Source organism: Mustela nigripes, chromosome 4 (assembly GCF_022355385.1).
Source record: "Mustela nigripes isolate SB6536 chromosome 4, MUSNIG.SB6536, whole genome shotgun sequence".
Classification (NCBI taxonomy): domain Eukaryota; kingdom Metazoa; phylum Chordata; class Mammalia; order Carnivora; family Mustelidae; genus Mustela; species Mustela nigripes.
In genome coordinates this window covers 172904707-172976795 of record NC_081560.1, presented here as the reverse complement: position 1 = coordinate 172976795, position 72089 = coordinate 172904707, and the positions used below count along the sequence as shown (strand labels likewise).

Sequence of the window (72089 nt, the reverse complement as noted above, 5' to 3'; positions counted from 1 at the left end):
TGGATACAATTTTATCTTTTCCACATGGCCAATACCAGTTGCCCCAACACCATTTTTTAAAAGCAGCATTTCCTCTGTGATTTATTATCTTTTCATCTGCTAAATTTCCATATGCACTTAGGTATATTTCTGAACTTTCTCTTTTATTCTAATAGTCTATTCATTTACCTATTTTTTTATTCATCTACTAGTTTTAATTATAGATTCTTTTTAATATCACTTATTACTTGACAAACTTATTTTCTCACAGCTCTTCTTTTCGGGGGGTTTTATAGCTATTCTTGCATGTTTCTTTTTCTATATAAGTTCTGGAATCAACTCCTCTTGGGGAAAAATGTGGTATTTTTATTAGGATCATGTTAAAATTACAGATGAACTCAATGCGAATTACATCATTATGAGTTGAGCTGTCCGACAAAGAACAAGGGATATCTTTTGCTTTACTCCAGTCTCCTTTTATGCCTTTTGGGAGTGTTTTAAAGTTTTCCTCAGAGAGGTTTTGACGATTTTAGCAGTAGCAAATAAAACACTTGACACTCTAGTAGATCAAAGCAAACGTTTTATTACGGAAAAACTGATACTAGAAGAGAGAACAGAGCCAAGCAAATCACCATGTTGACACCAGCTGCCAGTTTCCCAGCCCAGAGGGACGAGGGACCTGGGGCCAGATGGAGAATCAGCCAGGGCAGAAGACAGCACCCAGAGCTCCTCTCCTGGGACCAGTTACCGCCCTTCTGGTACCTGGGCTTGTGATGCGCGAAGGATTCCAAATGACTTACGTAGGTGTCTACTTCCAGGGCCAAGCCTGCCTATGATATACTATGTTTCCTTCTCTATGACTAAATAGTTCATCTTCTAGATGCCTAGTGCCACAATATCAGCTAAACAACTCCCTCACAGATTATGCTAGAATGTCCACATCATTCATACAGTTATTTGTTTATTCCTAAATATTTTCTGCTTTTTTGTTTCTTTACTAAACAGAGGTGTTGCTTTCATTATTTCCTCTAACTGGTTATTGTTCATAGAAATAGAAACATATTTGCATATTTATATTTTCTTCATCTCTATAAAAATGTACATGTATATGTGTATCCTACAGAATTATTTGGTTTGTGTTAGCTTTATCATTAAAATTTCTGTGTTTTCTTGGGGCACCTGGGTGACTCACTGGGTTAAGGATCAAATTCCTGATTTCAGCTCTGGTCATGATCTCAGGGTCATGAGATGGAGACCCACATCCGGCTCTATGCTGGGCGTGGAGTCTACTTAAGATTCTCTTTCTAAGATGGGAGCGGGAGGGAGACAAACTATAAGGGACTCTCAATCTCACAAAACAAACTGAGGGGTGTGGGGGTAGGGGGTAGGGAGAGGATGGTGGAGTTATGGACACTGGGGAGGGTATGTGCTGTGGTGAGTGCTGGGAAGTGAGTAAGCCTGATGATTCACAGACCTGTACCCCTGGGGCTAATAATACATTATAGGTTAATTTTAAAAAGGTAATTAAAAAAAAAAAAGATTCTCTTTCTAGCGCTCCCTCTGCCCCTCCCCCTCTAAATCAATCAATCAATCCATCAAACTATCTCTATTCGTAGATACGATAGTATAGTTGGAAAATGCACAGTTTTTTTGTTTTTGTTTTTGTTTTGTGGAGGGAGAGAGCGTACCTGTGAGCTGGGGGGTTGCAGAGGGGCAAAGGAGGGAGAGGAAGTGAAGAAGCTCAAGGAGGCTCCAGACCCAACACAGGGCCCATTGCGGGCTCCATCTCACAACCCTGAGATCATGACCTGAGATGAAATCAACAGTCGCATGCTTAACCGATTGAGCCACCCAGGTGCCCCAGCATAGTTTTATTTCTTAATTTTATATTTTTTAAAAAGATTTTATATATTTATCTGACAGAGAGAGATCACAAGTAGGCAGAGAGGCAGGAGGCGGGTAGGGGGGTGGGTTAGGGTGGTGGTAATCAGGCTCTTCACTGAGCAGAGGGCAGGATGCGGGCCCCATCCCAGGATCCTGAGATTATGACCTGAGCTGAAGGCAGAGGCTTAACCCATTGAGACAACCCCTTAATTTTAAATTTTATGCTTCTAATAGTTTTCTCTTGTCCAGTTGCATTGGTTAATATCTCCGATATTATGTTAAATAGCAGTGGACATGCTGGGCATCCTAGCCTTGTTCCTGACCTCACGTGCTTATCCTTTACATAAGGAATGAAGTATATATTCTAAATATATACATTTATTATATTAAAATGAATTCATTAATTCCTGTTTTAGTTTAATGTTTTGAACATGAATGGATATTTCTTTAGCCCAAAAGCTTGTAATATATATAGATAAATAATTTTTTTCATAAATTTATTATTATTATAAATATTTCATTTTTTTGACAGAGAATAAGAGAGCACAAGCAGGGGGAGCGGCAGAGGGAGAAGCAGGCTCCCTGCTGAGCAGGGAACCCTATGTGGGGCTTGTTCCCAGGACCCCGAGATCATGACCTGAGGGAAAACAGCCACTTAACTGATTGAGCAACCCAGGCGCCCCCATAAATTTATTATTATGGTGAATTATATTAATAAATAATATCAGATCATTCCTGTATTTCTGGAATAAATTCCACTTGATTATGGTATATTGCTTTTAATGTCCTCTTAGAGTTCATTTGCTAATACTTGGATTTTTTTGCATAAATATTTATAAGTAAGAATGACCTAGGGGCACCTGGCTGGCTTAATCAGAGAGTATGCAACTCCTGATCTCAGAGTCATGAGTTTGAGCCCCACATTTGGTGTAGAAATTACTTAAATAAACAAACAAACAAAAACCCAACCCTAAAAGGAAAAAAAAAAAAAGAATGATCTATACATTTTCTTTTTTTGTTTTTTGTTTTGTTTTGTTTTAGTGATCTCGACCCCCAATATGGAGCTTGAATTCTGAGATCAAGAATCATATACTCTACTGACTGAGGCAGCCAGATAACTCTGAGTTTTTTTAATTTACTGTATTTAGGTATCAATGTTATACTTACTTCATAAAAAGAGTTACAGAATTTTCTTTCTTTTTCTATGCTCTAACATTAGGCTTATCTGGTCTTATCAGCACCATCATCCTCGTCACCACCAACATCACGACCACAAGGACAGCAGAGACATGAACGCTGAATTTGCTGTTTCAGTCCCCTTTGGCCTAGGGAATGGCAAACAGGCTTTTGAAAAAGTTACCGTGGGATGAGCATGGTTTGGGGTTCTAAATCCCAAAGTATCTGAGCCCCTGGAGCCCCTGATTTCTCAAGTTCCATCAAGGGGCCACGAGTGGTGCATGTTTGGTGACCATCACTGGTTTTGCAGATGATAAAATGGTGGCCATTCAGCGTATCCTAGTCTTCCTGTGGCAGTCCTCAGCCTTAATTGGCAGCTGTTCTTCTGACAGTGCCAGCTTGGGGGAGGGGTGGGCGAGGCTCCCTGCTCTGTGCTCCCACAACATCCGGGACCTCCCCCATCTCCACCCTGCCTTGTGGTTGCCTCTTGCTGATGTCAATGCTTAGAAGGCTGTGAGTTGCTCTGTGGAGGCAAAGTCTTACTCACCATTGTCACCCCTGGATCTAGCACAACACCTGACAACAGAAGAGGTTGCCCATTAAATATTTGTTCAATAAATGAATGAGTAATGCCTCCCTTTATTATTATTATTATTATTGCACATAGCAATTAAAAACAAGCGTAAACAGTATGTGGGAACTTAGGAAAATAATTATGTGACAACATTAAGTGATAAGTTAAATTTGTTTTGGTCTCACCTGGAAAATGGGGCAATTAACATCTCTTGTATTAGTTTTGTTCTGTTCTCACTCAAGTGAGACAGAATAGGTAAAATGCTTAACACAGTGCACTCCATGAGCATGTATTTGATAAACGGTAGTGTTTTTGTTATCATTTATGATAATTGTAAGTGAAAGAAAAAAAAAACAGAATGAAAATATTTAGGTTGATTTTAACTAATCAAGCAACAGGGGCACCTGGGTGGCTCAGAGGGTTAATTAAGCCTCCAACTCTTGATTTCTCAGGGCCCTTTCAGGGTTGTGAGATGGAGCCCCGAGTCGGGCTCCTGCTGGGTATGGAGCCTGCTTAGGATTCTCTTTCTCCTTCTCCCCCTCCCCCACCTAAAAAATTATATTAAATTAAAAATAACTAATAGGTTAACAGATTTCAAACATTTCTTTTAATGTAACTAAATAATATTTTTTCTATAATTTCAAAAATTTTGTGATTAAAGTAACAGTGACCTGGGTTTATCAGCAGCCCCTCAGCCTCATAAATAAATTAAAAATGAAGTAAAAATAAGTTTTATGCCCTATTTGCTTTATAAGGTTTCAGGGAATTAAATGAATTTCCAAATGTTCGAGTGCCTTGAGTGTAGTCACCTACCTTTTCCAGTTCTTTCTCTCTTCTCTTCATGTCCCCCTCTGGTGTCCTTGGGAAGGGTGACTGGCCACGAGGGAGACCCTGAACAAAAAGGGAGAGTCAGTAATTCAAGTGAAAATCCGTGTGGAGCTGGCCAGGATTTGGGGGTCACGGTGGCCAGAGCTGGAGGGGACCGGTGAGCAACTCCAGGGCAGAGGGGCCCACAGACAGCAGCCTGGAATGACTGCCAAGTGGAGATGAAAACCACAGTGTGGGGCCCTGGGTTCGGAAGGGCTTCAGAAAATGACATCAAGACTCAGAAATGTTCAAAAGAAATGCTGGAGGGGGATGGCATCCACCCCGCCCCCCCCCGCCTTGGGACCCACCTGTGGCATCGACCAACCAGGTGCATTGTTTGCTTAAAAGGAGCTCAAGCTTCCTACTTCTCTGACCCAAGCCTCTGATGCCCCCTCCTCCATTACTACTACCGGCTGCTTGGATCCCAACCATGGAGTCCTTGACTCTCTCAGCCCCCACTAGTCCAGCCTGAGAAAGACAGAGGTCATTTTCTGCACCTTACCAGAGCCCCAGCAATGGGTCAGCGTGCAGTTTGATTCCTGCCCCCGGGTGTGTTGCTTTCTGGCTCCAGAACAATGCACATGCTCTGGCCTCTGGGTACCCCACTCGCCCCCTCCATGAACACACAGGCAGAAAGCGGATTAAGGGACCACTCCTACTTAATGTGAACAGTCACATGTATCTGGAGTCCTTTTGTTTGAAAAGTCCGGCAGCCTCCTTCACACCTGCTGGCAGAGTATCAGCTTTCTCTGCTTCATTCATTCTGCATGGGAGAGTCAATCACAGGTTCAGTTACAAAGCCAACAACATTTGGGAAGCCCTGACTGGCATTTTATTTAATCCTCACAAAAACTCTGCAAGGAAGATGTTATTACGCTCGTTTTTTTAAACAAGAGAACTGGGTCTCAGAAGAATTCAGAAACCTGAACAAGATTATACAGCAGAGCCAGGATTCAAAACTGGGGCTCTGGCCTCCTAAGAGCCTGGCTCTTTCTACTACACCAGAATTTAGACACAGAATGTTGGGTTTCCTTCCTTCCTTCCTTTCCCTTTCCTTTTTTTTTTAAAGTAACCTCTACCCTCAAACTGGGGCTTGAACTCACAACCCCAAGACCTGGAGTCACATGCTCCACTGACTGAGCCAGCCAGCTGCCCCCAGAATATTGGACTTTAAATGACTGCTCTGTAAATTCAACACTTCTAAGGCACTACTGATCCTCCAAGCACCTAAGAATAATAGATAAAACTGTTTAAAATTTCATGTTTGCACAAAAGCACAATGGACATCTCTACAGACTACTCAAAATGAACGAAAACCAACATTTTTAAGCACGTGAAAAAAAAATAACCCTAAGAGAGAGAGCTAATGAAATCAATGCATACGGGGGAAAATTTAGTACACAGTAAATTGAAATAGAAGGATTGTTTGATGTAGACTTTTAAATGACATGTTCAGGTGGTATTCTTCTTATTGTGTCTTATCGTGGGGTGCGTGGGTCCCCTTCGTCCCCTTCACAGTGATCTCATTTTGATCACTTGATGAAGATGTCACCTGCCAGTCTCTCTTCCCCTGGTAATTAAAAAGAATTTTGGAGGGAAAGCACTGTGGTGCCTCCTGCACTTGTGTAAATGAGAGTCGATGGCGGCTTCCACTGGGAAGATGGCACAATGGCAGAGGAGGGGGCGTAGTTCATAAAATTCAGGAAAGAAAAGCCATAATCAAGTCCTGGTAGTTGGTTGGATATGTGGAATGAGAAGAGGAAGAAGCTCATCTTGATAAACATTCAGATCTTTTTTTGTAGAAATTGATATTCTGATTGTAGATTGTATGTGGAAATTAAAAAGACTCAGAACAGACAAAAACAATTTTGACAAAGGAACAAACTTGGAAGACCAACAGTACAGCTTTCAAGAGCTACTGTTTGGTGATGGTCATCATGAGATGGGGTATTGGTATAAGGGTATATACATAGATCAGTGGATGAGAATATGGAGAGAAATAGGCCTGTACATCTACAGTCGATTGATTTCAGTGGTGCCAGGGTAATTCAAAGCAGGGGGAAAAAATAGTCTTTTTAACAAATGCTGTTGGATCAATAGGACAGCCGTATGAAAAAAATAAACCTTGACTTTCACTCCATACCCTACACAAAAATTAACTCAAAATGAGTCACATACCTAAATGTAACTGCTGATGGCAAAACTTCAGATGGAAAACACAGAGGGGCCCCTGGGTACCTTAGGCAGCTAAGGGTCCATCTCTTGATTTCAGCTCAGGTCATGACCTCAGGGTTGTGAGATTGAGGGGTCCATGCTGGGTGTGGAGCCTGCTTAAGATTCTTTCTCTCTTTCCCTCTGCTCCTCCCCCATTTAAAAAAAAAAAAGGAAAAGGAAAACACCAGAAAAATCTGTATAAATTTTAAAAATTGGTAAATTAGACTTCATTAAAGTTAAAACTTTAGCTTTGCTTCAAAAGAAGCCATTATGAGGGGCACCTAGCCGGCCCAGTCAATGGAGCATGTGACTCTTGATCTTGGAGTTGTGAATTCAAGCCCCATATTGAGTGCAGAGCCTACTTAAAATAGAAATACATAAATACATAAATAAAATAAACCATTAAGAAAATAAAAAGCGGGCGCCTGGGTGGCTCTGGGTTAAGCTGCTGCCTTCAACTCAGGTCATGATCTCAGGGTCCTGGGATCAAGTCCCGCATAGGGCTCTCTGCTCAGTGGCAAGCCTGCTTCCTCCTCTCTCTCTCTGCCTGCCTCTCTGCCTACTTGTGATCTCTCTCTGTCAAATAAATAAATAAAATCTTAAAAAAAAAAAGAAAAGAAAAGAAAAAGCAAGGCACAGAATGGAAGAAAATGTTCACAATATAGAAATCTAACATAAGACCCACATCCAGAATGTATTGAGAACTCTGACAACTCACTAATAAGAAAGAAAATTACTCAATTTTTTTAATGGACAAAAGATTTGGGTTTTTTTGTTTGTTTTAATTTTTTGAAGATTTTATTTATTTATTTGACGGAGAAGGAGAGATCATAAGTAGGCAAAGAGGCAGAGAGGGGGAAGCAGGCTCCCTGCTGAGCAGAGAGCCCAATGCGGGGCTCAATCCCAGGACCCTGAGATCATGACCCAAGCAGAAAGCAGAGGCTTAACCCACTGAGACACCTAGGTGCCCTGGACAAAGGATCTGAACATGAAAGAAGATATACTGATAGCCAATAAGTAAGGAAAATATATTCAACATCATGTGTTACAAGGGACATACATAGCAGAGCCACAATGAGATAACATTACACACTCACAAGAATGGCTGAAACTTAAAAGACTGATTATATCTAATGTTGTCAGCTCTCATACACTGTTGGTGTGAATATAAAATAGTACAACCACATGGGGCACCCGGCTGGCTAAGTGGGTTAAGCATCCAACTCTAGATTTCCGCTCAGGTCATGATCTCACTCAGGATTGTGAGATCAAGCCCCACATCGGGCTCCACGCTCAGCGGGGAGTCTGCTCTTCCTCTCCCTCTGCCCCTCCTGCTCATGCCCTCTCTCTCAAATAAATAGATCTTTTAAAAAACAATAAAAAATAAAACAAAATTAATTTTGGTGTTTTTCATATAAATGATGAGGAAATTTTAGACATTATGGATGTCTAATATCATATATTAGATATATTAGATATAGTTAATATATTAGATATGAATATATTAGATATATTAATATCAATAGCAATGTTTCCCCTAGCTTGTCATTTTCTTTGGCTTTGTCTCTGGTTTATTTTTTGGCCATGCAGATTTTTCTTATTATTTTTAATGCAATTGAATTTATGAATCTTTTCTTTTTTTTTTTTTCTTTTTAAGATGTTATTTATTTATTTGACAGAGAGAGAGACAGCCAGAGAGGGAACACAAGCAGGGGGAGTGGGAGAGGGAAAAGCAGGCTGCCCCGCAGAATGGTGAGGGGCTCAATCCCAGGACCCCAAGATCATGACCCAAGCCAAAGATAGACGCTTAACGACTGAGCCACCCAGGTGCCCCTATCGATCTTTTCTTTTATGATGTAGAGTCATTTTTAAGTCCAATTTCCCACTAGATACCAGAAAAAGATGATTTCAGATAGGGTCTAGCTATGTTGGACTGAGCGTGGGAAGGGCCTGAGCTGGTGGCGAGGAGAAAGGGTTCAACCCCTTTCTTTGCTGCTTATCTGCTCTGGATCCTGGGCAAGTTGTCTTACCTCGCCTTGGCTCAGTCAGTTCCCTCAGCAGAGAACTGGGGATAACAAGGCCCGGCTTAAAGAGTTGTCAGAAATCCATGAGATGGTGTAGAAAAAACGCCTGGTGCGCGCTTAGCATAAGCCTTCCATACAAGGTACTTCGGTCTCTCCAGATGATGTGTGTACAGGTGTGTGTGTGTTTATATGTGTGTGTGACAGGTGTAAATATATGTGGGTGTGAGCGGGAAGAGGCAGGGCCAGCTGTGAGAGACTGCACAGTTGGCTCAATTACTCATGGCCTCAAAATAAAAAAGCTGCTCCAGGGCCCCAGGATGATTGTAAATCCTACAGCCCTGGCCCTGGGCCAGAAGCCTCCTTGTCCACCCTCCCTGACTGCCTCCACGGATGGCCAGAGCCCTGCTTCCCGACTCTTTCCCAAGGATGGCCCGGCCCATGGATGCCTAGGCCCTGGGTAGCCACAGAGCATCGAGGGCTCCAGGAGAGTCCGGAAGGGTCTGGGGCAGAGGCTGGGTCCCTGGTTTCTGCTGGCCTTTTGGAAACCACCTCCGTCTGGGCTGCTTGCCCACTCTGGGGACCTCTCTAGGTTAGGAGATTGATCTAGAATCAGTGAGTAGAAAGCTGTAGTCTGGCTCACCCAGGAGCAAATCTCAAGTCCTCCCCACATGGGAGCTCACAGAAAGGTGGGTGCACGTCAGGCTCAGCTTTTCTGAGAAGCGTTCAGGAACCCCTGTTTTTGTATATCCATTCCTGTTCTTACACTTTGGAAATCCATTTTTATGAATCCATTTCCAAACAGACCTACCACCTCCTCCCTGTTGAGCTCTGTAACTATTTTTCTGTGGCTTTGCTAGAGGTGAGAGGCACACAGACACCTCTGGAAACCAGCATGAAGCCGGGCAGGTCTCCGTTTCCCCGGCAGTGACAGTTAGCCCCTCAGCGGGCTGATCCCTGGGAAAGGTTCTGGAGCACCCAGGGCAACCTCCTTCTCACTCCATTGACCAGGAAAGTGGGATTCTGGGAAGGGAGGGGACCAGCCTGACGTCACCTGCATGAGGAACAGGTCAGGCCAAAGTCTAAAACCTGGGAAAACTCTCTTCTGTCTCTGGGTTCCTGACATCAGACTTAAGCCTTGAGAGTAGCAGGGGTTCAAAGGACAGTGGTGGGTTAGACTCAAACCCAGGTTTCTGGTGGCCAGCCCTGGACCCATTCCATTCCCCCAAGATGTCAGAAAAGTTCTAAACAAAGAAATACTTCATAAGATCCTATTTGAGGGCGTCTGTGGTAGATTAAAGATCAGCAAAACTGTGACCACTCCCCCCATACAGAGGTGCGGGCCACTGCCCCTCACCTTGGAACTGGGCTGGGCTTCCGACTCGCTTGACAAACTGAATAATGCGCAAGTGATGTCCATTCATGGCCCGGTTTCCCCTAACACGACGCCAGACACAGGAATGATGCCACCTTGTACCCTCTAGGTCAGCCCATCTCTTCTCACTTAGGCAGCTGCCATTGCTACTCTGTGGAACAGAGTCACCTAGCCGAGGGCTGCCCGGATTCCTGACCCAGCAGATCAGGAGACAGGGTGTCATTTGTTACACGGTAATAGATGCCGTATCGAACGCGCCGGAGGGTAGGGCAGCTGGCTACTGAGTCCTTTCTAATGTGAGTACACACTCCCCTTTCTCGGGGTGTCGTGAGGTATTCTCATTCTACCAGAGAGGAAGCGGAGACAGAAGTTAGCCAACTGGCCCGTGACCACACAACCGACGAATGGCGGGACTGGGATTCACAAACCCTCCTTTTTTCTAGAATCCACCAATACTGCCTCTCTGGATGGACAGAGCTCCCCTGGGCCCCTCCCCATATGAGACAACATGCCTGGACGTGCAGTGTTGGTGGCACCAAGGGCTGGGGACTCAATGCTGGAGTGAGGGTCCCAGCGCCCCGAGAGAGCTGCCTCCAGGATGATGAATGAGCGCAAACCCCGGGCCCAGCTTATCTCCATCTGCCCGAGCCCCCTCCTCAGGCCTCTGCCGCCACAGCTGTCACCATCACAGCCTCCGATCCAATTACAGACCCCAGAGCCCCCGGCTGCCTCCTCCTCCTTCTGCCACTGCGTGCACACGATGGCAGACACCCATCCTGCCTGGGAACAGCGCTGAAGTCGGAGGACAAATCTGTCAAAGGCAGTGCCAGCTGCAGTCATCCCCGCGGCCCCCACCCTCTGCAATCATTCCCAGAGGTCTTAGGCGGCTGGTGTTGAAGAGGGACAGGAATGAGGGCCCTGCAGAGGGCCGTGTGGAATCCTGCAGTTGGCTTTGTTTAGACGTGGAAGTCCACACCAGGCCTGGGCTCTGCACCTGCTGCTAAAGGAAGTCACCTCTGCCGCCCACTCGGGACACATACATGAGCACGGGCACATGCCCGGAGGAAGTCACCTCTACCTCCCACACGGCTGTGGCTCAGGAGACCCCCGCATGGATTAACTCGGCTTCACCAGTTACTAACCTGGAGACTCGGGGCTTGTTCTAACCTAAGCTTCAGTTTGAAACAGTTCTTCAGAGCATCTACCTTATGTTTTCATATACCAGGTCCTTACCATATGCTTCTTGGTAAAGCCTGTCATCCCCCAAATCTTTCCATCCATTCCCTCTGTGCGAGTCCTGACTCCCACTTTCCTCTCCCTTCCCACCTCCCCAACATGGATGCGACCAGGCTTGACCACAGCGCCTTCGTGCTACTCTTCCCCCGGTTCCCCTGAGGGTCTGTGAGCTACCGTCCCTGAGGTGGTCTCCATCAAACGGGTTTCAAGGATGAGACATCTCAGAGGAAATCATCAGTGGGTGCTGCAACTGAGGCTGAAGTTTTTGGAGGGCTTAGTGAGAAAAGAGGTTTTGGAGGAGGAGGGGCAAATCCGGACGATGAGTGCTTGAGTGAGGGCAGCAGGAGATGGCCAGCCCTCTGGACAGGAAGCTGTCAGAATGAGGTCCTGAGGGCCTCCTACCCATGGATTCAGAGGTCAGAGCTGGGTTCTGGCTGCCAGACACGAGCCATGGGGGGTTTTCTTGGTGGCCAGACTCACACTGGCTGAGCAAGGGACCACCACTACACTGGTCCCGCTCATCCTGGGTCCTGGCCCCCCAGAACCTCTGGTGTACCCGGGAGGTAGGAGGATGTCGGGGGACTATAAGGTCCTCCAGCTGCACGCACTGTAACACGAGGGCTGCGATTATCCCCCAAATCATCAACAGGCATGGGACCTCAGCTGGGAGCTTCCGGGTCCCTTCTATTAAGAAGGCTTATGAGTCAAGCTGGTAGGTTTAACCCCACTCTCCCCTCAAGATGGGGATTCACTGAAGGCCCTCAAGTAAAACGGGGGAGGTGGCACCCACCATGGTGGGTCAGGGTGGGGACGACTCTGGTTTATTATCTCGGTTGCCCCAGCCCTGCAGTCCAGAGGCTTTTTCGTGTAAAGTTCTGCCCATTTCAGGGACCCCCAGCTCCCTCAACCGGAGGCTGCAAGCACTTGACCTTAGTACAGATGTCAGTTTCATTTCCCATTTTGGATAAAAATACTACCAAAAAAAATGTGGCGCTTTCCTTGGCGTAGATGCCTCAGGAAGGACATCTCCCAGATTTGAACCTCAGGTTCAGGTCAAAGGTTTCAACAGGCCTGAACTTGAGGCCAGCGGAGCTCCCTGCTGGGCCCTGGCACAGACCGGCTGATTCCAAATCTCCAGGAGCAAAGCCATTTTGCAGAGAAACTGCACCTTCCACCACCACCCCACGTACAGCTGATGGGGGGCTAACAGCTTAGAGTTGCTCCGCTGTGCTAATGAGCTGGTATATGGGGTCCTGCATACACGTCTAGACAAAGTTCTGGCGAAATTATTCTAGATTATTCCCTAGCCACCAGGCTCATCACTAGGGTGGGGCAAAGTAGACCCTGCAGAGCACAGCTTCTCTCGAATATCCACTCTCCTCTATGGGGAGAACCTCGTCAGAGAGAACCATGGGGAAGACAGAAATAGAGTCTGTGGGAGAAGTCAGTGGGGGGCAGGGTGGGGTGTGACAGGAAACGGCCCGCCCGCAGATGGAGGCTCACTGACGGGGCTATGGTGACGCTGTGGGTCTGAGAGGAGCACAGGCCTGCTGGGGCCCGGCTCTGTCACTGAGAGCTGCATGGCCGTGAGTGGGTAAAGACCTCTTTGAGGCTCGGTCACTTTCTTTGGAAAACAGGGGCAACAGTTTCTCTCTGAAGGTGATAAGGCTCCCCTGCTGTAAGGAATAGAAACCACTGAGCACTGAGCCCGGCATTCAGTAAGTGCTCAGTACGTCAGCTGTGCTGTCAGTCAGTCATTCAACACTCACTGGATAAGAATGACAAAACAAACAACAAAACAAAAAACAGGCCTCATGGTGCTCCCAGGGTAAAGAATCTTAAAGAGATTTCACTTAAACAAAGGTAAGTAAAAGAAGATAAAAGTTTTTGTTTTTAAAGTGTGTGGCGTAGGAGGAGGTGGGAAGTGTGGGGCTAGAGAAGGGTTTGATTCAGAAGATGAGAGCTTTGTCCTGCCCCTGCTGTGGATTCACGCTGTTGGAGCAAGAATAGACTGTGGAGGTCCCAAAAAGGGGATGTGACTTCCCGAGAGCCCAGAGCCTTCGGCCTCATAGAACAAATAAAATTGTCCCCTGCTCCACCTGCCTCCACACCGCTGTGTTTAACACTTGGTGACCTGCGACTATTCCTAGTTCTATCAACTTCCATATACTTCTCTACCTCCAATGTCTCATTTCTTTTATTTTTTTAAAGATTTCATTTTTATTTATTTGACAGAGAGAGAGATCACAAGCAGAGAGAGAGGGGGAGAGGCAGGCTCCCCGCCGAGCAGAGAGCCTGACGCGGGGCTCGATTCCAGGACCCTGAGATCATGACCTGAGCCGAAGGCAGAGACTTAACCCACTGAGCCACCGAGGCACCCCTCAAATGTGTCAAGTTTCTGCTTAGACACCCTCCTACATCTGCAAACTACAAAGTGAGGAATATTGCTTTTAAGATTTTATCTATTCATTTGAGAGAGAGAGACAGAGAGAGCACAAGTAGGAGGAAAGGCATAGGGTGAGGGAGAAGCAGACTCCCCAGTGACCAGGGAGCCCAGCCCAATGGAGGGCTCAATCCCAGGACCTGGAGATCATGACCTGAGCCAGAGGCAAACACTTACCCAACTGAGCCACGCAGGTGCCCCAGTGGGGAATAATTAAATGGATTTGAGGACCAAAAGAGAACAGGGAGGGGTGGCACTGGGTGGGGGGTCAGGATCACAGGCCTGCTCTTCTGAACTAGAGGATGAACGAGAACTGAACCCAGGCTCTCCTCCAGGAAGGCTGAGCTCTAAGCAGCATGGTCAGGGAAGGGGCTAGGGTAGTGGCAGGCCCTCAGTCTTTTTAAAACTGGGAGCAGAGGATAGGGTTGGGGGAGGTGAGAGCAGCTGAGGGTTAACACTAGAGAATTCCAGAATCAAAACCCTCAACCAGCACCCCACTCTGCAAAGGTGCCTGTGAGTCATGCGGAGTGAGAGGAAGAAGGGGCAAATCCTGGTTTTGGATTTGCAACTCCTTCTTGGCTACCCTCTGAGAGCCTACATAGCCCAGGATCTTGTTGCAACAAAGCCTTCTGCTGTTGCGGCTTGGCCTGTCTGGGGCTGCGGAGTGGGATGGAAGAGGGGAGGCTGCAGGAAAGAACAAAGCTCCACAAATAGTGCTCAGATTTGTACAGGGCTCTGAAAGCAGCGGGTTCAGGGGGGCCTCTCACTCAACACCACGGCTGGCGGAGCTGAAAGCATTGGCTCCATCTTCCTTCCAGTTGTTTGTCAGCAGGCTCCACGCCCACACGGGGGCGGGGTTTGAACTCACGACCCGAGGTCAGGAGTCACATGCTCTACTGACGGAGCCTGTCAGGCATTTTGAGTTTTAAAAAGGAAGCCAGAGAGGTCTGGTGGACCCCGGAGACCAAGAGGCTATTCTCAGCTCCACCCTCTCTAACTGGAATTTTTAAGCAAATTACTTCACCCTCATGGAAGCTCAATTTCCTCTTCTGGAGGTTGGGGTTACCACCGCCCACCTCTGTCCTTAAGTGAGATGATCAAAGGGCCTGCCTGGTACTTAGGAGGTAATTAATAACTATGAAGTCACATACATAAGGCTAGCCTGGATAAATCAATACTCTGAAAGGCTAATCTCTGTCTCTGAAAGGCTAATCCTCATGCCTCTGCCCATGGGATCAGGAGAGCCACCTGAAATCAAACGTCTCTTTCTTCCACTCCGCTAAAGGTAGAGGTCAGACGCCCCAGGAGCACGTCCACAGGAAAAAGAAAACAAAAGGGTCACAGGAAAGATCTCTTCAGCAACTGCTTCAGTAGGTTCACTTTCTAGGAGGTTCCTCTGAGCTTTAATTGTACATGTGAGACGACAGACACGCTCCTTCTCGGAACTGAAATGCCAGGTTGCGTATTGATCTGCTCATACCTTAAACTCCTGTCCGTCATGAGGCTGTCCGTGCTCCGTGCCTGCGTTCCTGCGTTCCCAGCGGGGTCATCAGGCTAGCATCACGCAGGACAGGATGGAGGCCGACGTGCAAGCCCCACTGAGGGACAGAGGGCAGGGCTGTCTGCACACAGGCTCCCGCACACCTGCTCAACAAGGGGGCGAACATGGTTCTAAGTAGTATAGAAACTAGACTTCTGGAACAACCCAAAAGAGGATTTTCTTCAAGGCTACAGGGGTCCTAATAAAGTTTCTAATAAGAAAATAAATCAGTGGGGCACCTGGGTGGCTCAGTGGGTTAAAGCCTCTGCCTTTGGCTCAGGTCATGATCCCAGGGTCCTGGGATCGAGCCCCGCATCCAGCTCTCCGCTCAGCGAAGAGCCTGCTTCCCCGCTCTCTCTGCCTACTTGTGATCTCTGTCAAATAAATAAATAAAAATCTTTTTAAAAAATAATAAATAAATAAATAAAAAGAAAACAAATCAGCAAGAATTCCTGTCATTCTGTGAGCAAATTAACCTAATTCGGACTCAGTCCTGCTGGGGAGATGACTTTGAAACGGTCAGAAGAAAAGCAACATAAAAGGTGAAGACCTTTCAATTAAGGGATGCCAGCTTAGAGTCAGAAATCGTAGATAAGGAACACTAAGGCGATCCCTTTGGGTGGATACAAGATTCAGAAGGCACAGGCAGAAAACAGTATAGCTCTGGGCAACAAGAAGGGCTACTGAGGAAAGGGCTGCTGCACCACTTTCTGAAGAGCTGTACACCTGCGGCAAGCACTAGGTACCTTGGCTAAAATACCCAGTTTATGACGGAGCCGGAAGCAGTTATCATGTAGCTCAGGAACTCCTGTAATAGAGAAATTTCAAGAATATCACACCTTGACCTTGAGGAATCCGAGAGGAAACAACTGAATGGAGAAAAGCCAAGGGGTTGGCACGTGTCAAGGGCCCCCTCTAGCGGTCTGGAAATAAAAGCAGTTAATTTGGGATTAAGGATATTGGGAGGAAAAATAGCAGCACACACAAAGCTGACCAAAGCCTCGACCTCACCACCCTTTCGTCATCATTCTAATTCTAAGGTGGGAGTAGATTCCTGTTGGAAAAACCTCTCCCAGCAAAGGCTTCTGCCTTGACATGGCCTGGTCCTTTACAGTCTCCATGACCTTAGTCCCAAATGATTTGGCCTTAAACCCATGTCCTTCAAGTTCAATTTTCTTTTTCACCTGCATGCACACTTCCAGGTTATCAGTTCTTAAAACCAGCATTTTTAATTACTGAGTAATTTCAGACTAAAATTATGAGGCTAGCGCTGGACCTGGTATTACCACACACTTAAACGTCTGTGTGTTATGTAATCAGCACACCAGGCGCTGGTCTGAAACGACATGGAACCCATAAAAGAGAACACGCAGATGCTAGTGTTCCGTTTGCAACAGAACTCAACCCACCAATGTGATGACTCGAGAGAGTCAATATACCCGTGTTCTCCTCGCAAACCTAATCCCTGTGCTGCCTCGTTTCCCCATGCAGCTTCTGGCTGCCACAAGGGCTCTTACACCCAGGAGACACTCTGTCTCTAGGAAGGGGGGATGGAGTGCTATGCGGTGGCAGATTTATGGATCTACACTGGCATCTTCCACGCAGAAGACTGGCAGCCAGGAGTAATCCAGTCCCCCTAGGACACTAAGCGAGACAGATGATCAGATGCCACCGAAATAGGTGACGTCTAAAGAAAAAGGGAGGAGGGTATGGAGGGAAAGGCTGAAGAAAATAAAAGTGGTGACTCACCCTTCAAATCTGTTACTCTGTGTGACACAGAGGATCAATCAGCACTGTACAAATATGACACATCTTCCTTTTCATGGTGAAGCAGGGGGGACAAAGTACTCAGGTATTAGAAAGCTGACTCTAGTTAGGAAAGTCAGCCTGTGTGTGCTCACTTAAGTCATTTAGGTCCTACTTACTTGGGTGTTAACTTGGGTTTCAAATTTCCTCATCTACAGAGGTATTAGACTAAAAAGAAAAAATCTTGTTATTTTTAGATCTAAATATATCCCTGTGTACAGGGTCCTGATATTTTTAGTGCAAAGAAAGTGTTGAACAAAAGAAGCTGTATTTAAGGGGCACCTGGGTGGCTCAGTCATTAAGCATCTGCCTTCAGCTCAGGTCATGACTCCAGTGTCCTGGGATTGAGGCCATCAGGCTCCCTGCTTGGGGCAGGGGAGGATGGGGGTGGAAATGAAGCTGTATTTAAGAGCAAATGCTTTAGGAAAATCTTGAGCTTCTGCCATACTTATTATTCCTCCTAGAAATGTAACTGAATTAATAATCTTTGTTGAAAATTACTTAAGGTGACCAAAACAAAGGTCATGTTTCTAGAAATTTCTGGAAATAGATTCCATTGTTTATCCCAGAGGAAAAGAAAGAGCTACCTGTTTCTCCCAAAAGGGGTACGAAAGCTAGGGAACAACGCTTTCACTACTGCTTAATCTTAGAAGATAATTTCTACCTAATTACATACAATTAAAAATAAAGGAAAAATCCTCAAGTAAGGAGAGAAAGGCCTCCTTATTTTCTAGGTACTGGATTAACACTGTGCTGTCACCAATTTTAACTGCATTAATATGCATCTGTTTTCTATTTACTCTTCGCCTGCTTAACATAAACAACATAAATACACAAACTTGGGTTAGTGTTTCAGAATAGGGACTTAGGCCTGAGTAAAAGGTAAAGAATGAACGTTATTTCTAAAACTGTAAGAATCCTTAAGTCAGAACAAATTTACTGCACCTCTCTGGCAAGCATCCCAGCAATGCAATGCAATGGTTCTCCTTGTTTAAGGAGACCATCTGCTGCTGGGTGACAACAGAATCTCAATACTGTTCTCTTTTCCTCAACATTGGTATTCTCCCTTCGTGGGAAGCTAAATGAAAGTGCTAGTCCTTGGGGTGCCTGGGTGGCTCAGTGGGTTAGAGCCTCTGTCTTCAGCCTGTCATGGTCCCAGGGTCTTGGGATCGAGCCCTGCATGGGGCTCTCTGCTCAGCGGGGAGCCTGCTACCCTCTCTCTCTCTGCCTGCCTCTCTGCCTCTCTCTGTCAAATAAATAAATAAAATCTTAAAAAAAAAAAATGAATTAACCAACTGTTTTCTGTTACTGTTTTTGCTTCAAGTTTTTACCTAAATTCCAGTTAGCTAACATACAGTATAATACTAAAAAAATTAACCAAATGTTTTTAAAAGGAGTTACTATTGCCTTTTTAAAAAACAAAGAAAAAAAGAAATCCTCCAAAATCCGTCTTTCACCTTTTTCTGTACTTCTAAGACACAATTCAGAGTAAACCATTTCTATAAACTGCATCATTTTTTTTTATAGCAGTTGGTATTTTTTTTCGTTTTTAAAGATTTTTATTTATTTATTTGACAGAGATCACAAGTAGGCAGAGAGGCAGGCAGAGAGAGAAGGTAGGGAAGCAGGCTCCCTCCTGAGCAGAGAACCCAATGCAGGGCTTGATCCTAGGACCCTGGGATCATGACCCGAGCTGAAGGTCAGAGGCTTTAACCCACTGAGCCACTCAGGCGCCCCTAAATTGCATCATTTTTTAAAAAAGATTTTATTTATACATTTGACAGCGAGAGAGAGCAGCAGCAGAGGAAGAGGGAGAAGCAGACTCACACCAAGCAGGGAGCGCGACACGAGACTGCATCCCAGAACCCCAGGATCATGACCTGAGCCAAAGGCAGAGGCCCAACTGAGTGAGCCAGCCACACACTCCAAGCTGCATCATTTTCTTCAGAAGTTGGTACTTTTCCATTTTTCTATTCATTAGAATTAACAATTTCTATTCATTAGAATTAATAATCTTATGTCATCACTATGATAGAGCAAAGAATATAGTTTTGTTTCTTAAGTAGGCTCCACACCCAACACGGACCTCAATGAGGGCTTAAACTCACAACCATAAGATCAAGACCTGAGCTGAGATCAAGAGTCAGGTGCTTAACTGACTGAGCTACCAACACACCCCAAGAATATGGGTTTTAAAAACATTTACATTCTGGGGCATCTGGGCGGCTCAGTCATTAAGCGTCTGCCTTTGGGGCTCAGGTCATGATTCCAGGGTCCTGGGATCGAACCCTATATTGGGTTCCCTGCTCAGCTGGAAGCCTGCTTCTCCCTCTCCCACTTCCCCTGCCTGTGTTCCCCCTCTCGCTGTACTCTGTCAAATAAATAAAAATCTTTTTTTTTTTTTTTTTAAAGATTTTATTTCTTTATTTGACAGAGAGAGATCACAAGTAGGCAGAGAAGCAGGCAGAGAGAAAGAGGGAAGCAGGCTCCCGGCTGAGCAGAAAGCCCAATGCGGGGCTCAATCCCAGGACCCTGGGATCATGACCTGAGCCGAAGGCAGCGGCTTAACCCACTGAGCCACCCGGGCGCCCCAAAGAAATAAAATCTTAAAGAAAAAAAAATGTACATTCTATGTCTCATTATTTAGGTGCTCACTGGAGTTTCATTATAAGGATATTCACAAGGAGATGCTTAAGAACACTACTAAGTTTTAGGGATGCCTGGGTGGCTCAGTTGTTGGGCATCTGCCTTCGGCTCAGGTCGTGATCCCAGAGTCCTGGGATTGAGACCGGCATTGGCCTCCCTGCTTGGCGGGAAGTGGGCTTCTCCCTCTTCCACTCCCCCTGCTCATGTTCCTTCTCTTGCTGTCTCTGTTAAATAAATAAAAAAGATCTTTTAAAAAGTACGTTACTGGGGCGCCTGGGTGGCTCGGTGGGTTAAAGCCTCTGCCTTCAGCTCAGGTCGTGATCCCAGGGTCCTGGGATCGAGCCCCACGTTGGGCTCTCTGCTCTGCAGAGAGCCTGCTTCCCTTCCTCTCTCTCTCCTGCCTCTCTACCTACTTGTGATCTCTGTCGAATGAATGGGTAGAATCTTTAAAAAAAAAAAAAAGTACGTTACTAAGTTTTAGAATGATGCTATACATGTAACTTCCCTTACCAAAATCTGTAGTACGGAGGTTGGTCACATCAGAACAAAGCTATATATCATAAACTATACAACAGTCATTTCAACCTCTATACGTAGTGACTCATAATGAAAATTTTGGGGGAGATGCCTAAGAAACATTTTAGGAATATTAGAAAGATACTATGCTTATATAACCCTTTGAATGGGGACTTACACAGAACATTTCTTACACCAAATTCTGTCAGGGAAGATCAAATAAATAGATTTTAGAGAGCATGCACATGTGCAGGGGGGAGGCGCTGAGGGAGAGGGCAAGCAAGCATCTCAAGCAAACTCTCTAAAGAGTGTGGAGCATGACAAAGAGCTCCATCTCAAGACATATCATGATCTGAGCCAAAATCAAGAGCCAGACGCTCTTAAGACACCCAGGGGGCCGTGGGAAGATTAATCATATTATAGCAAAACTAGAATATAAAACTAGAGCAAAACTAGAATATACACTTAAACTCTACAGAGATTCAACTAGTCAAAATGAAAGTGAATATACATCTGGTCAGAGAACTCCAAAGCAAGAGATAATCTATAAAGCACATGAAACATAGTACTTAGAACTGTCAAGACATGAAAAAGACTGAGAAACTCACAGACCAGAAGATCTAGGACAGCTAAATGTAATGTACTGGAAATACTCTTGAGGGATCTGGGGGTAAAAAGGGCATTAGTGGAAAAACTGCAATCTGAATATAATCTGGAGTTTAGCTGATGAACTAAATGCATCCACGCTGAGTGACTAATGTACCATGGTAATTGCTTTGGGCTGAACTGTCTCCCCCAACCCTCCCCAAATTTGTATGTTCAAGGCCCAACTCCCAGTACCGCTATATGTAACAGTATTTGGAGAAAAGGCCCTTAAAGAGGTGATTAAGTTAAAATGAGGTCTTAGAATTGGCCTAATCCAATCTAACTGGTGTCCTTATTTGAGGAAGAAATCTGAACCTGTAAATTTATTTTTAAAAAATGTTACCGTTCAAAAGACACCATTTGGAAAGCAAAAAGACAATTCACAGCCTGGGAGAAAGTATTTGCAAGTTCTACCTGATAAGGGACTTGTATCCAGAATATGCAAGAACTCTCACAAATTCAGTTGTTTATTTTTATAAATAAATGTATCTATTAATATATAATATATATTAATATATAAATATTAAAATGATATATGAAATATATTTAAATAAAAATATATTAATATATAATATATATTAAATATATATTTAAATACATAGATATTTAAGATTTTATCCAACAGAGAGAGCAAGCATAAGCAGGCGGAGCAGCAGACAGAGGGAGGCAGAGAAGCAGACTCCCCATTGAGTAGAGAGCCTGGGATCATGACCTGAGCTGAAGGCAGATGCTTAACCGACTGAACAACCCAGGCACCCTTGTTATATTCTATAATAAGTAACAGAACTTTAAAATGTACAAAAAATATGAATAAGCATCTCACTAAAGAAGAGACACAAATGACAAGTACATGAAAAGATGCTTAATTAACATCATCAGTTAACAGGAAAATGCAAACTAAGATCACAAGGTACCAATCCACATTCACAAGAATGGCTGGCTATAATAAAAAGAATAACAACTGTTGGTGAGGATGTGGAAAAACCGTAACCCTCATGTATTACTGGTGGAAATGTAAAATGTGCAACTGTAAAAGAAGTAAAAGGTACAACTTCTTTGGGACAGTGTGGCAGTTCCTGGGATGCTTGGCTGGCTCAGGTACAAGAGCACGAGAGACTCTTGATCTTGCAGTCGTGAGTTTGAGTACCATGCTGGGTGTAGAGATTACTTAAATAAAATGAAAAAAAAAAAAAAAGGAAAGGAAAAAAAAAGTTTGGCAGTACTGAATATGTGAAATATGTGTATGACCAACAATTCCAATCCAAGAAAAATGACAACATATATCCACACAAAAACTTGTTCATGAATGTTCACAGCACTGTTATTTATAATAGTCAAAAGTGAGAACAAGCCAAGTGTCCAACTAATAGTTGGATAAACCACAGTATATATTCCTACAACAGGTATCACTCAGCAATATAAAAAAAAATGAATTATGTGCTACAACACGGATAAACCTCAGAAACACACTGAGACAAGTCACTCATAAAAGGCCCCACAGTGTAGGATTCTATTTGTATGAAATGTCCAGAGCAGGCACATCCATAGTAGGAGACAGAAACTAGATTTACAGTTGCCAAGGGATGAGGCAGGTGGGAGATACAAAGTGAGTGCTAATAGGTATAGGGTTTCTTTTTGAGGTAATGAAAATGTTCTAAAATTAGACTGTAGAGATGGCTGAACAATTCTGTGAAAATACTGAAAAAGTACAGAATTGCATAATTTTAATAGATTTTATGGTCTATGAATTAAATTTCAATAAAGCGTTTTAATAAACGTAATAAACAAAAAGCAAAGACCTCATCTGAGGGGGGAAAAGTTTCAACAGTAACGTTTTCCAAACTTTTCCTTAATCAGATAAACAAGGAAACTTTAGGACTTAATCTTTTGACTTAGTGTTCTTAGCTGCTCTTAAAACTGTCTTCCCAAATTCTAGTAAATACACTGCCCTCTTAAATTAAAAATTATTTTTAAAGAACTGTTACAATGAGTTAAAGCGAGGGTTCTAATCCTCACCAAGGGTCATAATCCCCTGGGGGAACTTTAGAACTACCAATAACCAGAACACCACTCCAAAAAGATTCTGATTCAACTGGTCTACGGAAATACACCAGCAGTTTAAAGCTACCCTGTGGATTTAAACATGCAGCCAGGACTGGCAATCACAGATTTATTTCAAAAGAATATGAAGCCACGTTTAAAAAATATTCTTTTAGGTGAAGGCAGATCTTTTCTGGCAAAACAAAGGCAAAACAAAAAGCAAGATATTTAAGAAAAATTTGTTTCTAATCATAAAACTATAAATAAAAAGCCACATAAAATACTAAATTAGTCATAAACCAATTATTTAATTGAAGCTATAAAAAAAGAGGCAATATAATTGATAAAATAATTAGGAAAGAATATTTAGCATGTTTCAAAAGATTTAAAACAGGAGCAGGACACTTTACAAAAAGTTGTGTGGGAAATAAAATTCTTAAACTATAAGTAGAAATGTAACATTACAGAGTATCTTATAAAATACAATGACAGAAATATAAAAGGGCTATGTATGCTCTACGTCTGAAAACTATTAGTAGTGACTACGTATTTAGATTTAAATGTACAGTTCCTGGGTATGAGATTCATATTACTATACACAACTTCCAAACCAGTGGACAATATTTTCCGTTTAACCATGAGTAGTATCATCTTCTACAAAGTCTTTGGCCATCTCTGCTGTGATCACGTCAATATGACTAACCTGAAGAAAAAATGTTAAAAACTGTGTTAAACCTTAAAAAACATACACACACACACACACAAAAAAAAAAAACATAAAAACCCACCAGTGTTCTTACTGTATAGAGTAATATTTAAAACATATGGCTTACTGCCTATAAATTTTACATACCAAGTCAAATGAGTCTGCAACACTGATAGTAAGATTTTTATAATGGTGTTTGTTGAAAGCATTGAGTTTTTAAAAATATTCTGCATTTTAGAATTCTGAAGATCTGGGTAAATACTAATGTCTAAATATCAAACCGTGTTTTTTCAGTTTTTATTATTTTGCTATTTCAAAGAATCTTAGGGCTGAAGACATTAGGAAGAGCTGGGTGGCCCAGCCAAAATAGAAACGACTATATATAAAACTGCTAAAGACTGTGCACTGAATAGATAAGACAGGAAGATATTGTCTCTTAATGCTGATAAAAATAAAATCAATGCAAGGAATGCCACAAAAAAAATTGCTACAACTTCACAGGCATTTGAAAGAAAAGCTTTTTCTTTACAAACTCATCATAAGCAACAAATTTCTAGGTTTTCCTTTATGATTTAAGTAACAGAAAACAAGAATTTGACAAGTACAATACAAACTTAAACTCAATGTAAAAAAAATTTTTTTACCTTATTTCTAAATTTTACACCATAGAATTTGTCAGCTGACTCAAGCAGTTCAGGCCTAAAAGTAGTTGTAATAAACTGCGCATGTACAGCAAGTTCCATAATCATATCTATAAAAAGAAACAGTAATTTAATAAAACCCTTTTTTCAATAGATCTGAACATTTAAAAATCAACTATCCTCACCCTTACCTAAAATTCAAAATAGCTTTGTGACTATTTTGTGACTTTTTCATGCACATTATCTGCAAAATTACGAACTTACTACTCTCTTACATTAGGGATATATTTTTTGAAGATTTTATTTATGTGACAGAAACAGCAAGAGAGAGAACACAAGAAGGGGGGGTGGGAGAGGGAGAAGCAGGAAGCCTGATGCGGGCGCTCAATCCCAGGATCCTGGGATCATGTCCTGATCCGAAACCAGACACCCAACAACTGAGCCACCCAGGAGCCCCAGGGATAGATCTTTCACCTCGTATCTTAAAGTTACAGAATATGAAGCAGCAGCAGCTACTTATAACACAGCATTAAGTCAGAGAGCAAAACAAGTTTTCTCACACAAAAAACAAAGAACAATGTTCCCCTGCTACCCACATATCCAAAGATCTTTTGAATTTATTAAAGATCAAATATAGATTCTTTCTTTTTAAAGATTTTATTTTTTTAAGAGAGTGCGAGTGAGCACTAGTAGAGCAGGGCAGAGGGAGAAGCAGGCTCCTCAATGAGCAGGGAACCCCACATGGGGCTCGATCCCAGGACCGAGATCCTGACTTGAGCCGTAGGCAGAAGCTTAATCAACTAAGCCACTGAGGCACCCCAAAATATAGTTTCTTTAAATACAGAATCAACATTTAATGTCAGGGGCTATTCAAACATTGAGAAAAACAAGTTTTAAAAAGAGAGACTTCTGGGCACCTGGGTGGCTCAGTTGGTTAAAGCTTCTGCCTTCGGCTCGGGTCATGATCCCAGGGGCCTGGGATCGAGCCCCGCATCAGGCTCCTTGCTCAGCGGGGAGCCTGCTTCTCTCTCTGCTTCTGCCTGCTGCTCTGCCTGCTTGTGTTCTCCCTCTCTCTCTCTCTCTGACCAATAAATAAATAAATAAAAATAAAATCTTTTAAAAAAAGACAGACTTCTGCATAAAAGTTTAACTGAAGTAGGATTTTCAATTTTCAATGGATTCAACTGATTCAATTTGCAATTGATTGAAACATCGACCTCTCACAGAATTAAGCTTTGTAAAGTAGTCTAATGCTAAATTCTTAAAAACGTATTAAAATAAATTTTAGGGGTGCCTGGGTGGCTCAGCTGTTAAGCGACTGTCTTCAGTTTAGATCATAATCCCAGGGTCCTGAGATCAAGCCCTGTATGAGGCTCCTTGCTCAGCCAGAAGCCTGCTTCTCCCTCTTCCACTCCCCATGCTTGTCTTCCCTGTCAAATAAATAAATAAAATTTAAAAAAATAATAATAAATTTTATTTACAGAATATACACCCTGTCCAATCGCCCTAAATATCTTAGGCAACAAGACTGCACAATCAAAGAGGCAAGCTATCATTTTTAAGCAAATTCCCATTTTTCAGTACAAACCAAACTACCTGACACAGCTTTTCTGTGCTGGGCATCCAGAGCCTGGTCAATCTCATCAAACAGGTAAAAAGGAGCTGGGTCACATTTCTGAATAGCAAAAATCAGAGCAAGAGCTACCAAGGATTTCTGTCCACCAGAAAGCTGTTGCATTTCTCTCATTTCACCCTGTTTTCCTGTAAATGACACCTAAGAGAAAATTTAAATGAGTTAATACCCAAAAAGGGGTAGAATCACCATCACCTCTTAAATCACATAGAATGTACCTATTTAATTTGTAAAATATTCCACAAATTCCACTATGGTAATACTGGGGAAAATTGGATATAAAGGTATTTTTACCCTAATTCCAACTCCAGTGAACTGGTCAACTGATGGGACGCTGCTTTGTGACCCAGAACCCCTCTCACTTTCACCACTTCCTTCTCCTTCATCCTGAGACTGACTGCCCTCCACATCTCCTTTCTTCATTACCAAAGTAGCTTTGCCACCAGGTACCAACTTCTGGAATACTTCACTGAAATTCTTTGATACCTTAAAATGAATGAAATGAACAAGTTACAGGGTGATTCAAATATAACTTTTGCATAGGTGGCACTGCACATATTATTTCTTAAGGCAAAAGACAAATATTTATTTCTTAAATATATTTAAGAAATATTAAGAAATATTTATTTCTTAATATTTAAAATATTAAAATATTTAAAACCAATCACAAATATTTTAACAGCAGCAACAGACTGAATCCTTTTAAGAGTTGTGTAGGATGTTCTAACAGTATGTTAGAAAACTATATGCTGGATTTGTTCACTTGTATTAGATCCAACTATCAGTAGGAAAAAAAACTTTATAAAACCTTTATGAATTGAATAATAAGCTGAATAACAGCCGAAGCTTTTGTCTTGTGTGAGCATTAAATACAAACAGAAACATACCTGCTTGAAAGTTAACTGAATAGCTTCATATTTTCGAAGTTCAAGTACGTTCATCAGTTCCATGATTGATTTGTACCCCCTATCCAACTCTTCTTGTCGTTTTATTAACTTTTCTTTCTGCTCAGAGAAATTCACAAACTGATCTAAAGCTTTTTTGTTAACATGGCTGTACTTCTTCAATTCTGTGTTGCACTGTTCAAGTTTTCGAAACAACTACAAAGAGAAAAAGATGTATAAATAAATTCACATGAAGAGAAATTTGCAACAAGATTTCAGATTTAAGGGGTGCCTGGGTGGCTCAGTGGGTTAAAGCCTCTGCCTTCGGCTCAGGTCATGATCTCAGGGTCCTGAGATCGAGCCCTGCAGAGGGCTCTCTGCTCAGCAGGGAGCCTGCTTCCCCCCTTCTCTCTCTGCCTGCCTCTCTGCCTACTTGTGATCTCTGTCTGTCAAATAAATAAATAAATAAATCTTTAAAACAAAACAAAACAAAAACTACACAATTTACCTGTTTGAGACTCAGTGTTTGGTACTTTTCAAATGCTTCCTGGGGAAGTGAACCAAGCTCTCGAATTTTCTTCATACACTCCTCTTTCTTCTTTAGTAGCATGCCTTGTCGATTTGTCATCTTTTCTAGTTCTTTAGTATCATGATTTATAGCATCCATGTGTTCTTTTTCCATATTTTTCCAGCGTTCCATACTCTTCTGAAGTTCCTTAATTCCAGCTTCTGTTTTATCAATGGAATTATCCAAATCTAAGAGAAAAAAACAAATTAAGCCAAAATACCTACTTTAAAGCTAGAGCACTATCTGACCAAAGATTTTAATGGCCAAATCTATCAAAATAAATAGGTTTTAGGGACACCTCAGTGGCTCAGTCGTTAAGCATCTGCCTTGGGCTCAGGTCATGACCCCAGGGTCGTGGGACTAAGCCCCACAGAGGCTCCTTGCTCAGAGGGAAGCCAGCTTCTCCTTCTTCCACTCCCCCTGCTTATGTTCCCTCTCTCTCTATGTCTCTGTCAAATAAAATCTTTATAAATAAATAAGTAAGTAAGTTTTAGGTTTTTACCCTTGTTTTACTGTGTAAATCCATGAAACATTTAATTCAGGACAAAATTAGGAGTGTACACGAGTCATTAGGTATATATTTCTCATTATTAAATGTTTATAAAAAATTTAAAAAATAATTTTCTTCTCAGCAACTAGGTGATAAGAAACTTAATTCACACTTTTGGCAACGACATTAGTAATTATGATCTCTTATAAAACTGTCACAAACATTTTAATAAAACAAAGGTTACTATTTATAATCAACCACTAAACTCCATTCACTATAAATTATTTATGGTGATGGAAAACACAAAATTATTAGTGTACAGTTTTGCTTAACAACTTTATCAAATAAGCTAATTTTTAACAAAATAAAAAAATTTTTACTAAATAAAAATTCACCTTCTGATCGTGCCATAGTATCTTTTACTCTTTTATTGATTGCTTCAAGTTCTGAGGTTGTAGCAGTGAGAACAGTACCCCCTTCTGTCTCTCTCAGTTCATTAAGTTCCTACAAGATAAAAGAAACTTAAGATTATTAAACCACAGAATAGGAATTGTTAGTTTCAAAATTTTATGACTTTAACAGTTTCCAACAGCTGTTGCTTCTTCTGCATTAACGTGTAAAATTTTATTTAATCATCCAATTCTTGATATACATTTGTATTATTTTTAATTTTTGATTATAATCCTATGAACATTCTTGTTATCAATCTCAATGAAGTATAATTTATATCCAATAAAGTGAGCTAATTTTAAGTGTAGAGCTCAGTGAGTTGTGACAATGTATACACCCACCACAATAAAGATACAGATTTTTTTATTAAACCAAGAAACTCCCTTGTGACCCTCTATAAAGTTCCCTCTACTCATGGCCCTAGAAAACTATCATTCTGCTTTCTACTGCTATAGAGTGCTTTCACCAATAGCTGTTATTATGAATAACTATTCAAGAGAGACAGAAGTACACTTTGTATAATTGCAAATATCCATTAAAGGGGGGAAAAAAGTAATGATACAATAACTACAAAATTTCTCAGCAAGTGACTATACTGAGAAAACATTAGTAACTTAACACTTACTGAGTACGTAGAATGTGCCAGGATAATCATACAAAACAGATATTACTGTTATGCTCATTTTTTAGAACAGGAAACTGAGGCTTAGGAATACTACATTACTTGCCCAAGATCGTACACGAGATGGCAGTACTAAAACTCCAACTCATGGTAGATGTTTTCTGTCCCCAATGCTCTCAATCAAAGCTCATGGTAGATGAGCTCTCATCAACTCATGGTAGATGCTTTCTGTCGCCATGCTCTCAATCAAAGCTCCTCAAGTGTAAGTTCTTTCAAAAGGTTATGGTCATCAACAAACCCACAAAAAGAATATACCTGTTCTACTTGGTCCAAGCGTTTCCTCAAATTCTCATTTAGGTATGTCTCTACTCGAGTAATGATACCTTCTAATTTAATTCTTTCATTTAGCAACTGTCTGTTTTCCTGGAAGAAAAGAAAATTATGTCCACATAGGCATGCACATTTCACACACAGGAATGCTGTTATCTGCTGTCCTATCCACTACTTGTGTTCAAATGACCTACAATGGAAAGCCCTATATTTTTTTCATTTTCTGTCTTATTTATTCAGAATGCTTCGTTTGTGTGCTTGGTTCTTTTTATAAGACATGCTGCCAAAAATATTTATCTATTTTTCTTTTTTTTTTTTTGAACTTACTATTTACATCTCTATGTACAAAAATCAGTGTCTAATAAAGGGGTGCCAGAGTGGCTCAGTCAGTTTAACATTCAACTCTTGATTTTGGCTCATGTCATGATCTCAGGATCCTGGGACTGAGACCCAGGTTGGGCTCTCTGCTCAGTACAAAGTTTGCTTGTCCCTCTTCCCCTGTTCCTCCCCTCACTCATGTGCAAATAAACTAACAAAATCTTTTTAAAAAATGTTTAATCAAAACAATATTAATTATACAGTCAGATCAACAGAGACAGCAAAGCTAACAAGCTTGATCTTACTACTAACTGAAGTGCATTAAAATAAAGATAAAAAAACGAAGAGTTCTTGTATAATCCTAACATACCCACAATGGTTTAGAAAAACTTATTTACTCTCATGGGTACAAGAAGTTCAAGTTTATTTTTCTATTTTCTCAGAGTTCCCTTCTTTCTCGTTCCCTTGGTAGCAATAAACTTTTCGCAATAGCCAATTATAAATGAAAACTTATATTTTTATAAATTGTACTTGCCTGCTGAAGTTGACGAATTTCATCATTCAGTGCATCTACTCTCTTCTGATCTTCCAGACTAAGTTGTGAAAGCAAATCAGTTCCCAGTTCTGCTTTCAACGATTCTCTGGTGGACTCCATAGCATGCAAGCTTGCTTCCAAACTTTGTAAGCTACGTTGCTATGTGACAGATTATCCACTTATTAATAAAGGTATTAGTTACTGTATTACTTACAACAGTGAAAAACTGAGAACATTCTATATTTGATATTAAAGTGAACTAAAGGGGCTCCTGGGTGACTCAGCGGGTTAAGCCACTGCCTTTGGCTCAGGTCATGAACTTGGGAGTCCTGGGATCAAGTCCCGCATCCGGCTCTCTGCTCAGCAGGGAGCCTGCTTCCTCTTCTCTCTCTGCCTGCCTCTCTGCCTGCTTGTGATCTCTCTCAAATAAATAAATAAAATCTTAAAAAAAAATAAAGTGAACTAAATTTTATCAACTCAAGTAACTATTAGGTATCCACTTAATTTGATAATTAGAACTAAGTAGCAGTAAGAAAAATATTTATGATACATTACTATTGAGGTATGTGGGACTAATCACAGTCCATGACTGAATCATATAAAAATCTTCTGGCATATTAATAAGAACAAAAAGAAAAGACTGCTAGAATGTGTTAGGATGGTATAGTTGGACAATTAAAAACTATGATTTTAGTACTACTGATGAACTATAATAACAGTTTTTGTCAAAGCTTTTGAGACTAGTTACTTGTAATTTAGCAGTAATAGTTTGTTTTCTATCCTGTTTAGTATAATTTGGATAAAAGAAAATATTCAAACAATTCCATAAATAGTGCTTAACAGACAAAAAATGATTACTAACAAATTAATGATCATTAGAAAATACTATTACGCCATAACTCAAAATGTCTACTTGTTCAATGAAGTTGGACAATCTGAACGTGGACTGCAAAAGGAGACTTTGGGTACCCACGGGTGTAAGTGCAGTACAGATACACAGACAAGTCCAAAAGTATGGGGCTACAAGAAATGGAACACATGAACTCCAATGGATAACCAATATACAGTATATCCCAATTCTAAATACTTAAAATAAGTCTGTAACAAAAGAGATATACTTACGAACCTTTGGCATAAAAGTCTTCTCTGACTGCTGCCTCTTCTCTTTTAGCATCTTCATTTCTGATAATATGCTATCTCGAGATGCTTTAAATTTCCTTTGCTGGGTCTCTATCTGCTGCATTTGGTTCATCAACTGATCAATTTCATTATTAATCCATATACAAGGCTAAGGAAAATTTTCTCTAGTTCTTTTAAAAAGTGTGTATCCCTTCCCTTTTCTTTACCTCCAAATAAAAGTTATTTCCTCAAATTTATGGACCATAACAATGCTAAATTAAATACTATACTAAGTGTGTTCAACCATAAAGTAGCTTAAAACATTTACCCCACCATTTCTCTCTCAAAATAACCTATGTGCTTTACTTATAAGCTATATAAGAACAAAAATTCTTGGGAAACCCTAAGAGAATTTAAATGAAGTATATTTTTTGTTATCTTTTCATTCAAGAAATATTTACTATATAATCTATTGTGCTTAAAGCACTATAGAAGGTAGTTGTGTATGAAAAGAAGACATCGCCCAATGTAGAAAAATAATACCACCATCCAAAAAAAATAATTTGGATTATCAAATACAGGAAGGTAGTTGATGTATGTTGTCAATATCCTCCTTTTTCTTAGTGTTCCCCAAAGGTTTCTTTGTGCCAACATCTTGCCAAATTTGGGCATTTCTAGATACACTTTGCAAACCCCTGCAAAGTCAAAACTAACATGTTTATTTACCTTTTGCTTGTGCTGTTGCTTGCACTGATGGTACAGAAGGTATAAACTCACTTCAAAAAAAAAAAAATTGCCAGTTTCAATTAAAAATATCCCAGGGGTGCCTGGGTGGCTCAGTCATTAAGCAGCTGCCTTCGGCTCAGGTCATGATCCCGGGGTCCTGGGCTCGAATCCCACATTGGGCTCCCTGCTCAGTGGGAAACCTATTTCTCCCTCTCCTCCCCGTTCATGCTCTCTAGCTCACTATCTCAAAAAAACAACAAAAAACCCCAAAATCACCTTTAAGAATATTCCAATGTCGGAGCGCCTGGGTGGCTCAGTGGATTAAAGTCTCTGCCTTCGGCTCAGGTCATGGTCTCAGCATCCTGGGATCGAGCCCCGCATCAGGCTCTCTGCTCAGCAAGGAGCCTGCTTCCTCCTCTCTCTCTGCCTACCTGACTACTTGTGATCTCTGTCTGTCAAATAAATAAAATCTTAAAAAAAAAACAATATGCCAATGACTTAGTAAAAATGGTTGTTCTTGATGCTGGAGTACCTATATATATATATTAAGTAATCTTCACATCCAGTGTGTGGCTTAAACTCATGATCCGCAGATCAAGTATTGGATGCTCTACTGGCTGAGCAAGGCAGGTGCTCCTTAAGTATCTGTATTTTTTAAATTGTGTGATGTAATTTGAAGTACATAAAAAGCACTTTTGCCTTATACCAAAGAACTGTAGTTATTTTAAGAAAATGCACAGGTACAAGGTTTCTGTTGTGAGCTAAACTCTTCATGGGACTCTTCTTCACGATACTCTTCATGGAACAGCAGTTTTATTTGGAAGAATTTAGAGTATGATGTTTACTAAGACTTGGATTTTAACAGCCTTCTTCCATTAATAGTACACCTGTACCAAATGACCTTGAAATAAAAACTTAATGCACATTTTTTAACCCCTATGTTTAAATTCTATGCAGTATGTGGCATTAGAGAGGCCCCCAACCCTTCCGTGAAACACTAACCTCACTTTCCTTCCACAATTCTAACCATCCTCCTCAGTTTCCTCTGTAACTTTAAATTTCAGTGCACCTCAGGTTCTCCACTCTCAGAAATACACTGACTCACTGCTATTAGATTTAAATGTTAATAGCTAAGGAAACAATGTTACAAGAGTTTTTCCTTGTCTTTAGAAGTTAACTTCTGACAACATAAGCTCCCATGCTTAAATAAAAGTCAAATGTGGTTTTTGTCCCCACTGCATATATGAAAAAACACACAACACGTAAAAGATTATATATTTCAACCCAAACACAATTCTCCACCAAAGCACAAGACAAAAAGATATTTTCAATATTTCTGCGCAGGTTTTCATTGAGCTTTGCTTCAAGCTCACCTAGTTCTTCTTCTGCTTTTCTAACATCTTTCTGCAATTCAAGTCTAGACTTCCTTGTGTCATAGTAACCTCCAGTTAGAGCACCCCGATGACTTACTTGGTCACCTATAAACAAAGCACAAGGAAGGTAGAAATTCTGTGTAACAATTTCTTTATTCTGTGATAAACTGATTTAGAATCAAACAACTAATTTAAAGGCTTTACCTACTTAATGGGAATTTAGAAGGATTAAACCCACTCTGAAAAATGTCTGCTTTCCAGCTGTTAGAATCTACATTTTAAAAATGTGCCAGAAAGAAGTGCTAAGGACCAATGATGATAGGTCAAGAGGACAAAGGACTAGAGTTTGGAATTCCACTGGCCATATTTGGGAAAATGTGAACATCAGTGGTAATAATAATGGCAAGTCTAGAGAAGTTGAATGCTTCTAAAAGCACAGAGACAGGGGCACCTGAATGGCTCAGTTGGTTAAGCATCCAATTCTTGGCTGCAGCTCAGGTCATGATCTCAGGGTGGTAAAACTGAGCTCCATGTCAGGCTCTGCACCAAGCATGAAGCCTGTTTGAGAGTCTCTCTCTTCCTTTCTCCCCACTCCTGCTAGCTCGCTCTCTCTTAAGAAAAAAAAGAAACAAAAATACAGAAGCCTTCACAGAATTTAAGAATCACCATTTGGAAACCCCCAGTGTATTGAGTCAAACCAATGGTAAAAGAAGTTGTGGGGGTGTGGCGCCTGGGTGACTCAGATCATGATTTCTGGGTCCGGGGGATCAAGCCCCATGTCCAACTCCAAGCTCAGCAAGGAGTCTGCTTCTCCCTCTCTCTCTCTCTGCCTACCCCCTGCTCATGTTTTCTCTCTCTGTCTCAAATGAATAAATAAAATCTTAAAAAAAAATTTGCTGGGGAACCTGATATTCACGTTTTCTTAAAGGATAGTCCCACATAGCACGTATCAATTACAAAGAGGAAAGGGCATCTTAACAACAGAGAGACTGCTACTGGTCAAACTTAACATCATTAGCAGTGGGACATATTGTGGGATGCAGTAAGAAGTACACATCACTCATGTCAAGAACGTAAAACCAAATCTAATGATGAAGAAACAGTTAAAAGGCAAATTTAGAAAATGGAACATTATGAGAAAGTCAATTCCCTGAGGGTGGGAAGGAAAGGAGCTATCCTATATTGAAAGAATCCAAAGAGGACTTTGCATGCATCCTTGATTGGATCCCGGAAAGAAAAGTATTTTGGGAAAACTGGGAAAATTTTAATGTAGGTACTTTTTAGATGATGATGATATTGGGTTATGTTAAATTTCTTAGGTGTAACAATGATACTTGGGGTTATTAAGAAGAGTGTCCTTATTCTTATGAGATATACAAGCTTAACTTGTAGAAATAAAGTATCATAATTTTTATAATTTATTCTCAGAGGTAGTCCAAAACAACAAAAAAATTATCTATAGAGATAAACTGGGGGGGGGGGGGGGGCATGGTACCTTCATCAGCAAATAAATTACACAGAAAAGGAAAAAAACTGAAAAATGAGGGCATATGAACTGATATACCAGAGGTTCTTAACCAAGACTCCATGACTTAGGTAGGAAAAAAAAATTTACATCTTTATTTTTATACTAACTTCAAAATGAAATTTAGCAATTCCTTCTGTTATAACAAAAATCACAGTGGTATTATCAATACTTGTAACTTCGTTAACAAGAGAAGTAACAGCTATTTTCTATCAGATTATATTTGTTACAAATCTCAAAATATTGTTTACATGTATCAGTACTTCAAAGTTACATTTATTAGACCCACTGCTAAATCTTGTTTTTAAATACCTTCAAGAGTAAATTACTGTCATGCTTAAAAAAATATTCTGATTACCAAGTCAATTATGATTGGTTTCTTTTGTAATCCAAAGTATTTTATTTTATGCACTTAAAAACATTCTGAGAAAGGGCTCATAGGCTTTACCAAAGAGCCAAAGGAATCCACACAACAAAAGGTTAAGAATCCCTACTACAGAAGAAGAGGTAAACCAGAAAATAAGTTTAACTATAGGGGGTGTGGGTGGGGGATGGGTTAAAGTATAAATAAAGTTAAGTATAAATGATTATACTTAAAGAGACATCAACTAAATATAATGTGTAGATCCTGTCTGGACTCAAACAAACCATTTAAAAATGACAAAAAACTGGACATGAATTTTGAAATACTCTTAAAACTAAAATGGAATTTATCTGTTCAAAGCTAAGAATTACTATTACAAACCTTCTAGGGTAATGCAGTCCATAGTGAAAGCACGAGCTAGCTGGGTTGAAACTTCCATGCTACGGCAAATAAGTGTTTTCCCAAACACATGTTTGAAAGCTTTGTCAAATCTGGGATTGTACCTCAATTTACTTATCATAGGAATCGCATCCTAAAAACGAATATTTTGTCAGCAAAGAAATCACAACATAGTTAACTAAAACATATTAGAATTATGAATTACATCTTTATAAAATACAAATAAACACAAATGCCTTCATATTTCAAAACTACTTTTGGTCTGAAGAAGTTAGGAAAATCACTTTACTGAAATATCCTGGAAATTATGTTCATGTAACCATCCAAGTTTTCAAGAGCAGAGAAAAATAAGAAAAAGTTTAGTGGCTCTGGAGTCACAGCTCAAGCTCAAATCCTAGTTCTGACACTCATCAGATGTATGTTCTGGACAAGTTGCTTAACTTCTCCATTTAACAGTTATTTCATCCATAAAACTGCAGGAACAGTACTTTCCTGATAAAGACTAAAAAAACTAGTATCTGAAACACAGAAGATAGCATCTGCCACACAGAAGGGCTTAATAGGGGTACCTGGGGCTCAGTCAGTTAGACGTCTGACTTGATTCTAGATCGGGTCATGATCTCAGGCTCCATGATGGATGTGGAGCCTGTTTAGATTCTCTCCCCCACTCCCTCTCTCTGCACCCCCCCCCCACCAGCTTGTGGATGCACTCTTTCTTAAAAAAAAAAAAAGGGTAAATAAATGTAAAAACTAATAGTATTTCCTCAAAATGTTTTCATTTTATTATATATGTCTTAAATATTCAGGAAAATATTTTTTCATATAAAATCTTCCTTTATACAATAAAAATAAAAAAATAAAAATAAAATCAAATCTTCCCTTTTTATGTTCTTCTAAACTGTTAGGAAAGAATTTTTCTAATTCTCAAATTAGGAAATACAACCTACACACAGAACAATGCAACAAATATGGTAAGCTTAAACCAATAATTACAAAGAGAACACCAATGTAACTATCACAAAGGACAAGAAATAAAACACTGCTGACACTAAAAGTGCGCCCCTTTCCTAATCACAAACAGGTTACCTGTTGGAGGTGACCACTATCATAACTTTTGTGATAACCATTTCCTTGTACTTCTATCATCTAAATTTAGTTTTATGTATTTATTTATTTACAAGATTTTATTTATTTATTTTGGGAGGGTGGTGGGAGGCAGAGGGAGAAGAGAGAGAATCTCAAGCTAACTCCCCCCTTGGCATGGAAGCCCAGTCTCAGCTGATGTGGGCTTAGTCTCAGGACCATAAGGACCATGACCTGTGCTGAAATCAGGAGTAGGATGCTTAACCAACTGAGCCACCCAAGAGTCCCTTTCCTTCCACACTACGTGCATTTTTGAGTCTTGGTTCAATCACAGCATCACATTTGTGATATCTGTGAATTTTTCCTCCCCAAAACCTCAAGAATAATTTACAGATTTAAAAGAAGAAAAAAGGTGGACCCTTTAAAGTAGCTTTTAAGATTCTCACTGTAGCAGGGTGGGCACCTGGGTGGCTCAGTTGGTTAAGGATCTGCCTTCAGCTCAGGTCATGATACAAGGGTACTAGGATCAAGCCCTGTGTGGGGTTCCCTGATGAGTGGGGCAGGGGTGGGGTGTCTTGTGTCTCCTCCCTCTCGTGCTCTCTAATAAATAAAGAAAAATCTTAAAAAAATATTCTCACCGACCCACTTAAACTGTTATCATTATCACTGAGTTTCAGCTTTAATCTTAGATAGGACAGTAAAATAGTTGCTAATACCATCAACATTCTGAAACCACATACCTCAAAGCCATTACATTTTTCTCAAGAACACTTTCTGGGAATGTTTTGAATCCATTTAAACATACACCAGCAAGTAACAAAAACACTGTTTTCAGAGCCTATCACCTGGCTAGATGTTTTTATTTAATTTATAAGCCATTTAAAAAGTATATTCAAAAAACAAAAAATATTCACTTCAAATGACAGCTCCTCAAGGATTTTCTTCTCCTTAATTTTGTCGCCCTGGAATAATCTCTCCAAGTATCCTGTCCTTCTGTATTTTAACACTTGACACATTTGCAATGATTTGTTTCATGTGTTCGCTATGACCTACACCTCCCTTCCCATTCCTACCCAGTAGTGATTATGCAGTAAGAGAAGACCAGTAAATCCTCACACACAGTACCTGTGCACTAGCATGTGCTAACCATAAGAAATAACTTACTGAAAGACAGACCTTCACACACACCAACTCACATTGGTTTCAGGATAGGCAGTATCCCTGACATCTAACTTGTTAAGAGGAAGGAAAGTGACCTCTCCAGGAAGATTCATTTTATTAAACTCCATCAAAATCTTTGTGCTGACTTCATCTGAATCAACAATATGATAAAATAACCTGCATGTAAACAAAACAAGACATATCTTTACTGCTAGACTTTAAAGTGCTATAAACATTCAGACAAACAATTCACTTTTTTTCTATGCAATCCAATTTGTACTGGGGTAGGATGGGAGGGAAACTAGTTAGAAAATTCCAATGGGGGGAGGGAGAGGAAGCCCCAAAAGGGATAGTTCTAGCTTCTACAATTAGGAATACTTAACATGTACAGCTTTAAAAAATTAAATAAGCAACTAAAATAAAAGGTTATGGGAGACAGATTGTACTAAAATTCCAAAAATCTGCTTCTCTTATTCCTTCTTTCCTTTAAAATTTCAAAATATCAAACAAAAACTTCACCTGTTGCCAGCAGTGACTTCCACGCATGTGTAGAAAGCAGGCTCACATTCGAAGTTATTCATCACGATGCCGTGATAGCCATTCTGAACATGCTGGTTTATTCCTTTCCTACGAAAGTGGTCCAGTACTTTGTTTATGCTGTCTATTCCATTTAAAATAGCCTGTTAAATTGTCAGAGGTGAAAAATATTAAAATAGTATTTCCAGTGGCAGTCCTGCTGGTAAGAAACAAACCTACTACTCTATACATTTAAAAATGCTTCGGATGTTAGACACCCTCCCAACTCCACATCACCCCCTTGAAAAATGTCAATTACACAAAACTTTAAAATGGGTTCTCTTCTGACACTAACATTAAAAATGGGACTCTTCAACTAAAAATCAAAAATGCTATTGTAGTAAAGGCTGCTTAAACGAGACCCATCATTTCAAATTTACAGGACAAGTGATTTGCACTCTTATTTATCACCTGAAACCAAGGACTTACAGCTTAAAAATTAACAAATTCTTGTGTAGTAAATGGCTCAATGTAAACTGAAGTAATGAAAAGAACATGCCCACCTTTCCTGTTGCTGCTCTAAGAAGTTGCTGTTTCTTTTCAAGATCTTCTCTTTTAGCAGCAAGTGCTTGCTGTTCTGCATTCTCCTCTCTCCACAAGTAACTAATCAATAAAAATTACACTTTAATTTTAAAAGCATTAAGATGCACCAACGGTATATATAGGATAAAATACTGAAAAAACATCAAACTTGAATAGTTCATTTTTAACTTTGTAAGATTTTTTAAAGAAATTTTATTTGAGAGTGAATGAGCACAACAGGGGGGGTGGGGGAGTGGGGGTGTGTGTGGGTGTGTGTGTGCGCGCGCGCACGCATGAGGCAGACCTCCCTGCTGAGGGTGGGAACCCCACCTTGGGGCTTGATCCCAGAACACAGGGATCATGACCTGAGCCAAAGGCAGATGGTTAACTGAGCCACCCAGGCACTCCAAGATTTTTTTAAGTGATCTCTACACCCAGAGTGGAGCTTGAACTCACAACCCCAAGATCAAGAGTCACATATGTACCATCAACTGAGCCAGCCAGGTACCCCAAGCTCATTTACAATTTAAAGACCATTTAACAGCCAGTAATTAGTGTCACTCAAAAAAATTAAGGCATATTTTAGTCTATACTAACTTTCTTTCACTTTGTAATTCATCTTTCTTATTTTTTACTTCGTAGTATTTTCTGTCCAGTTCTTCTACTCGAGCTTTGACTTCGTTAAGATCCTGATCCAGTTTCTATGGAAATAAAAATAATTTAAACTTAAAATCCAATTTCATGCAAACTAATCCACAGTGACAGCAAGATCAGTACAGTGATAGCAAGGCAAGAAGGAAGGGCAAACATTTTGGGGTGATGAATAGGCTTATCATCTTAACTGTAGTGCTGATTTCACAGATGTATTCATCTGTCAAAACTTATTAAATAATTTTTACACATTTTAAACACACACAATTCACTGTATGTCAATTGTGCCTTAATGAAGTTGTTTAAAAAATCCAATTCTAACTTTTTAAAAATGCCTTTAGGCAAAAAAGCACATCAAGAGCAAACATAAAACATAAATGAATTATTCTATAAAATATTGCTAAAATAGAATTAATTTGCTCACTAATGATCTAAACCTTTCAACTAGAATTTTAGAAGAAAAAAATACATTCACACATGCTCAAAATACTACAGTCAATGGTTTTCACACCACTCCCTCTATACACATAGGAAAGACTGAGGATTATACTAAGAAGCAAAAGGCCATTCTACATAATTCAATCAGCACTATAAAATCATCTCTAGCCAATATAAAGGATAGACTTCAGCAGTGGAAGGTATAGCTCAAATACTGCAAAATAATGAAGTTCAAGCTTGAGAAAGAATGAATAAAAACTTCACTGACAAATCGTGGCTCATCACCAGGCTGTTTCAAAAGGAGTATTCGTTGAGGATGTTTCCATGAACTCATGACAAACACATATCCTTTCTTTCAGGAGAGGACATGTAGCTATCACAGCTGAAACTCTATTAATTAATTTCCAAATAACTACCTGGAATCAACCCATGGTTTTCCATTCCCTCCATAAAGTAGCGACTAAAGCACACTGGACTCAAGAGGCTAGGAGACAATGGTTTAGGACTCCTGGTCACTCTTCCACCAGTTATTTTTGATTACAGAGCCAGTTAGGTTTGCTCCCCACTATGTTTTTAATTTTGTTCATGCTGTGATTACATTAAATATTAAACATTAAACAAATATAAAGACAAAGGAAAGAGCTATTTCTTTAAAAACGTGATTTAGTTTTGGATACACTCAAAGGTGACTCACTAAAAATTAAATTAAATGGGGAAATCAACTCTAAAAGATCAGGGAGAAATAATCTATAAATGCATATATTAATATGTAATATGTACTTTATAACAATTTATAGTAATTCAAAATGTCAAATCAAAGTTAAAGACTAGGAAACTGACCCAGATTATAAAAGATAACAACAGAGATAAGACAACTAAATGCAATACATGATCCTAGACTGAATCCTGAATTCTGTTCTCATCCAGCTTTAAGAACTACATTTATGTGTGGCTCATAACAAAAATGTCCCGAGAATTCACAATCACTACTCATATTCAAAAGAAACATCTTGGGCTCTACATGAAAAGACTGGTATGCATTCTGGTGCGGGGTGCTGATAATGGGGGAGGCTATGCATTTGCGGGGGTAGGAGGTATAGGGGAAATCTCTGTACCTTCCTCCCAATTTTACTGTGAACCCAAAACTGTTCTAAAAAAATGGTTCTTAAAAAATGACTGGTACATGAGCATATTATTTATCTTTTTAAGCAAAATACTTAGGATATAAATAAATGTATGTTTACATGTATATAAATACAAATACTATTACATATAAAACTTAAATATATATACACACTTATATAAACATTTTATGTATTAAGTGAATTTTTGGATATAAACCAGTAACCAACTGGTATAGATCTCATGAGGTAAGAGGAGGGTTCCTCTGTGTAGGTACATATATAATTTCCTCACCCTATACTTGTCCTACATACTTCCTTCTCATCACTTCTATCATCCTCCAATCACCTATATGCAGCCATACACAATACTTAACAAAGCATTTTCCCCCTTTCTCATTTTAAATAAAGTGAGATCTTTCTTATCCTAGAAGTGATTTTATCTTCTACTTCAATTTTTAAGAAAATGCTACTAAACATGCATAGTAATGTTTTATTCATTTAGAAAATCTTATAAAAATCACCAGTCTTAATCAACAAAAAATATATTCTGCAATAAGTTATCAAATTGACAGAGAATTGTGAAAGACTAAAAATGGAAAAATAACTAGCTACTCTGAAGTCATATTTTGACTTATCATGTTAAAATTAAGGGTAGCTCAGAAATGTTCTACCAACTAACAAAAATGTATTTTAAGATATACTCAATCTACATGAACAATCACAGATACGGAAAAAATGTTCCTTGAAAAGGAAAACTATCATATAAATATTATGTATATAAATATTAAATTGTGCTGGTCTTTTCTAAGTAAGTACCTGTTTTGTATATTTTAAGAGTAACAATGTTACTACTGAAAAATAAAACTTAAATAGGTAAGATGTACATGTCTTTTGAAAGACTTTCACAAAACAGCTATAGAAGTTCTTACATTATACTGCTCCAGGTTCTTCTCTTTATTTGCCTCCGTGTCCTCCAAATCCTTATGGATGGCAGCAATCTGTCTTTTTTTGTCATTAATAGCCTGATCTAAAGACTTGAGTTCCTTTTTAATCCACTTATCCCTTTCTTCTTTTGATGTAAACTGGCTTCCTCGACCCTGCTTTGCATAAAGATCTGTTCTTTCCTGGGTAGCTTGGGCCAATCTATAACAAGACAGAAGAAAAGAATGGATTAAAAAGGAGACCAGAAAATAAGCAAGTTTAACTGCAATCAATGTCAAGACCTCAGAGATAACAGCCATCTTCAAAATTCCACAGAAAAAACAGTAAAAGCAACTGGTATCTAACAGAGATCCTTGGACTAGTACTATATAATATAAATCTCATTTTGAAAAGCCACAGTTAAAGTCATGTAAACGAGTCTATATCCTAAGGATTTCAGGCAGACAACATCTTCACTCCAGGTCTGGGTGAGTCAGTAAAGCTAGAGACAATCCTAATATCCTACCTCAGGAATTTTCCAACTATATTTAGCTATATAAACATTTCCAATTCCTTATAATAAAAGACACTATCAAGGTTAAAAAGCAAAAGAAAGACAAAGAAAACATTTACAATACACAGAATACTAGAACAAATACAGATTACAGATAACCCTATCAAACAATAAGAAAAAAAAATCAGAAAAACCGTGGCAAAGGAAATAATTCACTAAAACAAATACTGGTAGCATAAGAAGATAATAATGCACTAAACCATGAAATCAGCAAAAGTTGGCATGTTCAATCTACAGATACATATTAAAATGTCTAGATGCTGAAACAGTAATGAAAAAAGGAAATAGGATGAAACAGAGTAAGATGTCATATGGGTAAAAAACAAAATAAAACAAAGAAACCACCATTCATGTTTCAAAAAGCCCAACAACATCTAGGCAAGTTATTTATCTTAGGCAAGTTATTTAACCTCCCAGAACCTCAAATTTGTTGTACCTAACAGTGATAATGTGACACTCTTACGGCTGAATGAAAAAAAATTTATGTGTTATGTATACAATAACACATGGCCCACAGGAGCTGTTTAACACAGGCTATTAATGTGAAACTGGATTTAACTTCTGTTCTTACTGTGTCTTAATTCCTAACTATTCAGCTTTCACAGAGGAACCATGTAGAAAAGTAGAAGTGTTGGTGAAAGAAATCCCAGACCTAGCAATTCCTCGCTCTTCTTTTTCTTTCACACTGTTGAATTTAGGTTCTGTTTCTGCCAGTTCTTTCTGTTTTTCTTCTATTTTTTCAAGCAGCTTCTGTCTCTCTTTTAATAAGCGTTTCTGTAAATAAAGCAGGGTAAGTAAAAATGCAACCTTAAAAATTTCTGCTTAATTTTAAGTTTAGCATAAGATATTCTCTCATGGAAAAGAATTCATGAAAAAAACTGATCCTGTAACACAAAACTAATTTTTAAATAAAAAAACACAAGGAGACAGTACTGAGTTGCTACTAAGTGTGAATTATTTTAATGTGCCAGATCTTTTACAAAAATTTAAGCTTGTACTCCCATTATAGAAAGGATGGTCTTCTGCAATTCCTACTCAACGAACATTTGTCTTTCATCCTTAGCATTTTAACTTACCCTTTGTTCACTATTGCCTGCCAATTCATCTTGTAAATCCTTGGCTTTAAGCTCCAATTTAGTCCTCTGCTTAATCTGCTCTTGTCTTTCAGCACTGAGCTGCTCCTTTTCTTCTTTCATAGCTGAAATTTTTGTTTTCAGTTCTCTAACTTGGCGCTCAATATCCTAGCCAAAAAGTATGACACAGAAGTGAGTCAGACAATTAGAAGTACAAAAGCAGAGTTTTCACACCATTAGTTCTGTTCCTTTTTCCTTCATTTACACTTTCAGTACTGTTCTGTCTTTCCAATACTCAATCCCAATGACACCCATCTGAAGTTACCACTCCATAATTCTGGTAAAAAAGGATTTACTGTGGTCAAAAAATATAAGTTAACCTAAGCCTAGTTTATAATCTTACCTCCATCTTATCTCTTGCATCCTGCTGGGCATCTCTTAATTGCCTGGATTTTTCTCCACTAGTCTCTCGCTTAGCAGAAAGCTGGGGAGAACAAAAAGCTGTAATTTCTAACTCATTTTGTATTTTAATACTTCAAAACATGTAGTATAATTGTAAAATACCTGCTAAAACAAAATCATTTACCTGAAGAGTTTTTTAATTTTTAATGATTTTAAGTAAAAAGCTCCTTTAGTTTTAAGTATTACCTAAAAACAAACTTTTGGATGAAAGGTCAGCAATACTAATTACAAAATACATCTTAAAAAGCCAAGAAAGGGGCACCTGGGTGGTTCAGTCATTAAGTATCTGCCTTCAGCTCAGGTCATGATCCCAGGAAGCCCTACATTGGGCTCCCTGCTCAGCAGAAAGCCTGCTTCTCCCTCTCCCACTCCCCCTGCTGGTGTTCCCTCTCTCACAATGTCTTTCTCTGTTAAATAAATAAATAAAATCTTTAAAAAATTTTTAAAAATAATAATAAAAAATAAAAAGCTAAGAAAAAAAATTCATGAAACTTTTTTTAATTATTAAGTAAACTCCACCCCCAATGTGGGGCTTGAACTCATAACCCTGCTATCGAGAGTCCCGTGCTTCACTGACTGAGCCACCCAGGTACCCCTTCACAAAGCTTTTAAAGGTGGCTTCCCTCATTCTGGTTTGCCTTGCACCAGCACCTGATTACATTTCAGGTAAAATCATAGCAAGGACCATACAGGTCTAGGCGTTTTTCCCTTGGGATACTGAAAGAACAAATTTACTGACCAATGATTTCATTAAAAGGTATAAAAATTTTAAGTTTCCATTTAAAAATTACTGAAAGGTATAAATATAGAATGAGCTTAAAATAAAAATCACTCTGAATTCAAGTAACAAAATTCCTTACCTCATCAAGTTTAGCACGAGTCTCGTTAAGCTCCTGGTTATAAATGGTATATTCCAGGGCTCGTCTCATTTTATCCCACTTTTGATACTGAGCTAGTTCTTCCTTTTCTTCTTCTAAGGTATGTAATCTCTCTTCAATATATTTTAACAACTCATTGATTTTTTCCCGTTTGCCCTCTTAAAAAGAAATGAGAGAGGGGTGAAGGAGCTGAATAAAATTTTTATGTAAATAATATCTATTCTCAAATATATCATGAGTTAAAATCAATCTTAAGAACTAAAGCATTATAGGATAGTGTGTGGTAATCAAATCTAAGAAAGTAAAATGACAAAACACTTTATGACGAAAAGCATCAGAGAACAAAGTTACACATAATGACACTTTTTAAGTTTTCATTATTTTCGTTCATATACAATGTTCTATCAGTTTCAGGTACACAAACAGTGATTCCATTATTCAATACATTACACAATGCTCACCATGAAAAGTGTAGTTACCATCTGTCACCGGACGTTATCACAGTATCATGGACTATATTCCCTATACTGTACTTTTCACCTCTGTGACTTACTTTATAACTCAAAGTTTTTCCTCTTAATCCCTTCTACCTATTTCACTTATCTTCCCCCTGCACCACCACCTTGGCAAAGGAAATAAATAATTCCTTTAGGAACTCAAGACTGTCGGATTCTAAGACATGATAGAACACAGTACTTGAGAAGCTAAGTAGGGTTTCCATAATACATGTACTAAGGAAGATCAGAAGTTTCCCGTTTACTTGCTCCTAAACAACTTAAAACCTAATGCCAGCTGATACTCCCAGCAATTTTTTTTTTTTGAGGACTGCACCCAAATCTGTTATCCTCACTAACAATGAGGACAGTAGAGGCACAAAATCGTTGACCTACAAAGGCATTATTATCTAACAGTAACTCCTTATTTAGAGAGAGAAATTATTTGAAATCTCACAACTTAAAATGTCACCAACTAATTTTCTCTCCATTCAGTATATAGGCAAATTATCAAACAGTATACTCCTGAGACTAGATAAAAGCCCTTACAACTATAATAACACAATGACAAAGTAATTCATAAAATAAGGCAAGATCAAATTTCTTTACCTGTTTCTTTCATTAAAGATATGCTTTCTTCTTTTCGTTCATCATATACTCTAGTACCAGCTACTTCTCTTAATAGTTTTAGTCTCTGAGAATCTGGTGCTGTGGCCATCTGGTTGATCTACAAATTTTACAAAAATAATTACTATGTAGCTACAGACTGCTCTTTAAGAACTCTACCTTGAAAGAGTATTCACATGCTAAGTTTTCAGTATCACTTCAAGAATATAATTTGTGCAATGTATATATACCTACACAACCGTATGTATGCAATGTATATACCTACACAACCGTATGTCCTTTATGTAAATGAAATTTATCAAATGAAAATCCAAACAGAATTGATACATTCTTCAACCTAATTTATGAATAAAACTCTAAATTAAAAATGAAGGAAGAACATCCCATCACCATACTTTTTCTTAGTCAACATTGTAAGGTATAAAAGATGTACTCCATTTTGAAAGAACAAAGTATTTTTACAAGAGGGAAACTATCACTCTATAGTTTTAAAAAGCTGTAATGATACTATTAAAAATGTAACAGGGGTACCTGGGTGGCTCAGCTGGTTTAGTGTCCAATCCTTGGGTTTTAGCGCAGATCATGATCTCAGGGTTGTGAGATCAGGGCCTGAATCCATCTCCCCAAGCAGTGCAGAGTCTGCTTGAGATTCTCTCCCTCTCCCTCTGCCCCTGCCCCATTTGTGTATACTCTCTCTAAAACAGAATCTTAAACACACACACACACACACACACACACACACACACACACACTATTACTTCTTAAGTAAACTCTACACTCAACATGCGGCTTAAACTCACAACCCCAAGAGTCACATGTTCTACTGACTAAGCCATCCACATACCCCAGAAATGGTATGCTTTAAATACAGACAGATAAAAATAACTGTCTAACAGAGGTAGTTACCATTAAATAAGCAAAAGCATTTTTAAAATCTTATTTAAAAATATATGGCAGGGCACCCAGATGGCTCAGTCAGCTGAGTGTCCAACTCTTGGTTTTGGCTCAAGTTGTGCTCTCAGGGTCATGATACCAAGCTCCGCATTGGGCTCCGCACTTGGTAGAGTCTGCTTGGGATTCTCTCTCTCCCTCTGTGACTTTCCCTGCTTGAGCATGCTCTCTAAAATAAATAAAATCTTGGGGTGCCTGGGTGGCTCTGTTGGTTAAGCGTCTGCCTTCAGCTCAGGTCATGATCCCAGGGTCCTGGGATCGGGCCTCGCATCGGGCTCCCTGCTCTACAGGGAGCCTACTTCTCCTGCTCCCTCTGCCTGTAGCTCCCCCTGCTTGGGCTCGCTCTCTCTCTCTCTCTGTGTCAAATAAATAAATAAAAATCTTAAAAAAAAAATCTTGAGGGGCACCTGGGTGGCTCAGTGGGTTAAGCCGCTGCCTTCGGCTCAGGTCATGATCTCAGGGTCCTGGGATCGAGCCCCGCATCAGACTCTCTGCTCAGCAGGGAGCCTGCTTCCTCCTCTCTCTCTCTGCCTGCCTCTATGCCTATTTGTGATCTCGCTCTGTCAAAAAAAAAAAAAAAAAAAAAAAAAAAAAAAATCTTGAAAAAATATATATGCAAAAAAATCACAGAAAGTGGCACAAAGTGACATGCAACTTTAAACACCATGAGTTTACCATATTCATAAAAATAAAACTAATCACGAAGGGCAAAAAATACTCTCACTGCATTAAAAAAGTGAATTGAGTTACTCTAACACTTCTTACATAAAAAGAGAATCAGACTTTTACATAAAAAGAGAATCAGCTCTGAACTAAGAAAATATTGTCTATCAAAAGTATACATATATCAAAGAATCCTTCATATCCTTTTTTTAAAAAAAAGATTTATTCATTTGAGAGAGAGAGTGAGAGAAGGCACCCACACTCAAGCAAGGGGCTCGGTGGGGGAGGGGGGTAGGAAGGAGGGAGAGAGAATCTCCAAACTGACTTCCCAGAGAACATGGAGCTGACTCAGGGACTGAACTCAGGACCTGGAGATCATGACCCAAGCTGAAATTAAGAGTTGGCCACTCAACCAACTAAGCCACCCCAGGCGTACTCCCTCCTTCAGATCCTTATCCCTGATTACCCCAATTATGCATGGTCATTCAACTTATTCACTTAAAAAATATTTAACAAATATTTACAACATATATGCCACTCTGCTGGGCACTAGGAAAAGATCAATTAACAAAACAGAAAAGGTCTTTCCCTCATGGAATTTGCATTCTAGTGGGAGATGAAAGAACAGAGAAAACACGTAGGGCTTGGATAAAGGCAACATTTTTTTTTAATCTTTTTTAAGATTGTATTTATTTATTTGACAGAGATCACAAGTAGGCAGAGAGGCAGGCAGAGAGAGAAGGGGAAGCAGACTCTCCACTGAGCTGAGAGCCCGATGTGGGGTTCGATCCCAGCACCCTGGATTCATGACCTGAGCCGAAGGCAGAGGATTAATCCACTAAGCCACCCGAGTGCCCCAAGGCAACACTCTTTTAGTTGAGGTAAATCAAGGATGGCTTATATGAAATGACATATAAGCAGAAACTGAAATGAAGTATAGGGGCCTATTTGTATGTGTGTAGGGGAGACGCAAAAAAATGGGCTCCCATAATCAGCCACCATTTAAAGAAATTCCTTGCTTATAAAGCTGGTCTTTCCAAAAACTTGCTCTCAATTTCCCAAATGTGAAACACCATACTCTTCCTAATCACCTCTCCTGGATGCTAACCTTCCAACAGATATCTAAAAATCCTCCAATACGAAATAAGAGGACACTTAAAAAGAACTTTCCCCTGGTCCAAAAATACACTACAACAAACTATGAGAACACTTCAGGGTATGTTCTTTTTTTTTTTTTTAAGATTTTATTTATTTATTTGACAGAGGGAGATCACAAGTAGGCAGAGAGGAAGGCAGAGAGAGGAGGAAGCAGGCTCCCTGCCAAGCAGAGAGCCTGATGTGGGACTTGATCCCAGGACCCTGGAATCATGACCTGAGCCAAAGGCAGAGGCCCAACCCATTGAGCCACCCAGGCGCCCTGCAGGGTATGTTCTAAAAAAAGAAATTATCTTAGGTACAGTTTAAAGTATATGAAGAAACAGTAGAAAATATGTAACTAATAAAAACTATAAAAAAATATAATCTCCACAGGAAAAAACAGTTTGTGGAATTATAGGTTTCTGGCAATGTAAACTTTCTAATCATTTTAACTCTATGATATATTAAGTAACGGATTACTTTTAGGAAGTAATTTTTTTTCTAATGTTATTTTTATAGAATTTCTACAGTACTCTTATTTATTTATTTATTTATTTATTTAAAGTTAGGCTTTATGCCCAGCATGGAGCCCAATGCAGGGCTTGAACTCATGACCTTGACATTAAGCCCTGAGCTGACAACAAGAGTTTTATGCTTAGCCAGCTGAGCCACCCAGGCGCCTCTCTATACTGTTCTTAAATATGCTCATTGTGACTTTCACAAACCAAAAATGTCTTCTAGTACAGGACATCTTATTAAGTGATATAGGCCACTAAGAAGACAAGACCCACAACTGCTGAAATTATTGTATCCCACTACATAATAGATCTACTTTGTACCTTATGGGCACATAAAAGGTAATATGACATCAATAAAAAATAAATCATGAAAACAAATGACAGTAATTTCCATTTTGCTTCAACTTAACCACTAAAATCAATCAGCTAAGTTCATCATTCAAGTAAATATATTCAGAAAACAAATTCTAAAAAAAAAGGACATACAATTTTTTTACCTTTCCTTGTTTTACAATGTAATAAGGATTGCTTCGAGAAAAACCAGCACTTTCAAGGAGATTCATCACATCATTTTTCCTGTTAATAAACATTGAAAAAAATTTTTTCAGATGAATAACCCAACGATAAGCAAAAAAAAAGAAGGGTGACTCCTGGGTTAAGGAGCATGAGGGACTATAGTCATTGAGCCACCTACTATATCAGCCTCAGAGGATCCTGATTCTTCCCACCCCCACCCCAAAGATTTTATCTATTTGACAGCGAGAGGAATCAAGCACCCCGCTGAGCAGAGAGCTGGAGCCCAAGGTCCTGGGATCATGACCTGAGCCAAAGGCCCATGCCCAACCAAAAGAGCCACCCAGGTGCCCTGAGAATCCTGATTCTTATGTTAATGCTCAAACTACTGGTTTGTTGAACACAAGGGATATATAACCCATATAACAGAGTAAGTAAAATACTTTTACTCTGTAAAGAAATAAAAATGCAAAGAAAATGCTTACGTGACCATTTTCTTGTCTAGGAAATACTGATCCTTTTTGGCTCCAATAACTCTTCTAAGTGAAACTTCTTCTTTATCAATCTAAGAAAAAATGTAAAAGCCCAAAATTAATTTCACAGTAAAAGTGGAAAACTTTTTAGTTAGTAAGGTCATTCTAGAATCCATAGCCATAAACATTATTTTGAAATCTCACTAAAGATATGCTATGAATATCAATTCTTAGGACAAAGACATTTTTCACAACAGCTTACACAACCTCCCTTCTGTTTACTAGAATGTTCATTACAATTTTAAGGCAAAATTAATATGTAAACTGCATAGCTATTTTAGCATAAACTATAAGAGCTTAAGTACATTTGTAAATGTTTCAAAACTTGGAAGAAAATCAGCTGCATCAATAAAATTCTCAACATTATTACTAGGGAAAAAACCCACTACTCACTGGCAACCGGTTGTCTGAATTATCAAAAATAATCTCCACAAAAGCAGAAATGACACGAGGACCAGTACCCTCCTAAAACATGCAAAAAACAAATTGGTCATTTAAGTGGGATTTTCACATTCCTTATCTTTTTTTATCCCCCCTTTCAATGCCTTTAAAATTTAGTGCATGGTAATAAGCCTAATTAAATGGAGAAAAAATCCAGTCAGACTACAATATATTCTTCTTGTCAAAAGAGCAAAGACACTGGATTAGGATAACAATACTTCTCAACCAAATGGTTTTAGATTCTCACTAAATCCGCGAGAAATATGCAAAAGATAGCAAATCAGATGTATTTAGGTCATATTCTGAAGACCACTTTATTAGAATTTAAGACCCCATGCCCACCTAATTCTACTTATTTGCTAATATCACAACACTTTGAGGCTCTTCTCTTATAGACTCATTTAATGCTGTCAAGGAACCCTAACAAATACACAATTACGGAACTCAACTTTTTAAAACTATCTGCAATATGCTACATAATCTTAAATCTGCCATGAAAAGACACATATCTAACATGTGTCACATATAGACCAATTTATGACCCAGCTACTTCTATACCAAGTCCAAAGAATTTCCATTGTTTAGAAACTGTGTAAATCAACACAATAAAGAACGGAATCTAAAGAGGTTATTCTTTCAATGCCAATCTTAGAAACCTAAAAAAAATTCATCTACAGGTAACCAGCTTTGATTACTGGGCTATAAATACAAATTTAAGAGGGCTAAATAAAAGATAATGATTAAAAAACATAAACAACCAAAATACCTCCCTAACTGTGAAAGATTCTATTGAGATATACTTAGGATTTTCACTTTCTGGTCTTAAAACTAATTATAAGTCACAATCAAACCAAAAAGAAATTTTATCATTTTATTTTAGACTTTTATAATTTTTTATTCTGGAATTTCTTCAGTTTGCTATTCATAATTATTTGATGAAAAATTCTAACAATTTTACTTACCATAAATATACTTATCTTTCATACTGGAAAATGCTGTTACCATTTAACTTACAAATATGGCCAAAAATAGAACAAGTATGTTGTTTAATTTGCAATTACTGCTTCTCTATGCTCCCAATAACTTCTAAGTCTCAAAGTTCCTAATTTCTAATCTCAAACTCTTTTTTCTCCTTAGCAAATCTGCTTTTGAGCATTATCAGACCATACTCTTAATAAAGACATACCCATCAATAGAAAAATCCTACAATTTTCTTACCATTATATAAAAATCAGGCCTTTATCACGCATTAATATAGGAGGCTAAATTCCACAGCAGAATTAACACACTTAAAGACAGTGTCATGTTTACAAAAGATCTGCAGCTTGAACAAATGATTTTATTTACCAGAATCAACAGTGTAGTTTAAAAAATACATAATATCAATAACATCTCAAAACAATTTCACTCACATGCAACAAAGCCAATCGCTGTTCGGGACGAAGATGACTGAACTCATCACTAAGAACAAACTGAATTGCTAAAAATACAAAAACATAACTATTAGTACAGTCTAAAAAAAGATCTATGCCTTATTTACACCTTTCCATACCTTCTACCAGGTAATGAACAAGGCAGATAAAGTAGATTATTTCATATATGCAGATTTGTCTGTATTTCAGACTAATTACCTTCGAAATGATAAGAAAAATACTAAGAAGTTTCCACTGAAACATTTAAGGAAAGAAAAAGAGAACACACTAAGGTAACAAAGAGAGACATGCAAACTAAAGTTTACCTCTTGATCAAAGTATACACTGAGTGGCTAACACTTTGTTTTTACCTACTAGATATATATAATATATACATCAAAATATTTATAAAAAAAATAGGATATATTCCTACAATATCCTTGGATACTTTTGGCCAAAAGAAATAGAACTAAGTGGGAAATACAGGGACATATTTCAGATTCCCATATTCTACTTCAATGCTTATCTGCTTTAAGAAGCCATTCCTGCTTCCATATGGGGTATCTAACTGGACGACCCTGCCCCAGAAACGCAACTCTATTCAGCTGTCCTGTTCCCAATCCACCCAGGAGACCTTTGACATTCTAAGAGTTGAGTGTGCATGTATGAATATGTATGCTGAGGGTGGACATGGAGTGCTTTATCTTTTATAATCATCTTGGGAGGATAGATTCAAATTACCTTCATCTCCCTGGAGATCACAAAATACTTCTACTCCAATCCCACTTTCTCACCTTCACCAAATTACAACCACTAAAGAGCTATTGATTTGTGAGCACAGAAGGGATAAAGCCTTTGTTCTAATTAAGGTCCCTGCTTTTCCTCAAGCACTACTCAACTAAGAGGTTCAAAATTTTTGCAACTTACTTCTTACATAATTCAAAACTATTAAAATGTTTTCTCTGAAGAATTTGTTAACAGAGGTATTATTATACTTAATAACATTTTTTAAAGATTTATTTGAGAGTGAGTGAGAGAGAATGAGAGCGTGGTGCGGAAAGGCACCACAGAAGGATGAGTCTTAAGCAGGCTGCGCTGAGTGCAGAGCCCAGCTTGGGGCTTGATCCACACAACCCGGAGATCACAACCTGGGCTGAAACCAAGAGTCAGATGCATAAATGACTGAGCTACCAGGTGCCCCACTTAAATGCACTTTATCCTTACAATCTTCAAAGCTATTTATCCGCAAATTGACAGCGGTCTTCGCTGAATCTGAGATTTTTTTTATACCCTTCCATCCTTAAAAAAAAAAAAAAAAAAAAAAAAAAAGATTCAGAAAGCATTTTTTTAGAAGATGTATCAGAGGAGTACCTAACTGGCTCAGTAAGTAGAGCAAGTGACTCTTGATCTTGGGGTCATGAGTTCAAACCCTAGACTGCATGCAAAGCATACTTTAAAAATGAATACATAAATGGAACAAAAAGATGATCCACTTTCCAAAACAATATTAGCTTTTCTACATCTACATTTATATACATACATACATATATATATATATATATATATATACAAATTTGCAACACTTATATACCACACTCAAGTTTAAAAAGCACTTCCATTTGTATTATCTGATGAGTCTCACAACCCATCAAAGCAGGCAGACCAAAGACCTCTTTTTAAAGTGCAAAGATAGAGATTGTTCTGTCCATTATCTCAGCTCATTATTTACTAGGTACAGAGAACTCAGATCATTATATCATTATACTTGAAATCCTCTACACTAAATCACAACCCTGTATGAAGAAGTATTTGAGTTTCATGCAGACACACCTCAGAAAACCAATTTTTCTAAGTAGGCTCCGTACCCAGCAAGGAGTGCAATGAGGAGCTTGAACTCATGATCCTGAGACTGAGACCTGAGCTGAGTTCAAGAGTCAGACACTTAACCAAGTGAGCCACCCAGTTTTTATTTTTTATTTTTTTAGAAAACTGATTTTTAAAATAAATTACCCAGGGTCTTTAATATATTTAGAATTTAAAAAACAATACCTACCATAAAAAAAGTTACTTTTTCCAGATCCATTTCTGCCCACTATAAAATTTCAAAAAGTACATGTTACTTTGCATAGAGACCAATAAAATTAAAACCTTACTGAAAGTATTAAAAACTTTATACTCTACTTTCTAACTTAACATCTTAATATTTAAAATTAAATACAACAAAAGAAATCAATAAACAGCTTTAAACACCAAATGAGTACAATTTTTTGCAGAGACATCTAATGGCTTTTTTTCTTAAATTTATTTCATTCATTCTTTTGCTCTTTCTAAATAGTTTAAAATTAATAGAAATAATCAAATGTTACCAGGTTTTCATAAATTACAATCATTACTATGGATATACAACTTGATTTTAATTATATATAATGGAATCTTTTAAAAAATTTAGACTCACAGGTTGCTAAAATTTTTAATACTTAAATAATCATTTTAAATTCTTTGTTTATTAAAGTACTTATGATTAGCCCTATGATTATATCATGTATAATCTCAGAATCACAAAAGTAGACAAGTATAAGGCACTTTTAACTACCTACCTTCAGAAATAAACAATTCTATACATAAGATATCAAATGTTTGATTTAATAAATTCATTTGAATTTTCTTGTTCAGCAAAATTCCCAACCTCTCTCATCTTGACCAAGATATCCTGAACAAATCAGCCCTTACAGTTACCATTTTTAATGCAAAGTAAAGCATAAAAAAAATGTTATGAAAGTAATAAAACACTTTTTTTTTTGGAAGGCATATGACACAGAAGCCAGCTTGAAAAAGATTTCCACTGGCTTAATCTAGGACAATTTGAGCACCAAAATAATTAGATGAACTATAAATTTGTGCTGGAGGGGGAATAATCCATGACTCTAAACTGATAATAAAATTATAGATAAATAGCTAAGGAAGGAGAACTCTTGCTCACAGTAGAATACCACACAGTAAATGTGAAAGGAAATCCGGAAATGGAAAATTATTTTGTAAACACTAAAATAAAGGCAAGAATAAAAAATAAAGGCAAGAATCGTCAATGGATACTAAATCTAGGGGGAAATTTTGCAAAGGAGCACAATATTTGCACGGTCCAAAATCATTTCCCATCCTCATACTATTTATTAGTTGCAAGAGGACAAACACTGCACAGAAGAAAAACCAGATAACTACCCAGACCGGGTGATCAAAAATAACATAATTTAAAAAGAAGGACACAGAATGATGTCTTCACTTCTAGATGTAATATCCTCAGAAGACCGCATCATTTATGTAGCTGTTCTTTTTTTTTTAAATAATGTTATAAAAGACAAAAAAGCCTGTGGAATTGATCCAGATTAAAGGAGACTGAAGAGACACGACAACTATCTGCAATACCTAATCCTAAATTAGATCCTGTACTGGAGGAGGAAAAAACACTATAAAGAACTTTTTTGGGTCAATCAGTATAACTGGAAAATGAAGAGAAGATTATTTTATTAATGTCAAATTTACTGAAGTTGATAACGCTACTGTGTTTTATGTAAGAAAATATCCCTATTCTTAGAAGGCATACACTGACATCAAAGGTAAAGGGCTATGACCTACATAACTTACTCTATGAAAAAAAAGGGTGAGTGTGTGCAAATGATAAAGCAACTGAGGAAAATGTTAACAGGTACATTAGAATAAAAGAGGTAGGAGTATTCTTTGTATTGTTTCTATTTATACTACTTTTCTATAAATTTAAAATTACCTCTAAATAAAAGTTTACAAGATAACATATCATTAAAAGAATTACATGTAGCTCAAACTATAATCTACTCATGAATAAACAACCTAAAATTTTTAAATTTCCCTTTAAGAATTACTCTTACCCATACAGTTAAGTACTATACAGTAATTTTAAGCATGTTGAATACTTAATGATAGAATAAGATATTCAAAATTTAAACAGAAAAAATAGATTACTAATAAATAACAATACAAGCCCATTTTTATTTAAAAAGGGTTATTTTTTTTTAAAAAGATTTTATTTATTTATTTGATAAACAGAGATCTTAAGTAGGCAGAGAGGCAGGCAGAGAGAGAAAGAGGAGGAAGCAGGCTCCCCACGAAGCAGAGAGCCCGATGCAGGGCTTGATCCCAGAACTTGCGGATCATGACCTGAGCTGAAGGCAGAGACTTTAGCCCACTGAGCCACCCAGGCGCCCCTACAAAGGCTTATTTATGCAGACAAAAAGACTGGAGGGCTGTGAGATAGATCCAGTTTGTATGTGCCCCAGATTCACCTGCCCCGACCCAAGTCTTAGTTGCCTGTCAACAGAAAGGCTCAGTATTCCATCACTGTAGGTTGTTTCAGCCTATCCTGGGTACACACTCAGCTCAGATCTGTGAGAAACCAATTCACTTCAGTTGAATTAAGTCCCCAGAGTAACACAACCCAAGGACATGGGGGAACTCATGCCTTGTGTGGTAAAATGACCAATCAGAGACAGGAACCTGCAAACAAAACCCTCTCATTCCTTTCTCATCTGATCTTTCCCACACATGGTGGGTTCATAAAGTCTGTCTGAAAATTATCTAATTTGACCCCCAAACCAGCTGTGCCTTCTTTATAAAACTATGACCAGCCTTCCTCCTCATGCCAGCCTTTAGACTGCACCTTCCCATTAAAGCCTTATTAGTAGCTGAGTGTGCCTTGCACTCTTGTTTTCTAGGAAACCAGGTAAGTAGATTGTCTTGTTACAAAAAAGGTAACCTTAAAAAGGTATATGCTTGGTACATTCAGACATCATTCAACTATTCAAACAAGAGATTCAAACATCACCACAAGAGATATCTGCCTTCCAATCTTCAAAGTCAAAATCATTAAATAACAAAAGTAGTACACTTTCATAGAGTATTCTTAATGTCAATCTCAGTCTATACTACTTTGAATCTTTCTTATATTAAGGTACCTGTTTTTAAAACATGTTTAAGCAGTAAAATCATATTAGGCTTGTTAAAACAAACAAAAGAAAGAACACTAAGACAATCTCCTTTATAACTATAACTATTAACAACCCTAATGTTGCATACAAAGCAATAAACAGCTGTTTGATAATAACTAAAACAAAAATATTTGATAGATCCTACAGACATAATCTAATCATCATAGGTAATAATGGTATCATTTTATAGCTCATTTATAAAATTATAACACTGATATAATTAAGATATTCATCTACTTTTAACCTGTAAAGAAAAAATATAAACCTAGTAATTATTTATTTTTCTCCATTTCTAAAGATTTTCTGGTTGATGAAAATCAGAAGGCACTCAGAATCAAAATATAAGCAAAATATTTGGTAAATCTATCCTTATAACACACCAATTAACTATTCAACAGGTACAGGAGGGGGAAAATGTTTCCTTTATTCCCAACTACAAGCAACAAGTGATGTACTGATGTACTTCTTGCCCTCAGTTTTTTTTTTTTTAACTGTAGTTGACATTCTTACCCTCAATTTTTTAAATTTAATATTTATTTCAAAATAATGTTTGCCCTTGACTGATCTCCATATGAGTCTCACCTTACCAAGTGAGACAGACTGAATTGTGCCACTCCCCTGTCCCAATCATATGCTGGAAGTCCTAATTCCAAATGCTGGTATTTGGAGATAGGGGCCCTTTGGGAGATAATCAGCATCAGGTGAGGTTGTGAGGGGGGAGCCTTCATGATGGAATTAGTGTTCTAATAAGAAAGACGCAGAGAGAACCAAAGAGGTCACATGAGCATGATGATGAAGATGGTGACTTCCAGAATGTGACTGTGCTGGCACCTTGATCGTGGCCCTGAATTTCCAAAACAGTCATAAAATAAATTGTTTAAGCCACTTAGTCTATATTTAATGGTAGACCTAGCAGTCTAATATACCAATAAACCAAGCCAAGGAGGACAATGTATAGACGTCTATTTGTAACAGTTTCTTCTGGCCTTTAAAAATTCAGCAGAACTTCAAGAAACACCTTCGCTGGCTCTATCAGCAAAAAATGGAGAATATCACCTGAAGAGTCTTTAAACTAAACACTGTATTGCAGAACAATAATCATTGTAGCTCTTTACCCTCACACATATACTTTCTCATTTAATTTTTCCAACAGCCATGTAAGATGAGTATCATTAGCTCCCCTTTACAAACCCCTCAGGGAGTCAAGTTTGAAAATGTATCAGAACCAGGATTGGAAAGCCATTCTGTTATGCTCTAAAGTTTATGCTTTTTCTACCAAGCTGCTGCATGGTGTGACCTTAAATAGTATGACAGAGAAAAAAAAAACAACTCTGAGAACAATCTAATTTGTGAATAAATGGCCATCTTTGAAATAAGGAAACCGTGGGCTTTTTAATTAAGAAATGACATATCAACAACAGAACAGCTCAAATGCTAAATTTAGTGTCATTCGCTGTAAAGCCACACTTTCATACATACCAGGCTAAATAAAAATGAGTAACTAGTGATCGCCTTATGCAAATATTTTAAATGCATAAAATAAGCAATTCCTCAGAGCAGATAGAAGACACGCTATTTCTTTCTTTCTTTCTTTCTTTCTTTTTTTTTAAAGATTTTATTTATTTATTTGACAGAGATCACAAGTAGGCAGAGAGGCAGGCAGAGAGAGAGGAGGAAGCAGGCTCCCTGCCGAGCAGAGAGCCCGATGCGATTCGGGGCTCCATCCCAGGTCCTCAGATCATGACCCAAGCCAAAGGAAAGGCAGAAGCTTTAACCCACGGAGCCACCCTGGCATCCCAAGACATGCTATTTCATACAGAAAAAGTAAGTATAAATTCATGTAATATTCAAAGCCAATTCCTCTTTCCTCAAGCCCAGACAGAATTTAAATGGCTCTCTACACATAAATCTGATTTTGCAAACCATCAACACTTACCGATAACATTATGTTTTGAACTGAAGGGATCTACAATTGTTTGATCTCTGTAACTCCGAAAACCCTGGATAATAACCTAGTAAATAAAAAATTAAAAAAAAAAAAAGGTACCTTTCAGAGAATACATACTAAAAGACGCAACTCCTAAACATTTCTCCTTGGCTCTCCTCTTTTCGGGGGGTTTCTCATTTAATGCAAGACAGAGAACCTTCCATTTCTTACGAGAGCAACTCCTGCTGGAGGAGGGTGATTAAAAATCGTCAACAACCACAGTCCGTTTATCAGTAACGACGGACAGCGCGGTTTTTTAGGAGCTAACCATCAGGAGCCTGGTAAGGAACTCTCAGAATCAAGTGCATCGTAGAAGGTTCGTGCGGACGCTCGGTAGGACACTGCTTTAAGCAAAACGTGTCCAGCGGGCGGCCTGGCCCCGGCTTCCCTTACTCCAAGAGCAGTGGGCGCTTCTTTCGGACCCACCCGCCCGCCAAGGTAAGGAGCCGTTCCAAGGAAGGGGCGCTTCAAGCCCAACGCATCCCAGGGAGAAACTTCTCTCCAAGAGCGTGGAGGGGCTCATCTCCGCGGTGGACTCTCGCGCGGGAAGACCATTTTGACAGAAGTAAACAAGTGAACGAGGCGGCGCTACAGATTCTGCAAGGAGGAGGGTCCCTTTGACGTCCCCCATTAATTCGGGGACAAAGACCCCGGGCTACGCTGACACCCCAATCTGAGCCCCCCAGGGGCGTCTCCGGGCCGGGCCGGGGAGACCACCTCTCCATACACCCATGCAAATGGGCGGCGCGGGGCGAGAGGACAACGCGGCCGCCCGCCCGCCCCGCCGCGGCAGCCCCCGGCGCCGCCCCCAGCCAGCTCGGGGCCCCCCAGCCCGCCCCCGGCCCACCCAGGAAGGCCCGCTCCCTCTAAACGTCTCGGAAAGACGGCTCCCTCAGACGAGCGCGCTGCAGGAGGGCGCCCCGATCCTCTGCGGCCCCTGCGCCCGCGGGGCGGGGCCTCTCCCCTCCCCCGCAGCCCGCGTCCAGCTCCGGGTCAACCCCGCCGGGAGGCGGGAGGCCGCGGGTCGCACCGGGACACCCCTGCCTCATGGAGCGGTCATCAGAGGCCCGTAAGGGGGTGGGCGGGGCGCACAGGCCTCACCTGTTTTATGTACATGGTTCCACGGCCCTCACCGGGGAGGACTCCCCGCGAGAAGCGACAGCGCGGCCGTGGGGTCCAGTGAGGCGCCTACGAGACCCCTCCCCCAAAGCGTCGCTCGCTCCCGTCCAGCCAAACAAAATGGCGGCGCCCGTGGAGGCGGAGTCCGCGCCTTAGACGGAACCATCCTCGCGGCCTCTGGAGAGCGTAGGGGGAGTCAGGGTCGGGTCTTCTCTTTTCCTTTTGACAAAAAGAGCCTTCGACGGCGTCCCCCAGTGGATTTCATTTGATTGTTCAATTTGTTGCTGAACTTTTCCTGAGAATTAGTCGGAAGCTTCGTTCATAAAAGCCTCGATCGTGAGTTTGGCCCGTATTCCCTCCGAGAGCGGAGCCAATGGTTGCATCCACAAGGGCGTAAAGGTTCGGCGCCAAAGCCAAGTGTGAGAGCCCGAGGGCCAGTGGCGGAGCTTGCCGGTGGCCACGTGATCTCTGGCTGTTTAAAAATGCTTACCCGCGCTCGAACCTGCGGAGTCCTGGGAGCTTGTGGGGTTCGCCGGGCGGAATCCTTGTTGCTCTGTTTATTCTTGCTCGCTCCGGGAGCTTGTGTAAACTTAGAACGGCCCCTGCAGGCTCGGGACGGCACGCTCGCAGCACAGGGAAGGGGCCTGACGCTTGAAAATTTGTTTTAATAACGTGATAATTAATACCCTGGGAGCTGTTACTACTTTGCCATTTACTGTAAATCTAGTCAGACATGGACAATTGCAACAAAAAGAAATTTAGATAAGAGTAAAAGCTCTTTTATTGTTTTAACAGCCTGAAAGATACTAGGTGCTAGCAGCACCCTAGATGCATCTCATCTGATGAGTCTTAGGGGGAAAACTTAATGAAGTTAAGCTGGATCTCTGGGCAGCTGTAAAATTACCTGCCGTTTAAGTTGGTGATCCTTGCTGCCCCTCCCGTTGCTGTGGGCTGTTCCAGCCCTAATTATTTCTAGATTGAACTATTTTTAATAGCCGGCTAACTTCATCTTTGTCAGCACCCCCTTGGTGCTGGCAGAGTCAAATCCTTTCCAGCTCTGGGTGTTAGGAAAAAAAAAAAAATCTTCAATATTTCTCCTAGATTAGTGTCTCTACACTCTCAATTTCTGTGGGATTGTAGGCAGATTAATAAAGTTCAAAATTTCCATTTCCTATTCTATAATATGAGGATGATAAAAACATTTCATTTTTAGAATAAAAATAGAATGTATAAAATAATTATATTTACTAACACTGTAGAGATGTGTGCCCCTGAGGCTTTTATGAAATTGCAGTCTGGCTGACATCTTGATTTCTGCTTAATGACGCCTAAGGAGAGGACCCAATTATATTTCGCCCAGACTTCTGACCATATTTCTTTCTTTTTTTTTGTTGTTTAGATTTATTTATTTGTTTATTTGACAGAGATCACAAGCAGGCAGAGAGGCAGGCAGAGAGAGAGGAGGAAGCAGGCTACCCAGTGAGCAGAGACACCAATGCGGGGCTCGAACCCAGGGGATGGAGATCATGACCTGAGCTGAAGGCAAAGGCTTAACCCACTGAGCCATCCAGGTGCCCCCTGACCATATTTCAAAAAATCCTGATGCTGTAGACCTTTTCTCATAAATGTTAAACTCAGTTTACAATATCTGTAGCAATAAAGACTCCCAAGGACAGTGAAGGTGAAGTATAGGGCAAGGGCCAAGTACACACAGGATAAGACCCTACTTTTTCATTCTCATCTTTATACCCCCTCCATTGTTAAGACATTCCAAAATAAAGCTTTGACTCTAAGCTATTGTCAGTTCACAGTCTTTTATCATCCCAGGAAGGGATCACAGACTGATTTTATCTATCTCTAAGTTATTTCTCCCAACCTCTTAAAAAAGATTCTTTAATGTGTGCCCTATCTATCTTCTCAGGTTAGACAGATTTTCTATGGGTACCTTCCAATCCAACGATCAGGAAGGAAATATTATTATCGCTCATTTTCAATTGTTATGGTCCCCAAAAGATAGAACTAACACAGCAGAGATGATCCCAAATTATAGTTTTCTCTTGGTGACTCCTGGTACTGTAAAGTCCCAAATCACCTAAGAGAAAACCTAGAAAATTCTTAGCCAAGCAAGATAGAACTATAGCATTTATGGGAAGATGAGACTCGAAAGAAAGACAAAATCTTTCATTGCCTCCCTCATGGATATATAGGAGACATTGCCAGATTTCTTTAGGGAAAAAACTTGGGAGGAAATCTTTTTAGGTACCATGCCCCAAAAGCCAAGACTAAACACTTTATACCATTGCAGGATTTTTTTTCTCTGTTGGTGCCTGCATCAGACACTTTGAAGAATGAAGAGGTAGACAGAGAGGTGGGCAGCAAAGCAGCGTTTATTGAGCGATAACAAAGTGAAAGCACAAAGCTCCCGAAGAGAGAGGGGACCTGGGAGGGTTGCCATTGAGATCTCTGAGTCTAGGGGTTTTTGTGGGGTTCGTTCAAGGGCTGTTTTGATCTGATTAACCTTCCCTGTGCCTGTCATCCAATCAAGGTTTTGTCATCTATCACATCGGAAAGCGTGGAGGGCTCATTCCAGGGTGGTTGTAAAATCCTTTTAAGGATGGTTCCTCTTCAGGCAGGCGGCCTCCTTCTTCCTGCCTTCCTGTCTTCCAATTGCTCTTCATCAATACTTCCTAGGATGTAAAGATTCCCATCCCTCTACTGGATGCTGTTGGGGAAACTGTCCTTATTGGAAAAACCCATTCAAAAAACAACTGCCTTGGGGCGCCTGGGTGGCTCAGTGGCTTAAGCCTCTGCCTTCAGCTCAAGTCATGATCTCAGGGTCCTGGAATCGAGCCCCGCATCGGGCTCTCTCCTCAGCAGGGAGACTGCTTCCCCCTCTCTCTGCCTGACTCTGCCTACTTGTGATCTCTCTCTTTCTCAAATAAATAAATAAAATCTTAAAAAAAAAAAAACTGCCTGAAAAACCACCAATAAACTTCACTTTGCTTCTTTATTTGTGTTCTCTTTCTGCTACAGTAATCTTCATATTTTTATCTTTAAAAACTCAAATTCTCATGTAAGCATGTGTCAACATTCTGTTTAATTCATTAATGATAAACTCAATAACATGACAAAGCTGGTTTAAAAGATTAAAACTAAAATTTAGATCATCATTGGGAGAAAAAGAACACTAAAATAATATTCCTAATTTAGACACAAAACTGGTAAATGCTGAGTGATAAACTATAACCTTTAAGGTAATCTAGTCTACTAGTCAAAAGAGATTCATCACATGTTATTGGTTTTCTTCCAGTTTTTACAGAATTGGAAACTATTTAGTCTCTGATTAATTGTGAATACTAAGTTAACATTGAAAGGTCATGCAATTTTTTTCCCCCTGTCATTCAAGTTTACAGATATTTTTCTGGAAAAGGACCTTAAGAATAAAAATAAAACTTAGAGATAAACTTTCTTGGATACCCTAGATATTCCCAGCAAGTTAAGGACCATGTTCTTATATCTTACAGGAGGTACAGTCACTGTCTCTCCATAGAATCAATCACATTGGGCAAATTGGAGCTATAATAAAAAACTTAGTCATTGGAAAAATAATTGCCGGGATAAACCTTGGGTAAACTTCAATAAATTGCTAAATACTTGCACCAAATCCCACCCTTCATATTCCATATAGATGAAATTATACAATATGTGGCCTTTTGTGCCTGGCTTCTTTCATTTAGCAAAATGTTCTCAAGGTTCATCCATGTTGTAACCTGTAGCATGTAGTAATGGTACAGGCTGTATTCCCTCTTATGGTTGAATAATATTCCATTGTGAATAGATCACATTCTGTTTGTCCATTCGTCAGCAGATGGACATATGGGTTGTTTCCATTTTCTGGCTATTAGGAATAAAGTTACTATGAATATTCATGTTTAAGTTTTTGTGTGGATATTTGTTTCCATTCTTCTGAGCATGTCCCCAGGCATGGAAAAGCTGGGTCATATGGTAACTCTCCATTTACCTTTTTGAAGTGCAAAACCGATTTCCAAAACTGTTCTGGGGCACCTGGGTGGCTCAGTGGGTTAAGCCTCTGCCTTCAGCTCAGGTCATGATCTCAGGGTCCTGGGATCGAGCCCCACATCAGGCTCTCTGCTCGGCAAGGAGCCTGCCTCCCCATCTTTCTCTGCCTGCCTCTCTGCCTACTTGCGATCTCTCTGTATCTAAAAGGAAAAAAAAAAAAAAGAAAAAAACCTTTTCTTTTTCCTTTTCTAAAAGGAAAAAACAAAACAAAACAAAGGGGCTGTGCCATTTTATTTATTTGTTTGTTTGTTTATATCTGACAGAGAGAGAGCATGTAAGCACAGGCAGCGGGAGCAGTAGGCAGAGGGAGAGGGAGAAGCAGGCAGAGGAAGGAAAAGCAGGTTCCCTGGTGAGCTGAGAGCCCAACGTGGGGCTCCCTCCCAGGGCCCTGAGATCATGACCTGAGCTGAAGACAGCCGCTTAACTGACTGAGCCACCCAGGCGCCCTAGGCTGTGACATTTTATAGTCACACCAGCAGTGTGTGAAAGTTCCAGTTCTCCTTGGCAAGACTTGTTATTGTTGTCTTTTTTATTTCAGCAGTCCCAGTGGATGAGAAGTGGTATCTCATTGTAGTTTTGATTTTCATTTCCCTAGTGACTAATGATGTTGAACATCTTCTTGTGTCTTTCATGTTAATTTATATATTTTACTTGGAGAAAATACCTTGACCATTTTAAAATTTGTCTTTCCGCTGCATTGTGAGAGTTCTTCATACGTTCTGGACACTAGACCTTTAGATCAGATATAAGATTTGCAAATATTTTCTATTTGTTTGGGTTGTCTTTTCCCTTTCTTGATAATCCCCCTTGAAGTAGTTAAGTTTTACATTTTAATGTCAACTAATTAATCTGTTTTTTTTTTTTCATTTTGTTGCTTGCAGTTTGGGTGTCATATCTAAGAAATAATTGCCAACTTTTAGTCTAATTTTGATAACTTATATCTATGAAAGGAGTCAGCTGACTACTTCACACTGCCTGGAAAACACTTCTACCAGAAATCTCCAACACTCACGCCTCATTTACGGCTCTGCTCAATTGTCAGCTTCCAGGAAGCTCTCCTTTGACTGACTTATCTAAAGTAACACCACCCCTTGGTTACTTACCATCCTTAATACTGCTTTATTTTTCTTAGAGTACTTTCTGACATTCTCTCTCTCTCCTTTTTCATTTTCATTTATTACAGAGCCCACTCTCACATTGGAATGTATGCTCCTGGAAAGAAGGAATATTTGTTTACTTGGTCAGCTGCTGGTTACTCAGTGTCCAGCATAGACTTGTAATAGGTGATCAATGATACTTTGTTAAGTTAATGATTCCCCAAATCTCCAACGCAATGTTATCTTTGCCAATCCGAAATATGAAAAATGGTATTTTAACATCTCTCAATTGCATTTCTATGTCTGTGAGTGAAGTTTAGCACTTGCTCATGTACTAAAAAATCATCAGGGCTCCTGGCTGGCTCAGCGGGTAAAGCATGCGACTCTTAATCTTGGGGTCATGAATCTTGTGATCACCCTACATTGGGGTGGAGATTAATTAACAATAAATAAATAAATAAAAATGATTTTAAAAAAATAATCTTTTTTCTGTATAAACATCATTGTTTCCAACAGATGCTATTTTAATAAATGTAGTAAATATAGTTATTTTATTTTATTTTTAAATACAGTTCTTTAAAATGGTTATAGATGTCATAGAGCTTGGTCATTCTGTACTTTATCAAGGTTTGGAATAGTGCCTATTCAATGCATAAAAAGTAACTACCAAAGACAACTTATGAGAAGGTGAACACAGGTTCCATGAAACTTCCGATGTTTAAAAAGAGTCCTCCTAATGGAAGGGGATCTCCTAGGCTGAAATATGGAGAAGAAATGATTAGCTTCCTTGGCAGCTACTCGTGGAGCTTATTTAGTTTCCCCACACTAGCAGAGCCTGAGAGTAGGATTTGGGGGCAAGGAGTGATCTCAGGGAGCAGAAGTGATAGAGTGGGAAGTAACAGAACAGGAAGGGAGAAAAGTCGATATTGTGTGCAACGGTGAAATTTCTGCTCACATGGGCACAGATGATCAATCCCACTGGGAGACTCCTGAGGAAACATGTACCACATGCCTCAGGATTGTCATACCAAAGGACAGGGAGACCGAACCGTTCGTCTGCCAATTCCCATCTCCCACTGATTGAAAGGATATCTTGGAAGCGTATCTCCCCCATGCTTGGGAGCTGCACCCGTACCTCGCTGTGCAGCATTCTCCAGCCTCGGAGAAAGAACAAAGGCAGAAAACCAGATAGCTGTACTGGCACACCCTTGAGGAGAGAGTCTGTCGATGTGATGGTCTCTAGTCCCTGCACTGAGAGTATGTGTGTGGCCTTTGTGCTGCTACTTAATTAGTCTCCTACTGGCTTTGAATGATTCCACGTGCTCTTGTCTTATCTCACCATCTGGATTTTGCACTCTTTAAAGGCTGGAATTTTGGCCACTCCAAGGTGTATCATACAGTCTTTTGGAATTCTATGACACACACACATTTGTTGACTGTTTTTCATTTGTTCATGCATTCGTCACAAAATGTGATGATCATGGTTCTGTGCAAAAGGAAGGAAGATATGTACTTCAAATTTATACCTAGTCACCTTGCCATTTGTTGTCCAGGGTCCTGGATTTGCCTTCGTGCTGCATTTGCGCGTCCCAGAGAAGGAAACTAGACAGTCTCATCAGCCCTAAATGAGCTACCCAGGGAATATTAGCTACAGGGTGTTTGGGGCAAAAGAACTGGAAGTCATTAAATAAAATCTCTGCTTTCTGCAGATCATGTCTGAAATATGTTACCTTCTCAATCGATTTGTTAAAAGGAGAAAGGGACAGTCATTGGGGTCCTGATTATATGATGTAAGCTGATTTTATAGTCTTGATAACGACTTCTGTAGGAGGAAAGCTGGTGGGTCTATTTTCTGGAAGAGCATGTCCCTGTGTACAGGTTGGTCCTGGTTGGTCTAGACAATGCCACCACGTACAACTGTGTAGACTGTGCCGCACAGCTCCTGGGGACATCATTCTCACAGCTGGGCAATATGGAGACCTAGAGAGAAAAATCTCAAGTGGAAGCTCCTTCTCAAACAAGAAAGACTGACAGAAGAGAAAGTTAGTAGGTGTCTCCGCTCATTGAAAGATGCCCAGTAACTGACCCGTCCCCACATGACTTTGCCCTGGGGAAGACAGCAAAGGCTGGAAAGCTGGTGAGTTGAAAATAATAGTTGTGGCATCTACTCTATTCCAGACTGTGCTAAGCAACTCATGGATAGTATTTTTAATCCTCAAGAGCCCGTTTAAAGGTGAAGAAAGTGAGATAGAACCTTGGGCAAGCCACTCAGGTCTTTAGGTTGGTGCTACTTCAAGGGTACTCACAACTCCTTGCAGCCTTGAACTGCTCATTACCAGTTCACAAGGGAAGCAGTACAGAATTAAGAGTAGGCTTTTAGAAACTTGTGTAGTTGGTGCCTGGGTGGCTCAGTGGGTTAAGCCTCTGCTTTCAGCTCAGGTCATGGTCCCAGAGTCCTGGGATCGAGCACCACATTGGGCTCTCTGCTCAGTGGGCAGCTGCCCCCCCACTGCCTGCCTCTCTGCCTACTTGTGATCTCTGTCAAATAAATAAATAAAATACTTTTTAAAACTTTTATAGTAACTTAATATCCAAGTACATGATCAGGAAGCTCACCTTGTTGAACAAAGGATAGATCAAGTGCTGTCCATGAATCACGTGTTTTGAGAGCTGTGTATGTGGTGGGACCATGTTACCATGTGTTATATTTCAAGGTTAGTTGGTTAACAGCAAACCAAACACATGTAAAAATCTGAGAAAATAAAAGTATTTCTCTAGATTATTTTTACCTATTTAAAGATAACTTCTTTTTGTGAAAACTATATTTAAAACTTATCATTTAAAAATATTAGCTAAGGGGCGCCTGGGTGGCTCAGTGGGTTAAAGCCTCTGCCTTCGGCTCAGGTCATGATCCCAGGGTCCTGGGATCGAGCCTTGCATTGGGCTCTCTGCTTGGTGGGGAGCCTGCTTCCCCCTCTCTCTCTGCCTACTTGTGATCTCTGTCTGTAAAATGAATAAATAAAATCTTTAAAAAAAATATTAGCTAAGGGATGTCTGGGTGGCTCAGTCAGGTAAGCATCTGCCTTCTGCTCAGGTCGTGATCCCAGGATCCTGTGATTGAATCCTGCATCTCATCGGGGTCCCTGTTCAGTGGGCAGCCTGCTTCTCCCTCTGCCTGCCACTCCCCCTGCTTGTGCTCGCTCTCTCTCTCTCTCTCTCTGACAAATAAATAATAAAATCTTTAAAACAAAATTTCTCCTTCCATTCCCTTTAACAAACCTCTGTGAGATTCATTTCCCCACGAAAGCTTTTATTAAGACAAAACATAAAAGCAGTTTTGACAACCATTGTACATTGCTAGTAGCATTATGTTCCATTCTGCATGGATTAAATAGGCTAACAAGCCATAAGTATGTGCATTTGTCCATTAAAACTCAATAATGTTGATTCACTGTTTATCTGAAGTAGGGAATCACTATATTTCACTTATAATTTTTTTGTTTAATTGTGAATGCAGAACAACAAAGTCATTAGCACAATAGTTCTCTATACTAATCATCTATTATATGCACATTGAATGAACAACATGTAGAGATTTCGCATTCATTTTCCTTTTTCCTATGTTATGTTTTGATCTATTTATTGACATGTAATTTTGTCTGTTGTATCTGATAATAAAAATCAAGTTTTTAAAAAATTTTGTATGTAGTGTAATTTATCCAGTCACACTTTTTTTTTTTTTTTTTAATTTTACAAATGGATTGATTTGCCACAGATAATTTTTTAAAAATACTGATTCTTCGGGACGCCTGGGTGGCTCAGTTGGCTGAGCCAACTCAGAGGCTGCCTTCGGCTCAGGTCATGATCCCAGCGTCCTGGGATCCAGTCCCACATCGGGCTCCTTACTCGGCAGGGAGCCTGCTTCTCCCTCTGCCTCTGCCTGCCATTCTGTCTGCCTGTGCTCGCTCTTTCTCCCTCTCTCTCTCTAATAAATAAATAAAATCTTTTTAAAAAATACTGATTCTTCACTATAGTGTGAGAAGTTCTATATGTCACCTTCATCTGTAAAGCGGGGATAAACTGCCAACTTGAATCCATCACAGTTTTGGATGGTTTAAAGTCCAATAAGCTAGGGGGAAAAGACCGCATGGTCTACGGCCATATCACCCTGTATGCACCTGATCTCATCTGATGTGAGAAGTTAAGCAGGGTCAAGCCTAGTTAGTACTTAGATGGGATTCTGCCTGGGAATCCTGGGTGCTGTGGGCTTTAAAGCAAAACAAAACAAAAATGGACTTCTTCCTGCAGGAAAGGGAGCAGTTTGGGGTTTCACTTTTTCATCTTTCCCACTAGAGGGCAGTCAAGAAGTACGTATAATGTCAGAAGTACAGCATCCTTTCTTGATCAACTTCACGGTGTAGAGATAGAGGGTCCACACCTCAGTATCATCAAAGCCATCTATGAAAAACCCACAGTGAATATCATTCTCAATGGGGAAGAACTGAGAGCTTTTCCTCTAAGGTCAGGGACACAGCAGGGATGTCCACTATCACCACTGCTATTCAACATAGTAGTTCTAGCCTCAGCAGACAACAGAAAGAAATAAAAGGCATCTGAATCAGCAAAGAAGTCAAACTCTCACTCACTGAAGATGATGTGATACTTTATGTAAAAAAGAAAAAAAGACTCCACGCCAAAACTTCTAGAACTCATACAGAAATTCAGTGAATTGTCAGGTTATAAAACCAGTGCACAGAAATCTGTTGCATTTCTATATACCAACAGCAAGACATTAGAAAGAGAAATTAAAAAGTCAGTGCCTTTTACAATTGCACCCCTAATAAAATAAAAAAATAAAATACAATTGCACCCCAAACCATAAGATACCTAGGAATAAACCTAACCAAAGAGGCAAAGAATCTGTACTCAGAAAACTATAAAGTACTCATGAAAAAAAATTGAGGAAGACACAAAGAAATGGAAAAATGTTCCATGCTCATGAATTACAAGAACAAATATTGTGAAAATGTCTATGCTACCTAAAGCAATCTACACATTTAATGCAATCCCTATCAAAATACCATCCTTTTTTTTTTTTCAAAGAAATGGAACAAATAATCCCAAAATTTAGGATTAATTTTAGTAGCCAGAGGAATGTTGAAAAAGAAAGCCAAAGTTGGTGGTATCACAATTTTATACTTCAAGCTCTATTACAAAGCTGTCATCATCAAGACAGTATGGTACTGGCACAAAAACAGACACACAGATCAATGAAACAGAATAGAGAGCCCGGAAATTGACCCTTAACTCTATGGTCAACTAATCTTCGACAAAGCAAGAAAGAATGTCCAATGGAGAAAAGACAGTCTCTTCAACAAATTGTTTTGGGAAAATTGGACAGCCACATGCATAAGAATGAAACTTGACCATTTCCTTATACCACACACAAAAATAGACTCAAAATGGACAAAAGACCTCAATGTGAGCAAGAATCCATCAAAATCCTTGAGGAGAACACGGGCAGCAATCCTTCGACCTCAGCCACAGCAATTTCTTCCTAGAAACATTGCCAAAGGCAAGGAAAGTAGGGCAAAAATGAACTATTGGGACTTCATCAAGATCAAAATCTTTTGGACAGCAAAGAAGACGGTCAACAAAACCAAAAGATAATGGACAGAATGGGAGAAGATATTCGCAAATGACATATCAGATAAAGGGCTAGTATCCAAAATCTATAAAGAACTAACGAAACTCAACACCCAAAAAACAAATAATCCAATCAAGAAATGGGCAGAGGACATGAACAGTCATTTCTGCAAAGGAGACATCCAGATGGCCAACAGTTACATGAAAAAGTGTTCAACATCAGGGAAACACAAATCAAAACCACAATGAGATACCACCTCACACCAGTCAGAATGGCTAAAATTAACCAGTCAGGAAACGACAGATGCTGGCGAGGATGCAGAGAAAGGGGAACCCTCCTACACTGTTGGTGGGAATGCAAGCTGGTGCAGCCACTCTGGAAAACAGCATGGAGGTTCCTCAAAAAGTTGAAACTAGAGCTATCCTATGACCCAGCAGTTGCACTACTCGGTATTTACCCTAAAGCTACAAATGTAGTGATCCGAAGGGGCACGTGCACCTGAATGTTTATAGCAGCAATGTACACAATAGCCAAACTATGGAAGGAACCTAGATATCCATCAACAGATGAATGGATAAAGAAGATGTGATATATATACACAATGGAATACTATGCAGCCATCAAAAGAAATGAAATCTTGCCATTTGCAACGATGTGGATGGAACTAGAGGGTATTATGCTGAGCGAAAAAGTCAATCAAAGAAAGACAATTATCATATGAGCTCCCTGATATGAGGAATTTGA

At 39.6% G+C, this 72089-nt stretch overlaps 1 protein-coding gene and 1 pseudogene across 1 annotated transcript; one reads left to right on the top strand and one right to left on the bottom strand.

Moving 5' to 3' along the window:
* Positions 1 to 23078: 23078 nt before the first annotated feature.
* On the bottom strand, positions 23079 to 60655 carry SMC3 (structural maintenance of chromosomes 3). The gene is made up of 29 exons (XM_059398548.1): positions 60504 to 60655; positions 59352 to 59427; positions 54451 to 54489; positions 52398 to 52465; positions 50938 to 51009; positions 50497 to 50576; positions 49996 to 50074; positions 46212 to 46329; positions 45091 to 45266; positions 44172 to 44252; positions 43772 to 43936; positions 43348 to 43469; positions 42130 to 42343; positions 39585 to 39688; positions 38969 to 39068; positions 38409 to 38569; positions 37925 to 38066; positions 35628 to 35778; positions 33310 to 33462; positions 31266 to 31417; positions 30140 to 30298; positions 29272 to 29379; positions 28280 to 28388; positions 27335 to 27582; positions 26830 to 27042; positions 26237 to 26428; positions 25906 to 26083; positions 24313 to 24419; positions 23079 to 23665 (listed from the first exon to the last, which is right to left on the bottom strand). Exons 1-29 carry the CDS (start codon positions 60516 to 60518, stop codon positions 23594 to 23596), a joined length of 3654 nt encoding a protein of 1217 aa, XP_059254531.1. The 5' UTR covers positions 60519 to 60655; the 3' UTR covers positions 23079 to 23593.
* A 9193-nt stretch (positions 60656 to 69848) lies between these two features.
* LOC132017020 (5S ribosomal RNA) lies at positions 69849 to 69967 on the top strand (annotated as a pseudogene).
* The last annotated feature ends 2122 nt before the right edge of the window (positions 69968 to 72089 follow it).

Bases quoted from the DNA above. Each gene is read 5' to 3' on its own strand.
- SMC3 (XM_059398548.1), bottom strand. The intron at 38,570-38,968 runs GTGGGCATGTTC...ACAATTTAACAG, and splicing joins TTAGAGCAGCAACAGGAAAG to GCTATTTTAAATGGAATAGA. The intron at 26,084-26,236 runs GTAAAAATACCT...ATTTTCTCTTAG, and splicing joins TCACTGGAGTTGGAATTAGG to GTGTCATTTACAGGAAAACA.